Raw genomic sequence first — 66,865 nt, forward strand, 5'->3', positions numbered from 1 at the left:
ACCAGAGCGGGCCCTTCAATGCTGACTCAGAAGCATAAGCTGATTGCGTGGCCTCTGTGGGCTCACTGGCAATAGGGCATTTTGTGTGTGGGCTTCAGCCATTTGACATAGAACATTATCCTTCTATATAATTTTTTAGAATACAGCAACATGGGCTCTCCTCTCCCATGTGAGAATTAGAATCAAAGAAGTTTTTTTTTTCATTTAAATTCAATTAGCCAACATACAGTACATCATTAGTTTCAGATGTAGAGTTCAGTAATTCATCAGTTGTGTATAACAGCCAGTGCTCATCACATCTCCTGCCCTCCTTAATGCCCATCCCCCAGTTACCCCATCCCCCTCACGTATCTCCTCTCCAGCAACCCTCAGTTTGTTTCCTGTAGATAAGAATCTCTCATGGTTTTTCTCCCTCTTGATGACTTCCCGTTTAGTTTTCCCTTCCTTCCCCTATGATCCTCTGTGCTGTATTTTATATTCCACATTTGAGTGAAACCATATGATAATTGTCCTTCTCTGATTGACTTATTTTGCTCAGCATAATACCCTCCAGTTCCACCCACGTTGATATAAATGGCAGGATTTCATTTTTTTGATGGCTGAGTAGTATTCCATTGTGTATGTATACCACATCTTCTTTATCCATTCATCTGTCGATGGACATCTCGGCTCCTTCCACAGTTTGGCTACTGTGGACATTGCTGCTATGAATCTTGGGCTGCAGGTGCCCTTGCACATCACTACATTTGTATTTTTGGAGTAAATACCCAGTAGTGCAATTGCTGGGTCATAGGGTAGTTCTATTTTTACCTTCTTGAGGAACCTCCATACTGTTTTCCAGAGTGGCCATACCAGCTTGCATTCCTCCCAACAGTATAAGAGGGTTCCCCTTTCTCCGCATCCACACCAACATTTGTTGTTTCCTGACTTGTCAATTTTAGCCATTCTGACTGGTGTGAGGTGGTATTTCATTGTGGTTTTGATTTGTATTTCCTTGATGCTAAGTGATGTGGAGCATTTTTTCCTGTGTCTGTTGGCCATTTGGATGTTTTCTTTGGAGAAATGTCTGTTCATGTCTTCTGCCCATTTCTTGATTGGATTCTTTGTTTTTTGGGTGTTGAGTTTGATAAATTCTTTATAGATCTTGGATACTAGCCCTTTATCTGATATGTCATTTGCAAATATCTTCTCCCATTCTGTAGGTTGCTTTTTTTAAACTTTGTTTGATAACCTGCAGGAAGATACCAAGAAGAAAAGCATGAAAAAGTGAGTTAGTTCTACTCATCTGCAAAGATTATTACAATATGATGAGCAAAAATCATGGATCACTTGTTTAAAAAATAAAATTTCTGTTCTCATGTGTTATATGAGATAAAAGCAAATCAACCCTAACTAAGCTAAATATTTTACTCAAAAATGAACTCACACATTTTTGTGGCCTTGTGTGGGAAGGTCTGATTCATAACAAGCTAACTTTTTCATAAAAGGTTCATAACTAAAGCAGCATGACTGAATCTTGGGAATATGTTCAAGTCTTAGCTGTGGTAGTAAAGCTCCATGGGGTTGGGGTAGAAGGGAGGGAACAGTTTATCTCTAAGATTATATATCTGTATCAAAGAGAAATAGAGAAATATTGTAGAAGTTCCTGTGATGTTGTTTTCCTTGAGGGTAAATGTGGTTAAGTCCAGTGCATGAAAACATTCTGTGCTTGCTACTTCTTGCTACTCTTTCAGGATTTGGAATAACAGAAGCCATCACCTAAAGGTGACTGGAAAAGTCTGCTTATGTGGGATGACAGAGGAAGGAGGGAACTGGAATCTTGACACCATAGTGAAGAACTAGCCTGCTATGCTTAGCTTTTGCTTTCCCTCAGGATAAAAATCAGCCCATATAAAGGAGTAAGAACACTAGACAGAAAATAAATCTTTCACAGCTTCTTAGCTACCGCTAAAAATTGTACTTGATTTGATTGTCAGAAGTTTGTTTCAATTCAAATAAGCCTGAAACATTTTCTGCAAATGGACAACTCAATTTTCTGTCATCTGGTGGGACCCACAGTGTTTTTGTTTGTTTTTATTTGATATGTGTATGTACATACATATTTATTATTGAAGTATATTTGACATATCTGTTAGTTTCAGGTGTACAATGCAGTGATTCAGTAGTTCTGTACATTACCTAGTGTTCACCATGGTAAGTGCAGTCACCATCTGTCACCATACAGTGTTATTATAGTGTTATTGACTATACTTCCCCATGCTGTACTTTTCATCTCCATGATTTACTTATTACTGGAACTTTGTATCTCTTTTACTCTCTTTAACCTATTTGACCAATCCCCCCACCACCGCCCTTCTGCTAACCACCAGTTTGTTCTCTGTGTTTAAGAGTCTGTAGATTTTTTTGTTTGCTTGTTTGTTCGTTTGTTTTGTTTTTTTTTAGATGCTACATATGTAAATTGGTGCAACCACTGTGGAAAATAAGGTGGAGATTGTCTCAAAAAAAATTAAAAATAGAAAAACCGTATGATCCAGTAATTGCACTACTGGGTATTTAGGGAATAAATAAGGAAAAAGATACTAATTTGAAAAGATACATGCACCCCAGTGTCTGTTGCAGCATTATTTACAATAGCCAAGGTATGAAATCAACCCAAGTGTCCACCAATAGATGAATGAGTAATATTATATATATATATGTATATATATATATATATAATATTATTCAGCCATAAAAAATGAGATCTTGCTATTAGCAACAACATGGGTGGACCTAGAGGGTATTATGCTGGATGAAATAAGTCAGAGAAAGGTAAATGCCATATGATCCCACAGCATTTCTTAAATTTCCATCTAGTGGAAATGATTTAACTCTAGTCAGTTAAAACAAAAGATTATTTTAGCACTGTTATGTGTACTATCACAGTTGAAACTGAACCATCTTGGGAGTGAACTTTCTGGCATTGATTTGATTCAAATTATGACACTAAAATGACTTATAAAATGAATCCCACAAACTTTTATTTTTTTTGGCCTCAAAGTGATTATTGATGAAAAAAGTGTGATTCTACTAATATGTATTAACTTTATCTCTATCTTAGTTTACAATATTATTTGTAGGTAGAGGGAAATGAAAACATAATCATTCTTATCCCAGACTATTGACCCTCTGTAGGACAACACAGAGCCTGTACAGTGTAGGAATTTATTTTCTCTAGTGTGTACTCGGAGGTGTCCAACCAGAAGTTTTGACTAGGTTGACAACAATTTTCTGTATGACTGTATGATTGTGTGTCATTATGTGTGTGTGAGCATATGAATATTCACACACATGCCTGTGATTTCAGGGATTCAATATATTGTTGTGTATGAGAGAGGTAAGGTGGTTCTTGAGATTTTTTCATTTGAGGATAGAGTATTATTCCCCTTTAATAAACTGGCTGAAGTCCAGGGTGCAATTGTAGAATATTGGAAAAAAATCAAAAGTGATTGCATCTGGGATCTGAAAATAAACTAAAATCTAAACTGAATTTACTTGTAACCAAATGTAAAACAAAACAAAACAAAAAGACCATTATGTCCTTGTGAACTTAAGATATTTCTTGTTCTGTTTCCAAGATACACACAGTTTGAAATGAGAGGTGGCTCTGTGCCATTTATCATATGATACACAACAAAATGGAAATGGGATGTTATTGGAGGAATCACTCACCATTTCCCATTGTCATGTTAATTTTGGAAAAATCTGAAGACAACCAGGGAGTTTTATTGTAATAGAAGAGTTGGTCTTTCTATAAACTGAGTGTCCAGGAAAGCATGTATATTTAATTTTTTGGTTCAACACATGCAGAAGCATTTAAGGAACCCATTGATTTTTGCTGCTTTTCAAGGAAGGGTGACCTAGTGTCTAAGTGGTAGTATCAGACATGTGACAAGTTAAAGCAGATAGTTAGGCTTTGGATTTCCTAACATATATGTGAAGACTGATCTAGTTTGATATTTCATTAAAGGATATAATCATTTCATCTCTCTTAAACCAACTTCCTCACATGCACACCAAAGAGAAGGATCAAGTTACCTTCGTAGTACCTTCTTTCCACTAAGCAAATATTCTATGTCAGATTCCTTCTTCAGAATTCGTCATTCAGTTCCTGAATGGTGAACACTTCTGAAGAAATCCAGATTTGATGTTTTAGTGTTACATTACTTATTTGTGCCTAAATCCAGTGTCTGCATTATGGAATCTTAACTTTCATTTTACCTGTTGACATTTAAAGTGGTGTATTTTTATCCTTTGTATCAGGAATTCACTTTTAAAAAAATATTTTATTTATTTTATTTCACAGAAAGACACAGAGAACACAAGCAAGGGGAGTGGGAGAGGGAGAAGCAGGCTTCCTGCCGAGCAGGGAGCCTGATGCGGGGCTCGATCCCAGGACCCCGAGATCATGACCCAAGACGAAGGCAAACGCTTAACAACTGAGCCACCCAGGCGCCCCAGGAATTCACTTTTGATATGATTCCACAAATGCCAAATTCTGCTTCTTGAAGTAGAAACAGCCTCAGAAGCTCTAAATGTTTTGAGTATACTTAGTCTAAACTATATAGTGGTTAAGTGTTGTTAATTTGAATTCTCTCTAAATACGTATTTTATTTTAAATTAGGTACTTCATAGGGCACTTGAATAGACATTTTGCAAGACAAGTGAATGCACATGAGTGGTGATGTCTCCACATCTGTGTTCTGATATTTCAAAATAATGTTGCTGATAAAAGTACAGATAAGGTCTATCAGAGCGCATGATGGTGTGTTCTTTCCATGGTTTAGTTCATACTAATAGAAAGCCAGAAAGCGTTTGCCATTTCCTAGGCTAACATTGCTGGCCATAGTATGGAAGAGCCAGTGTGGGATAAGTGACAAGAGGCTAAAAAATGCAGACCTTCCTTTAAGGCAAGTTACTGAGCTTATTAGAGTTTTAGTTTCCTCACCTGTAAAATGGGGATCAGACTGTACTTATCTGGAGAGCTGTAGTCAGGGTTAAATAAAATATTGAAACTAAAATACTTGCACAAAGCTCGAAACCTAGGATATTATATAAATGGTGCTTATGATGAAAAATGTTAAGGAGGAAGAGGAGAGGAGGAGTTAGTAGCTGGTGTGGTGTGGCCTCAAGTGGGTAGGATCTGGGTTGCTAAGGCTCTCAAAACAGTTCAGTTGATACTGGCTTTAGGACACTTTTGTCCATTTGGTATTTGACCGTTGTTTATTTTTTTAATTTTTTTAAAGATTTTATTTATTTATTTGAGAGAGAGAATGAGAGATAGAGAGCACGAGAGGGAAGAGGGTCAGAGGGAGAAGCAGACTCCCCGCTGAGCAGGGAGCCCGATGCGGGACTCGATCCCGGGACTCCAGGACCATGACCTGAGCCGAAGGCAGTCGCTTAACCAACTGAGCCACCCAGGCGCCTTTCACTGTTGTTAATTTAAAAAAAATGTATTTGTGCCTTCAACCAGTATTTAAGTGTCTTTTATGTGATAGGCACTGAGGCTGGCCCTCATAAGTCTGGTTTCTATCTTCATGGAGCCATTTGAGAGACAGCCATTAAACACACACGCACACACGCACACACATGAGTGTACCTGGACATATTGACAAAGGCTAGAATGGAGAAATGCTTCATGTGAAGGGAGTCTGTAGTGGAGGATTTAACTTAGTTCAGGGAGGCTCATCTGAGGAAGCGGTCTTCACGTTGAGTGCTGAGGACAAGGCGGAATCACACAGCAGTCAGGAGGGGAAAGCAGAGATACCAGCTGTGTAAGGACTAGTGGGAGGGGGCCCCGGGAGGGGACACATGGGAGGACTGCGGAATAGAATAGAATGATTGAATTCAGTTTATTGTTGCTGTTTCTTTATTAAAGATTTTATTTATTTATTTGAGAGAGAGAGACCGAGCACAAGTGAGGGGGAGGGGCAATGGGAGAGGGAGAGGCCGACTCCCCACTGAGTGCAGAGCTCGATGCAGGGCTCCATCCCAGGACCCTGAGATCATGACCTGAGCCAAAGGCAGACGCTTAAGTAACTGAGCCACCCGGGCACCCCCTATTCAGTTACTATTTTAAAGTTGTCTGTTTTGAAAGGAGTATATAGCAACTACTGTGGATATCCTCAATCTATCCATTGAATAGAAGGTAAAAACCATTGAATTTTCAACCTGTTACCCAAACAACATCATTTTATATTCCTTTTACTTTAAGATTTTCCAGCTGCTGGAATACCAGCTATACAGAATATGCATATATTCAGCTTCTGTTTAATACCCAGAAAAAGCAGCAAATCCAGGAAAAACTGTGTCCTCAAAAAGGCCTGCGTTAAATCAGTAAACAGTTTCAATTTATATATGTGTATTTTCCTAGTTCTACATATTCATATCTTGTTATATATTTGTTTCAAAGGTAGAGCTCTCGAGAAAGTTCTATTGACCTTTGAATGCATTTTATCTTAATATCTATAATCACTGGAAAAGAAATTATTTGAAAGTTTTGATAATATATCAGTCATTAGTGATTCATAGTACTGCTAATAAAGAATGAACATGCCTATCACCAAGTATTTTAAATCTACCAAAGCTCAATGTCTTTCAACAATATTGTGTTAAGTGCAGGTTGCCAAAAAAGAGTGAATGTACAGGTTGTGAATTCCTAGATTATGCATCTGTTGTTATAATGAGCCAGGGCTTGTGGAAGCTATTCTTGTATTAGATTATTTTTAAGAAGGGAGAGATTGAATTCTGTGTGATGCAGTAACTCTGTTAAATAAAGTACTTCAAACTCGTCTCTACTCAGATCTTGGTCTAAGTCTGGAGTCTGCGCATTGTTTCAGTGAGTCTGGTTTGAGAAAGAACACATTTGGCCACAAGAAATATTTCAACTATTGCTGCTTTTATAGTAGCCAAGCATTCATCTTTCTGATTAGATGGGACATCACTGAGCCACCATCCGTATATACCTCAGAAAACAAGAAGACTTGTGCAAGTAAATATTTCCACTTTGTTAAGTGGTACTGAGAAGTTTTGGAATAAGTATGAATTTACATCTATGCATCAGGCACTAATTGTTAACAGGATTTGAAAATAAATCCTCTGTAATCTGTTCTTGGGACAGATGAATTGCTGTGCGAAGTCTGGTGTAGCATGATTATGATGGTGATCATGATTGAACATGTATTGTTACTACGTGTTTATTGCATGTTAAGCAATGTTTGTAGTGCTTCATGATCCTCTCAACTGCCCCATTATGTGTCCCATTTCAGAGGTAAGTCCACTGAGGCACAGAGCATTAAAGCAACTTGTACAAGATTGCATAGTACATTTGGAGCACCTGGCTCCAGAGCCAAACCATTTGATACCATTTCCCCAAGTTTACCACTTAAAAAATAGTGTTGATTACTTCACTCCCTTAGTTAAACCTTTCATTGGCAACTCACTTGTTCCAGGACACAATTTATGATGATCAGAAAGAAACAGAACACATTTTCTAATTCCATCATGTCCCTTCAAACATATCAGAATGATGGAGGGCCTATACATGCAGATTCCTGGGCCCACCCTGAACAACAGAACTGTATCTCAGAGAGACAGGCCCAGCATCTAGCAGCATTTCAATACCCTCTCCTGGTTTTACCCTTTATAAACACAGAGCCACTACCATCCACATGCAAGGTGTAGGGACTTTGAAATTCAGCGATCATGCAGTCAAGACCTCAGGCATTTGTATTTGAGATTTTCCAAAACTCAAAAAGCCTTCTTCCTTGTCGACGTGTCTTCTTTAAAACCCAGTTCAGATGTGGGGCCCCTGGAAAAGCATTCTCTGACTTCTCCAGGCAGCTTGCACAACTGCTTTTATTTTTATTTTTTGCCTTATCTCTGTTCTATGTGCATGCATTATCAAACCTTTACTACAGTGTGATTACTTAACGGACTTTTCTATCTCCCTTCCCAGAGAGACAACCTTGAGGGAAAATGTATCAAAGATATGTTTCTTCTTTTTTTTTTTTTTTTAAAGATTTTATTTATTTATTTGAGAGAGAGGGAGAGCATGAGTGGTGGGGAGGAGCAGGGGGAGAGGCAGAGGGAGAAGCAAACTCCTTGCTGAATAGGGAGCCTGATGTGGGACTCCATCCCAGGACACTGAGATCATGATCTGAGCCGAAGGCAGACCATTAACCCACTGAGCCACCCAGGCACCCCAGAGATACATTTCTATTATAGTTCTTCCTACATCATCTTTCTCAGTTCTGAGTTTTACATCAGCCACACATATTCTTCTCTGGTCGAAACTGATCTCCACCGGTCCTGATGTGTCCCCCACAGATTAGACTGGATACTGCTTCTTGGTCTGTATACCTAATGGCAGAGTTTTTAGTTCTTGGCTTCAATTTTAATGTTCAGTTTTAAATTAAGTAATAATAGCAAATTTGTAAATTCCTTACAGTTCTAAGTTCCTCGTGTGTCTTAAATTAGTGCTTCTCAAACCATCACCTGCCACGTGTGAAAATTCTATTACAAATGCAGATTCTGGTACAGGGCCTGAGATGCTGCTTTTCTGATGGGTTCTAGGTAGTGCCTCTGCTGTTAGTCTCCTGATCCTCTGAATAATTAAGTAGGAATCATGGATCCAGTAATAATGAGGTGGATATTAAAATTTACCCCATTTCTCCAGATAAAGGAAAGTAAAGAGAGGTTAAAAACATAGACCAAAATAAAAAGTGTGTAAATGGCATCACAAGGATTGGACCCAGGTCTAGAGTATGGGAGCTAACCACCCCTTACCCAAACTCTACACTATGAAGGTTTGCCTGTCACATATATACAACTTTGGTTCTTCCTCCTCCTCGATGCTATGGCAATTATCCATATGAACTTAGAAGGTAAGGAAGTGCTGACACTTTCCACTTTGCAAAATGGTCTAGTACAGTTGCCTGGGAATGCAGTTTCCTCTCTGTAGAAGGAATGGTGAGGGGCAGGGGGAAGGAGAGGTTTAGATGAATGGTTTCCATATGGTCTCAGCTCAGATGGTTCTTTCATTGCACTTCACATGAAGAAAATTAACATCCCAATAGACTTTGTTGCTGTCATTTTCATGAGGGTTGCTGATGACATGATCTACTTACTCTTGGGTGAGAATATTGATCATTTGGGTCCATTGAGTTCAGGAATTTCTGTGTAAGAATATCTGAACTCCTCCTCTGCGTGGTCATGATAAAGACAATCAAAAGTGTTGGTTAAAAAAATTAATCTAGACACATAATTAAGTGAACTGTAATTAAGATCACTAAAGTAAGTGACTAAGCATGTATATGTATATACACACACACACAGGAATGATATCTGAAAGTAAATACACCAAATAAAATAGGTACTTACATAGAAAGTTGGTGTTACGGATACATGGTTCTATCATTTATTCTGATCCTGCCTGAGCAGAGGAGATTAGAGAAAGTTTCCTAACCGGGGAACTTCATAAAAAATAGAATTTTTTTCCCCCCCAAGACTATTGAACAAAATTGCTGGGCATGGAGCCCAAGAATCTCTAGATTTAAAATGCTACCTAGGTGATTCTGATGATCACTGGAGTTGGCCCATCAGTCTTAGACCACTCTGGCTTTTGGCACAAAGAGAGTGACTCTTTCAGTATCGCTCAGTCTATCAATCAAAGAAAGGTCTCTAAGGTGGTTTCTTGAACCAGATCATGTGTCCCTGTTAGCTGCAGCTGCTCAGGGCTTTGCCATTTAACCATTTCCTGCCCTTGAGCTTGGGGCACACTGGTGCAGGACTGTGATGAAGTGGCTCGGCACTTGTGAAGCTTATTTGCAGAAATAGCGTCTGCTGGAAATCAGACGCTGCGACAGTGGGAAAACAAATCGCTAAAACATGGTGGATCCGATCTCTGAGATGCCGCTTACAAGTGTTAAATAAGTTTTTGAAGACAAGCCAAGTTGCAAATGAGAAAATGGTTGCTGGTTTCAGAAATATTTTGGAAGTGTCTGGTAATTCAAATTTAGCAGGGAAGGTAGTTTTACTTATTAAACAAAAGCGATTTATAAATAATCCTGGAAAATTAAGCAGCTGGACCAGGCCAGGACTTGCATATTTTATGATTTTTAAATGATTCCAAAGCTGACTTAAAATAAATCTGAGCAATTTAAAATAATTTTATTTACCACTGAAACCTCACTCGGTTGCTTACAAGAACTTCACGTTTGCTTATTTTCTGTATAAAGTGGATTATCATTCCATTGAAATACTCCATTTTCTATATAAAAAGGACCACATGTCTGACATTCAGGCATCAGAAGTCTCTTATTCAACTTACTAACTTTATTTTTAACTTTAAAGATTTTATTTATTTATTTGACAGAGAAAGAGAGCGAGAGAGCGAACATAAATGGGGAGTGGGAGAGGGAGAAGCAGACTCTGTGCTGAGCAGGCCTCAATCCCAGGACCCTGGGATCATGACCTGAGCCGAAGGCAGACACTTAACGACTGAGCCACCCCGGCGCCCCACTAACTTACTTTAAATTGAGATATATAGGTCTTTGGAAAACCAAATATCAGATTATTGTGAAAGCGACAAAAACCAACTTCCTAGAAAGTGATGGTCATGCCTTCCAGCAGGGCAGGTATGTGGACAGCTATTTGGTTTAAGATCATGAACCGCCTGAATTTCAGAACTTGTTCAAAGGAAAGGTGTAGCAAATCAGTCTTGAGCCACGAGACAGCAACATTAGAGGAATACATTTGGTGTAGAGAATCTGAGGTAGAAGTTTAAAAAGAACTATCACAAAAATAGCATGAGAACCGAGAGGATGATTTGTGGGGGCTGTTGGAAACTGCAAAAGGAAGCCCTAATGGATTCCGTAGTCCCTGGTCACCCAAGAAGGGGAAACAGGTAATTTTTAAAAAGTAATTGTTTTAATTTTTTTATTGCTAGAAAAATAATTTTATGCTAACAAAGACAGCTTTTTGGCTAGTGCCTCAAGGAATTCAAACCGTGAACTTTAGGAATGCGTGAAAGGGGTCTGTATAAAATTGAGGGCAAGTTTAGAAGTCCTTTGAGAGCAGTTGTCATGCCTATTCATCAGTATCTTCTCCCCAGGCCTCTATATTTTTCAGTGTTGGTTGCACGATAAATACATCTTAAATGAATAAACCATGTGAATAAAAGTATGCTTTTTTGTGCATAATCTCTGCTGAGTCCTGAGTTGTTTTGAAGTAATCCAACATATTTTTTTTTGTTTAACATTAAATTCATTTTAGCATTTTGATTACAGTTTTGAAGTTGAGGCTGCCTTTCTAAAATAGAAAACATGGTGCATAGGGAGGAAGAATAAACTGTCTCTTAGGGTCTAAGTCACTTTCTGTTTAAACTTCGTCTTTTTACTGTGGGTCTTGTAAGATCACATGGCTAATGTCTTTTATTGCTCTTCCATTTTACTTTCTAATTGCTGCAGTGAAATTGTTTGTGAATTCTGATGGGAAATGGTTAGACTAGTAGATACCTTTGTTTAAACACGCACCATATAAAGAACTTGAATAATGTTTAGGAGTCCAGGGACACTGTGCTGGAGGAATCAATAGATCTGTGGATGCAAGTAGTACAGCTTAGCAAGAATTTAGTTGTTCAAATGAATTGTCTCGCAGCTGTTTTGATGATACAAACCAGCAGACTGAGTATTTTTTCAACAAGGGAAAAATAGAAGCTATCTCCTTAACCTTTAGTGAATGTTAGATATTTAGTCTTGGTGCTGTGTATTTAGAAATAGGTATTTCTTGTTTGCATGAAGAGCTTTTTAATTTGTATGTTATGTATATTTTTGTATTTTAATTGGAGTTGGGAAAAGGTAACTTGATGAAAGCCTTGGGTTGCCAACCTGTTGATAACATATAAAGCCCTTTATTAGTCGTTAGTACTGCTTAAAAAAAAAGGACAAATATTTCAACCCAGGGTATGGCTAAAAGTGGCTGTGTAAGACATATTTTATTCTGTCTTCTGTTTTCCATTTGTTGGCCAAAAAAGTAATCAGTACAGCCACTTAGGACATAGTGTCTTCCAATTCCTAGAGTAAAACATTAAATAAAATTTATTAGAATCATGAAATATATATTAAATATATATAAAGTCAAATAGCAAAGGAAATGATTATATTAAGTATGTTAGTCCATCTTTATGTAAGACTGTATATTTTACACTAATAATTGTTATAAATTTTTTCAGAGCTCATTTCTTGTGCTATCAGGAAACTAAAAAAACAAAAAAAGAGATACCTAATTTTTAAATAATTTGAAGAGACTTCAACAATGAACCTGTTTTTGTTTTGTTTTGTTTTGTTTTTTAGCATTACTGTATTACATGAAACATAAGGACTTTGAAGAGCTGAGCATTATCTACCTAGAATTTTTTGCCTTTCTTTTAAGTTAACATTCCAGAGTAGATAGGAGGGTTTTGGTCAGTCTCCCTTGTCATGAAATTACAAAGAAACTTTTTTTTTTTTTAAAGATTTTTTATTTATTTATTTGACAGAGAGAGAGAACACAAGCAGGTGGAGTAGCAGGTAGAGGGAGAGGGAGAAGCAGGCTCCTCACGGAGCAGGGAGCCCGATGTGGCGCTTGATCCCAGGACCCTTGGATCATGACGTGAGCTGAAGGCAGTTGCTTAACCAACTGAGCCACCCAGGCGCCCCTTGAAGAAACTTCTTATTAAAAAAAAAAAGGAAAAAGAGAAGAGGAGCAGATATTACTTTAGAGAATGAGGGAGCTCTTAATATTATCAACCGAGAATGTAGGTTACAATTTATGGTAATGTGACTGCTACCATTGCATGTTTTAATCTCTGGTTGTTAATTTTTTATTATTGAAAGTTATTTTGCCACACCTGCAATATCGGCTATGGCTTGTACCTATAAATGACATGTTCCATAAACTTAATAGTGAAACCTGATTATTTCTATTAATCAAGTTTTGGTCAAAGATGGCATTTATTTTACGAAGCTGTATTTGACCACATGAGGAATGGTTTGAAAAATAAATGGGTTGGGTTCCCTGGGTGGCTCAGTTGGTTAAGTGTCTGCCTTCAGCTCAGGTCAAGATCAGGATTCTGGGATTGAGTCCCTTGTCTGGTTCCCTGCTCAGGGGAGAGTCTGCTTCTCCCCCTGTCCCTCCCTCTCCTCTTGCTCGTGTTCATGCTCTCTCTCAAATAAATAAGATTAAAAAAATAATAAATGGGTTGATTGTGCTGCAATGTAGACATATAATCCAGACTTCTGGACAAATCAGCAAGCATAGGTTCCAGAAGCCTTATTCTCATTGGATTAGAAAACCTCAGGTGTCCTGTTTGAGTGATGTTCTTTGAATTGTAACTCTGTGGGTTGACAACAGGCAGATGGGATCTAGGCTCAGCCATAATCATAGATGAAAAAAATATATATATATGACCTAGGAATCAGAATGAAGCGGAGGGATTATTATCTGTGTTTACTTTGCTTGCTACTCATACCCTCATAGGGAAATTAATAATATTTGTACCACTATGTTTTTGCCCTTGTTCTGCCATTTGCTACTTGAAATCTCCATATTGCCCAGTGGGTATTAACTTCTTTTAAAGAAGGAATTGAAAACCCAAGCCAAAAGGAATAACCCACGTGGCAGATTGCCAAGGGCTGAATGTTGCATTAAGCTGGTGCAAGTGAGGAAATTTTAATAAGTAAAAGATGGCAATAAGACTGCCAGTATTCCTTTGCCAGAAAAGCCAGAGGGTAGGTGAAGGGTATAGGAAGGAGGTTTAAGAGCATTCGATCGAAATTAAATTGGGAGACACATGAGACAATTGTAAGTGGTCTCCTGGGGATATGAGGAAATTAAAGCAATTAAAGAATCTGGTAATGCAGAGTACAAACCAAATAGGATCTCTCTTTTTCTTTTTTATAACTTCACATTAAATGGTGGTTTATGTCCTCCAAGGTTACATTCCTTTCCTGTTTGGGACAGTTTCTCAGTGGCTGTGCTCTGGTTGATGCCCTGCGTCCATATGCTGTCCATCACTCCCTTTATAACTCACTACTTCATCTGTTCTGTACACAAATTCCAGATTAATTTTGTCTCTCTGAACATGATACCTTCTATGCATTCTATTGTTTATTCAGTAGCCAGTGCCTCCCCACCCCTTTTTTTAAACCAATAAAACCATGATTGAGTAACAGTACCAAAATACCCAGTGAAGAATCTAAATCATGATAGGTCTGGTCTGATATTGGCAGACTGTTCTCCTTTGTTGGCGATCGCTCTAGGGTGGGCATGTGGCCACGTGTTGGTCAAAGAGATGTAATCAACTTACGCTGGGAACTTTGGGAATAGATTTTCCTCCTGGAGAAAGAGAAAGCTGCATAAAGAGGAGTTCATTGTTGCGATGTGTGGGAATATGAAGCCCTAAGACAAATGACATCACATCAAAGATCAAAGCGTCGAGGATGTTAACAGCTTAAGGCTTGGAAGTGCCTACATCTGGACTCTTAGTAAACAATAAATACCCTTCAGCATAAGCAACTATTAATTGGGTATTCTGTAATTAGTTGCAAATGCATTTTAAATAATACATCCCGTTCTCCCCAAATGGTGAGGGATTCCCATTAACAGTTGAAGTGTCAGCTCTCTACCCTGGCATTTAGGGCTTTTTAGCAGCATTTTGCTTGAGTTGTCTTGTTTGCCTCTCCCCTGACTCCTCCCCCCCCCCCGCATATATAAGTCCCCTAGTCAAACTTATGTCTTGATTATTTTTGATCATTCATTCAGTCTTTTTGCCACCATCCCTCTGGTTTGTCATTCCTTCAATCTGTAATGTCTTCTTTGTTCTAGGTGCCTTTACTTAAACTCGAAAGGTCCCACCTGAAATTACACAACTCCCCTTGATGTCTTCTTTACCTGCTCACATGCAGACAATAACTCACATATAATATATACATACATATTATATATTTTATATATACATATATTGTGTATACATTTTGGGTTTTTGGGGGGGCTCTGTTTAGCACAAGTATTTTCTCTTCTCATAAGAATAATCTGATGTTTTTTTGAAACCATTCTCTTCCTACCCTTAGCTCATGTAACTTGTAACATCTGGTTAATCCCAACAACACACTCCATGTTCTTCCATCCCTGACCCAGCCATAATGGTTCCTTCATAGATATCAGTAGAACCTAATCAAAACCATTCAGACTCAGGCCCAGAGTATTAGTTAGAACTTTTGGGAAAAAGATTCTCTTTTTTTCTGCTGGAATTTAATCAAGGAAGATAAAAACCGGGAGTTGTGGGGAGCCCCAAGTGAACATTTATCCATAAGCAAAGCCTCAACAGAAAGGAAGGAGAGCTAAGAATCTAGGTTCCTAGAACAATGCTTGAGACTGAAGTCAGTGACACCACAGAATCTTTTTAAGTTCGTTCCTTCGTTCCTTCTTTTTTTCCAAGTTAGGTACACTTAAATCATTGAATTAAAAGGGATTCAACCTCCCTCTAACAATGCATTCATTTGTTAGTCACTGTTCACATACTGAATTAAACAATTTGATGCAGAGATCTAGATAGAGCTCTACTTTTGCTAGTGCATTAACTTCCTAGGTATTGGGACAGTCAACCCAATCCTTCACTCAGCACATTTCTCTGCCTTTTATTTAGTAGACACCACACAAAGAACTACTGAACTGATGTAAACTCTGAAATTCTGTATATTGTGGGATGGCAGCCAATTTGAGATTTTCTAAGAATTTCCTTGCAATCACAGCATCATATTCAAAAAGTGAAATTTTTTCTTGTCACATGTCTGTGTCATTACTGTTGAGGGAATTTAGTGTACAACTTCTTCCCTTTTTTACCCATAATTCATTCTAAATCGTATTCTTCTGACTTACTGAAAAGCTAATAGCTTCCTCCTTTAATGACGGGTCTGCAATTTGAAACTGCTCCAATGCTCAGTTTTTAATTTTTTTTCACTTCTTATTCTCTTTCTCTCTCTTTGTAGCCCGACCTCCCTCCCTTTCCAGCCATTGCTTAGTGATCTCATTCAGTCTTACAGCTTTGAATACCATTTATATGCCACCAGCTGCCAAATTTCTGTCTCATAGTTGTGTATACTAACATCAGACTTGTGCAAAATGTTCACACTCTTACCCCCATAAACCAAGGTTTCTCACATTCTTCCTCAGCTCATTTGATGATAAATCTCTACTTCCATTGTGTAGATTATAACCGTAGATATCCTTGATTCCTTTTTCCTTTGACATTCTACTGAAAATCCATTTACTTATCTTGTAGGCTCTACCTTAAAAATATATTCTTAAGATAATCACTTCCTAGCACTTGTGTGTGATCATTGTCCAAATCCCCATTACCTCTCACCTGGATTGTTACAATAGTCTCTTCACTGATCACCACGGTCAACCTCCTCCCATCATGTTCTCCTTTCAACATAATAGTAATTTTCAAAAAGTAGAAACAGATCAAATTATCTCAAAACTCACCGTGACTATGCCCACTAAATGTGCAGAGAATTTTTGTAGAACTATATAAATTCTCATTTTATTGTATCTTAATTTGATAAAAATGTACCCCCAAAGTAATTGATAGTAAGATAACAAAAGTTAAAGTCTTCCAGTGGTCTAAAAAGTGGCCTTCCCTTTATATATCTGGTTTCATTTCTACTCTTTAGGCCTCTTGTTGACAACACTCCAATTACTCTGGTCTATTTGTCATTTATAGAACACACCAGACAAATCCCTGACTAAGGCCGTTTTTACATTTGTTTTTTCCTCTGCCTGGAATTTTTTTTCTCCTTTATTCACATGGCTTCTTCCCTCACCAACTTCAGATCTTTGTCCACACGTCACTGTCCAAGAGAAGACTCTTCTGATATTTAAGATGATAATCCCCTTCCTCTTCACTCCGAGCCCTCTCTCACCCCCTTGCTTCTTTTTTATTTTTAAAGATTTATTTATTTCTTTAGAGAAGGGGGGGAGGGCAGAGGGAGAGAGAGTCTTAAGCAGACTCTGCACTGAGCACAGAGCCCGATGTGGGGCTCGATCTCACGACCGTGAGATAAGGACCTGAGCCAAAACCAAGAGTCTACCTCTTAACCTCCTGAGCCACCCAGGCACCCCTGCTTCTTTACCTTCATAGAACTTCCTACCAGATAACGTCTCTCACTTTCTCCTTTACCTGGTACCCTTCCTCCATACCCCATCTCTTTCTCTTTCTCTTTCTGTGTTCCTAGCCCCTGGAAAAATGCATGACACGAAGTGGGCATGTAATACATATTTGTTTAAAGAAGGAACAGCCGAAATCTAAGATTTGTGACTTGATTTTTAAATGACTTCTAATATTCATCTTTTACATGTTGATCATTGAACAGTGGTTTTAAATGTTTAGAACTGGGTTTTTTTTGGCATTCCTCATGGTCTTCATTGTCAAATATACTTGATTTTTTTATTTCAGTTTAAACAAAAAATGAGTTTAATTTTCACTATGAAACGGTGATGCCAGACTTGGAGAAACTTTTTTTTTTTTTTGAGATCTTTTCAATCATTGAGCTTTATTTCGAGTTAATCAGATACACTATAGTATTCCATTCTCATTCTCCTATTGGCTTTGTAAGGTCTTTCTCTCTCTGTCTCTGTATGTATGTGTGTATGTGTAATATTTAATGGTTCCTCTTGGTTTTCAATATGCATCATTGTTTATTACATGGCTATATGTGAAGTGTAAGACCCTTGCAATAGTATACTATCTTGATTTCTTACAGAATTTGTGCTATCATTGTCAAATACACATCCACCTATAAGCCTTTTGATAAACTGTTAAAACTGTTGTTTTATACATTTACATGTATTTTAAAGAAATAGAATAAAAATGTAGTCTTTTGTATTTATCCACATATTTCTGTTTCTTATGTTCTTTGTTTCTTCCTATATATTGAAGTTGCCATGTTGGTCACTTTCTTTCAGTTTGAGTAACATGAATTTGCTTCATGTTTTTTTTTTAATCTTAAAATGTTTTTATATCATATTCACATTTGAAGAATATTTTCATTTGATATAAAATTCTGAGTTGACAATTTTTTTTTAACTTTTAAGATTATGTTCTTTTTGGTCTGTACTGTTTGGTTAGAGGTCAATTATCATTTATTTCATTGTTCTCCTATGTTATGTGTTTGTTTTTCTTCCTGCTTTCATTATTTTATCTTGAGTTATGATTTTCAGCTGTTAGGTTATGATATATCCAGATGTGTTTCATTTCTGTACATCCTTTTTGGGATTTGCTGACCTTCCTAGATCAGATGGGTTTGAGCCATCATTTTTTTCAAGTACTCTTTCTGTTCCCTTGACATTCTCTATCTGGGACACCATTTATATTTATATTATACCACTTAATTTGAACTCATAGATCTTTGAGTCTCTTTTTTTCTTTTTATTCTTATTTCCAAACTGTATTAACCCATTCATTGGCCCTTTTTTCCCCCATATATTTTACTGTGCAGGTCCATCTGTTCATTTATTATGCACATTTAAGTCTCTGAATATATGTAAATACATATACACCTTGAGTACTAATTCCAACATCTAGGCTTTCTGTGGTCAGTTTCTGTTGTCTTTGTCTGGGAAGTATTGACTTTCATTCTTGCAGGCATCACCTTATTGGTAACCATGTTTACCTCGAGGCTTTTAAAACGCTTTGTTAGAATGAGTTTTCATTTTCTGTTATTCTAGGACTAGTAAGTGACTTCCTGGGAGTCAGCCGAGTACCAAGTCTTCTTCTCTTCCAGACCTTGCAGAGTCTCACTCACAATACACACAGCTTAGTATTTGACCAACAAATTAAGGAGACCTCCATGTGGATTTTGGGGTGGCTTTTTTCTTCAGCTCCCTTTTTTTTCTGGTATCCTAACCTGACCTGCAGTGAGTTTAGTAGTTTATATTTCCAATCTGTGTTTCCTCAGAAAGACTACTGTCCTTTATTTGTCTTTTGCTTTCCTGTATTCTAGAAGGTGCCTCCAGACAGAAAGCCCAGGCTATTATGGGTCTTACTTCATATATTCCCATACTATTAATAACTGCAATCCTGCATCCCTTTGTCCACTGTTTGCAAACAGTGGCCTCATAGAGCTTTCTATTTTATTTTTGAAGGGCAGGCTAGTACTTGCCACATCATCATGGCTAAGACATGTCAAATTATATTTTCATAATTCCATGTAGGCTACAAAGCTTTGGGAAAACCCTGAATAGTTGTCTTTTTCTTAAAATCTAGGCTCCTTCCCTTGATTATCTTTATGTGTTTTACATAGAGAAACAAAACAATAATTTGTTAATGAGAGAGCCACCCAACAGCATCTCATATACAATTTGAATGTGACATAAGGTTTCTCCATGTTAAACATGAATAACCCACGTTTGCACTCAGGTTTCACTCTCTAACTGCTGTTAAACTCAAGGTTTCAGTGTGTAATTTGGGGGAATAGATTATGTTAAGACCATAACTAGACAAATTTTTCTGGGCTTGTTCAATGAATCTTTAGGTCATAATAAACAGAGAGGTTAATAAAGTAGACCAGACAAAAAATGTATATGAACATACACGCAAATACGTGTACATGTGTACCCAGATATAACTATTTCTGATTGTTTAGGCACTAAAAAAGATTTGTTTCTGCTTACCAAATTTAACTATGCCCATGTCCTTGCCCTCCCAGTAAAATCTCTCTCCTTTTTGCATATCTTCTCTACTTTACCTCAGGTACATGACCATTTATCTGAAACTTTGATCTCCAAATTTTATAGTAGTATGTATACCCTATACTTTTTTGTATATTAATTTTTTAAATTTTTTTATTTTATTATGTTAATCACTATACATTGCATCATTAGTTTTTGATGTAGTGTTCCACGATTCATTGTTTCTGTATAACACCCAGTGCTCCATGCAGTATGTGCCCTCTTTAATACCCATCACCAGGCTAACCCATCCCCCCAACCCCCTCCCCTCTAGAACCCTCAGTTTGTTTCTCAGAGTCCATAGTCTCTCATGGTTCTTCTCCCCCTCCAATTTCCCCCCCTTCATTTTTCCCTTCCTACTATCTTCTTTTTTTTAACATATGATGTATTATTTGTTTCAGAGGTACAGGTCTGTGATTCAACAGTCTTACACAATTCACAATTGTGTAAGAATTGTATATATTAATTTTTAACTAATAGTACAGTTGATTTTTAGGACAGAGAATATTACTTAAAAATGTTTGCTCTTCTCCTGTATCTGTACCTTTTCTATATCATCTAGTAATCTTGGCTTGGTTTTCAACAACTTTTAATAGTGACTTTCACCTAGAAATTACATTTATGACCTAAATCCCATTAAGAAGTTATGCTGGTAAATTTTAGCATGCACGTTGTTAGCCGTTTTTTATTTTTCCAGTTTTGGAAACTCTGTGTTTTGGCCATGATGCTTAAGAGCTATTGCTGTCAGGAAATATTTTACAAATTCTCTACTAAATTCCTCCTGGGACATTTTAAATCCCTGCACATCTAATCCACACTCTCATTATTATGAACATTATTCAGCTTGTTTAAGTACTGAACAAAATGGTCTTAAATGAACTCTGTCTTCATCCTTTTTAAAAGAGGTATGGGCAAGCGTTAGAAGAACCCTGAAGAGAAACACAGTGACTAATTCAATAAAATCTATCACATCCAGAAATCCTTGCAACCAGGAATTCAAAGCACATTTTCATTATTAAACTTCATTCCTTTAAAAATAGCAGATGATGAAAGCTCAGTCTCTAGAGACTGAAGGCTTCAGTTTGAATCCTGGCTCTGTCACTTACCTCCTGTCAGTACTTATCATCTTTGTACCTCAATTTCTGCATGTTGAAGATGAGGGTAACAATGTACCTATCTCCTTGCATTATTCTGAGGGTGAAATAGGAGAATACATGTAAAATAAAACTTAGAAAAATCCCTGTAACTTCAAAACATGTAATAACTTAAAATTATTAACAAGCCTGGGACATATGCAAATTTAGTAATTACTGTTTGCTGACATAGCCTAAATATATTAATAACTATTTTTATGTCTTTAGGTACTCTTAGGCACATTTCTACCTCTCCACAATAGCGCCTTATATACAAAACACTAAGCCGAGCATTGCATATGTTATATAACCCTTTTATAACACTATATTTTATTATTTTTTTGCATAAAAATAACCAGAATTCAAGGAATTTAAATATGTGTTCATTTGCCTCTTCTGGTAATGACACAGAAGTTACCTTTTACCAGGAGTTCTCAACTGGGGCAATATTGTCCCGAGGGGCTATTTGGCAATGTCTGGAGACATTTTTGGTTGTCAGAACTGGGGAAGTGATACTGGCATCCAGTGGATAGAGGTCATGCAGGCTGTTGCCGTCCTACAGCACATAACACAGTCCTCCTCATTAAGTGATCTGACCCAAAATGTCTGTAGTGCTGAGACTGAGAAACCCTTTGAGACTAAATCTCCTACTGAAAAAAATCTGCACACATGTAAAAAAAAAAAATAAGTTTGGAAAGTGAGAAAGCCATCCAGGCAACACGACTTTTCTCGATTAGAGCATCAACCCCCTCAGTCCGCCATGGAGAGTCCCGGCTCCAGTGCACGGTGCCAAGTGCAAGAGCAGCGGGCCGCCCGCCGGGACCTGCTGGAGATGAAGCTGTGCTACCCAGAACAGCTGGGGCTGCTGGCTGCGTACTTCGTGGTAATTCTGAGAGCCAAGGGCACCCTGCGACCAGCAGAACGCCAGGTCCCGTGGGGGCCCTGGGAGTTCATTTAGAGTACTAGACAAGAGCTGCTTCCCTCCCTTGAAGGACGGTACCGAGGGACAGGGGCTGGAAGGCTTCTGCCCCCACCTGGAGCTCTGCAGGTATCTTCCTCCTTTCCATAGGCTGTCTTTTAGTTTTGTTGACTTTGTTTTAGTTTTGCCTTTCAGTTTCTTCACTCTGCAGAAGCTTTTTATTTTAACTGAGTTTCAGTAGTTTAATTTTGCTTTTATTTTCCTTGCCTCGGGAGACCTGTCTAGCAAATCTCAGATGCTGACAACACCAAACGCTGGTGAGGATGAGAAGCAACAGGAACTCTCATTCATTGCTCATGTGAGTGGAACATGGTACAGCCACTTTGGAAGACAGTTTGGCAGTTTCTTAGAAAACTAAACCTACTCTTAAGATATAGCAATGACAGGGGTGGCTTGGGTGGCTCAGTCGGTTGAGCATCTGCCTTCGGCTCAGGTCATGATCCCAGAGTCCTGGGATCAAGCCCCGCATTGGGCTCCTTGCTCTGCTGGGAGCCTGCTCCTCCCTCTCCCTCTGCCTGCCACTCCCCCTGCTTGTGCATGCTTCCTCTCTCTCTCTGTGAAATAAATGAATATTTAAAAAAGAAAGATATAGCAATGACAATCCTTGGTATTTACCCAAAGGATTTGGAAACTTATATCCCCACAAAAACCTGCCCATGGTTATTAATAGCACTTGTATTCATGATTGGCAAAACCTGGGAGCAACGAAGATGTCTTTCAGGAGGTGAATTGAGAAATTAACCAGAGTACCTCTAAACAATGGAATACCTTTCAGAGATAAAAGGAAATGAGTTATCTAGCTATGAAGGACAGGGAGATGTCTTAAATGCATATTACAAAGTGAAAGAAGCCAAGCTGTAAAGGCTACATGCTGTATCATTCCAACTCTATGACATGACATTCTGGAAAAGGCAAAACTATGGAGACAGTAATAGGTGATCACCACAATATGATGAGGGGTGAGGGCTGGGCAAGATGAAGAGCTAGGGCACAGAGGGATTTTAGAGCAGCTAAAATACTATGTATGATACCACAATAATGGGTATATGTCATTATACATTTGTCCCAAGCCCATAGAATACACACCACCAAGAGTGAACTATAATGTCAACTATGGACTCTGAGTGGTTATGATGTGTCAGTGTGGGTTCATTGCTTCTAACAAATGTCTCACTTTGGGGGATGTTGATAATGGGGGAGGCTATGCATGTGTGGGGGCAGGGGACTTTGACACATCTCTGTACTTTCCCCTCAATTTTCCTGTGAAAGTTAAATTGCTCTAAAAATATCTTAATAAAAATTTATTCATAAAGAATCACAAAGGAAAAAGGGTTTAACATTTTAAAAAGAGAAAGAGTAATTTTAACAATGTACCAATATGAAAGTAATATAATGACATTATCTAAATCTGACCCTCAAACTTAATATTTCTTTCAGACGGTATATTGATACTTTCACAAAAGTTGTACAGTCTTCTAAGAGAAATACTCATTTAGAAGAAGTGCCTTCATTTATCTGTCCAGTAGCTAGTAAGAAAGCTATCTAATCTTTATACAGTCACCTGTGGTGTCTTGGAATCTTGTCCGCTAACACCCGAGAGACCGGAGGCCAATTGCTTCATCCCTCTGGATTTCCATTTCCTTGTCTGTATAACGGAGATAATAAGATGCACTGTTAGAAGGTTATTAGAAGTTTTTGTTACAATCTTTGTTATATTTAATGTAAAAATCATTAAAGTCATGATTTTAAGGTTGTTAAAATTTCATGTCTTCCTCTATTTTGTCTGATGAGCCCATAGTTTTTGCTGTTTTCTTGGTGTTTATGTGATACAGGTTCTTTTAACAATGCTAACCTGTGTCTTTCAGTCATCTTTTGGCATATTTTTAGGTTGTTCTCTTACCTGCCCCCACTCTACATGCCTTTGATCTTTTGTCCAGTTAATACCTCTACCCAGTTTTTGACTGGTATATAAGTATTGCTGTATAACGTGTCACTCTGGAACGTAAAGTGAGTTAAAGCTACACTGTTATTTCCCATGTTACTGTGCATCAGGTCCTAGAACAGGGCTCTGCTGGGGATTTGGGAATCTGGGGTCATTGGCTTGTCTGGTGTCTCCGTGCTCTGCCATGTGGCTTCTTTCTCTTTCTACCATGGTTTGGCCTTGATTTGCTTAGAGCATGGTTGGACTCTGAGACAGAGAGTTCAACCTGACCTGGTGAGAGAGTGATTATCAGTCCCTTTTTTGTATCATGCTTGGTACTGTACCATTGGCCAATGCAAGTCCTATGGTAGGGCTCAGAGTCAGTGTCTGGAGTGGCTTATAAAGGCATGAATATAAGGATATGTGGTTCATTGTGGTCCACTAATGAAATAATCTAAACAATGGCTAGGATGGGAATTACATAATATGAAAGTTGACAGTTTTTATAAATGCCTGTTATGATGTAATCTAGCACTTTTCAAATTACTGACATCAGTTCCAAACACCTCCAAAGATTCCATGGCAAGCAAATTAACATAGGTATAATTCCTTGTACTAATTAAAATATGATGTGTTTATGCTACTGTTGAGGAAACTCATTTCTAATGGGAGAAAATGCGTTACAATGGGAGATTATCCTTCTTCCTTGAAGAGTGAGATGCTCTAGAAAGACTCCGAGACAGAGAATCTAGTATTTATCCTGTTAGATTTATATAGCTTATGGAAAAGTATTTGTTTTTTGGGCTTCAGTTTTCTTTTTATGAATTAGACATTTGGACTGATGGTCCCAGTGAACACTTTAGCTCCATATTTTCATGTGTTCCTTGGTCTCAGTGGAAATATGTAGGGTGTTTGAAAAGTTTTCCAGTCGTGCTTAGGCAGTAGTTCTGGGAAAGGGTACTTGGTGATTTTCTTTTGCTTTTCTGTGAAAAGCTTATTGTGCTGTCAACAGCATTGGAATGAAATAAACTTCTAATCAGAATTGGTTTCACTGAAAGGCAAAACATGTAATTTACCTGTTTAATTTTGGGTGTCTATACTCAGGAAAAAAAAAACTGTTTAAATCCAGTCATTCACTCAATCATTCTATCATCCCTGTACTGATCCATCAATGTATCCATCTATTTATTTACTAGATAATTACCATATAAGAAGATATTCTGTAATGAATGTGTATACAGGGTTACTGTAGGTTCTGAACATTAATGATGGCAGCAGTTTTGTTTGGCTGTGATAATGTTTTTAGACATAGATACAATTTGGAATTTAGGCTCTTCTGATCTCCGTCTTATACCAGATTCCTTTATATGTTTGTGATGCGTGCCTGGCCCCTCAAGGCATTTAAGTTCATGGGATCCCTAGCTGAAAGTATTATTACCTGTCAAAAAGTAGTATATTATTAGGAATTTATTTGTTCAGCCTTTATCAGGAAGTAAAGCTGGGCCTCCACCCAAAGGTTTGAGGAGGGGATCCCCTGTCAGGACTTTAAAGAATGAAGATGAAGAGCCTATTGAATCCTGGGAAGCTGGTGGTGAGGTCAGGGAAGGTCAAAGATAAAACCAAGTTTGGATATCTAAATGATCCTTGACTTTTCATTTTGGTAAACCATTGGCAGCTTAGTTAACAGACATGGAAGAATTGTCATTTATTTGGGAGAGGGGGAATTAAAATTTAGGAGAGCTTATTAGTGTTTAAAACAAAGGTAATCATTCTGAGAATAGGGCCATGGACCCTGCCACATAATCTTATACTATTGTAATATTCGTGAGGACTATGTTATTTCCCAAATCGATCCTCACTTTTCTCTTTCTCATTTTTAATCTTATCCTTAACAGTGCTTTTTATTTCAGTTGGAAGATGGAAGGGATTATATGGAACGAGCAAGTCGTGTAAGGATAGCTCTGGAAGTCAAGGTGGACTCACTAGGCAATTATTATTAATAAGAATGCCTTCATTATCTTATAAAGAATTGAATAAAATATCAAAACTTAAACTCACCTAGTATCCTAAAACAGGTGCTAAGAATGTATACCTTGACAATATCCCAATAGCTGCATTCAGTTCCATTAAAAACTTTCAAAGACAAGTAGTGGAAAACATTGAATATTTTCCCTAAGATGAGCAATTCAAAGATAGGTAGCTTCGTGGCCAATAGGGAAATTAGGGCTTAGCAGGGCCTCATTCTCCTTTGGCTAATGTCACAATTCTTTGGTCCTATTGGCTTTTCAAGAGACTGAAAATACTGGAGATCTAAAAATTATTGGCTCCAAAATACAAAAAGACAATTGTACGTTTAAAGTTAAAATTCATATTGAAGGCACGCAATGCATAGCAATTGCATCTAGTTGGTTGCAATAGACTCCAGTTTTAGATGGTCATATACAGAAACAGTATTTAGTGAGGATGTGAATACATTTTGATGTTTGATATTATATGGGGGACAGGGCATCACAAATAATTGCCTAGAGCCTAAGTATTAGAAGTTTCTCTCATTCTTTTGCTTTCCATCTTTCTCTGGCTCTGTCCCCTTCCTCTATTTATCACTCAAACAACATCTTCCTTTGTGTCCCCCTTTTCCCACCCTGTTCTCATTTGGGCAACTGGTTGAAGGCAAAGCCATCCCTGGCCTTGTAAGATAGGTAAGGAGGGATTTTTCACTCATGAAGAAGAAAATCATTACAAAGTCCTTTGAGCTTTAGAACATAAATATCATGGCCAGTTTTTAAGGTTGTGCATCCATTAAAGACCTGTGTTATCTGGTTCCTTTTGTTTAACCATTCTCTTACTGAATCAGGTACTTTATTAGAGGACACATGAGTAAGCCATGCTGTTGCTTTCTTAATGATGTGTACTCATCATTTGGATTTTGGGAAATATTTTCAGGATAGTTGAAACTTCTAATACGGAAACACACATTTGCAAAACCGCTGAGAGCTCTTTTGAAATGCCAAAGAAAGTGTGTTCTCACATTCTGCTGTGAAGTTAATTCAGAGATTAGTTTACCTTTTTGTTTCTATACATACAAAGGTGAAGTCAAATACTTAAATTTTTAAAAATCAATGATTGGATAAGGGTAATCAGTAAAAACAGTATTTTATCAGAAGAGCTTTTATTTTAAGATTCCTTGAGAAGCAATCTAGATTTAGCCATGCAAACTGAGTTCAAACTCTTCTAGAAGTGACAATTTCTTCTGTCTTAAATGATTGCATTATCATGAGAAACAGTTCTGCTAAACTTGGCATTATTTATTGTTGTTCAAATGTAGCTAAAGGCAGTATTATACACATTTTGAGTTATGAGTCTCTGTTCCTCTCTATCAAAATATAAGATTTCTGGCTACACCTATACTTTCTGAATCATCTGCAGTATGTGACATTCAAGGTCATTCACAAACCCTATTTCCTAATGATAGGAAATGATAGAGTACCTTCATTTGAAATGATCCTGAGCTAGATCATCTCTGATAGTTTACATGCTTTAATTAGATCATATGGTCAGTGAACGTGCTACAGAATAATCTTCAGCTTAATGTTTTATGTTCCTATCACTTCATTAAATGAAATATTTATTACATTTAAGTGATTTTAATAATTAACATTTATGTTAATGTTCACTGCACACAGTTTGCTTAGAGTCACTAACTAGGTGATAGTATGGTCTTAAAAACTCTTTAATAAACCATAGCCAAATGAGTATATTCACTTAGAGCATGAGCATCCTCACTTTTCTCTTCCTCATTTTTAATCCTATCTTTAACAGTGCAAAGTCCTATCTGGGTTTGGAGGAAAAAATGGACTTCTCTGTGGAGTTTTTAATTCCTCAAGATTCAAAAGAAAAGGATATCATCATATAGTAAGTCAAATAGACCTAAACTGAGATATCGTTAATTATATGGAGATAGGATGCTGTCTTTTTATGTTAAAAATTGGTTTTGTTTTGATTTGTTCCATGACTGATAATAACAGGAAGAGTCAAGGGCAAAATGGCAACAGGGCATCAAGGGATGACTGGGATGATACATACCCCAGAGACGGCAGGGTGCAGAGATCAGATCTGGTCTTGGAGTGCTTGTTCATTGATGAAGACTATGACCTGCCCAGTAAAACCTCTGAACCTCAGATTTACAAATCCATGAAATGGGAATTATCATACTTCCTTCACAGGATTACTGAAAGGATTGAATGAGACAATGACTGTCAAAATGTTATAAGTCATGTGAAATGCTATTCATTGTAAGAAGCAGTGCCGTTGAGTAGGACCCACATGACATAGTATATACAAAATACCTAGCAATATTTTGTGCTGAATGAAACATTATGAGCACTTAAATATTTGGCAGAAGTAATAAGATAGAATAATAATTGGTATTATATTAATTTTAAAATGCAAAATGGGCAGTCAGAGACCAACAGTATATGATTGGATTCCTTTCCTTCTTTCAGTTAGCCCTCATCCAGATTAAAAACGTTATCCTGAGAAAATATACACACCCAGAATTGAAAATAAGCTTTTTCTGTTAATAAGGCTTACTTGGATATAAACCTGCTCCTTAGATAGATGTTAACTCTGGTGTATCATTTAGTAGGAGTTGAAATAGCCTGTCTCCCATTCTCCCTTTCTGTCTCTCTGTCATCACCACCCCTTCCCACCCCTCCTGTAAGTTTGGATAACCGTACTTCCTTGTTGTGTGAGCATTTTCTTAATTGACGTAATGTATAGACTTGTGAATTATTTCCTGGTTTTTCTTCTTTCTGCAAAAACTACAAAAATTATATTTTCAGGCAAGAATATATTAATTTACTTATTCAAGTATATATTTGTGTGCCTCCTATGCGTCAGGTACGTGTTAGAAAGGCACTTTCTAACAAAGCCATGTTGGGTACTTTTCAGATGCAGGGAGAGATGAAATGGCTTATTAACTGCTCTAAAAATTCATGGACTCTCTGAAGGAAAATAGTAGCAAAGTGTTGTGTATTTATTATATATGCAAACGTAAGATATATGGCAATAACAGTACAAAGAATGGAAAGGTAGAACTGGAAATATATTTTTTTAGGGTTTTTACACTCTATGCAAAGTAATATATTAATTAAAGATACACATTATAAACCCATAGGTTAGCCTCCAAACACAATTTTTAAAGTGGTATAAATAAAAGCCAATAGAGGAAATAAATTAAATCTTAAAAAATGCTCAATTAATTCAAAAGAAGGCAGAAAAAAACACATTGGAAAAAATTGCTAGGAAAATGGTAAATTTTGATCAACCATATTAATATTCATGTTAAATACAGAATCTAAATACACTCATGTAAAGATGCAGACTATGAAATTAGACTTTAAAAAAGCATGGACCAAGTTTATGTTGCCTGTAGGAAAACTAACAAATATAAAGACATAAATAGTTGACAGGTATAAAGATGAAAAAAGATAAGCTATGTAAACATAAAATAATGCCAGGGTAGGTATATTTATATCAGACATGTAACCTTCAGAAAGAGGAACATGATCAGAGATAATGAGGGACATTACATTATGATTAAGGGGTCCATTCTCCAAGAAGATAAAGCAATTTTAAACCTGTATGTACCAAACATCAGTGGCAGAACGTATGAAACAGACCAAAAAAGGAAGGAGTTAACATTTCACAACCATCAAAATGCCTAAAAATAAGGCTGATAATTAAGTGTTAGCAAGAATGTGTAGCAATTGGAATTCTTGTACATTGATGGTGGGAATATAAAATAGTATGATCACGGGCACCTGGGTGGCTCAGATGGTTAAGCGTCTGCCTTCGGCTCAGTTCATGATCCCAGGGTCCTGGGATCGAGTCGCACATCGGGCTCTCTCCTAGACTCTGCCTCTGCCTCTCTCTCTCTCTCTCTCTCTCTCTCTCTCTCTCTCTCAATAAATAAATAAATAAATAAATAAATAAATAGTATGATCACTGAGGAAAAAAGTTTGGAAGTTACTTAAAAAGTTAAATATACATGACTAATATGGTGCAGCATTTCACCTTTAGATATGAAAGTAAGAAAATAGCATATGTCTGGACCAAGATTGATACACAAATGTTCATAGCAATTTTATTTGGATTGCCAAAACTTGGAAACACCTTAGATGTTCATCAACAACTAGATAAAAAAAAAAAAAACACGTTGTGGAATACAACAGAACAGTAAAGGGAACAAACTCTTGATACTAGAAATAACATGGAGGAATCTAAAAATAATTGGGTTGATTGGAAAAATACCCCCCCAAAGTAAATACTGTCTGCTTTTGTTAGTATGGAATTCTCACACTGCAAACAATCAAAATTCTAGAAAATGCAAATTAATTTATACTGGTGATATGCACATCAGTGTTTCCCTGGCACAAAGGGGAGATTATCATCAATTATCATGATGATAATTGAACATGAATGAAGAAACTTTGGGGGAGGGATATTGTCTATATGTTAAAACTTACATGATTGTACATTGTAAATATTACAATTTATTTGTTATATCTTCAAAAAGTAAAAAATTTATTTAAACTTTTCTCAATGTTTCATCTAGAACTAAGGCATAAATACGTGGAGGGCTGGAAGAGGAACAAATGTAGATGATTGACAGCTCCTTACTTCACTTTTATTACTACATTCAGTTTGCTGTGCTGTTTCTCTAGGATGAGTCCTTATTTAGAAGTCTCTGCGTGTAAAGGCGTTTTTTCATTGCCTAAACCACCAGTCCACCATCATGTTAGAATGTATGTGAATCCTACTGGTGTGCCTTTGTACCTGGGAAAATGAAAAATATTATTATATGTGTAAGGGGTAATGTTTAATCAATACAAAATGAAGGGTAATACAACTTTTTTTTTTTTTTTTTGGTGCGTCTTGCTTCTAAATTCCCCTCTGGAATTAACTGTGGCTTCAGGTTCAAAGTTTCACTTCCGATCTCTTTATATCCACACTTAGAAAAAAATAAGGAGCTTAAATAAATTCTAAGGACATTTTGACTTCTAAAAATGTATTATTCAATAGCATTAAATCTTTCTGCTCCCCTCTACCCTGTGTCTACCACTATGCTAGCTGTTACAAATATGCAATAAAGTCACTCCCACCAAGGAGTTCATGGGTCCCTGAAGGAAGAAGTAAGCAAATCATTATAATACAGTGTGTTTTCTGCAGCTCTAGACATCAGCATAGGGTGCTTTAGGAACCTAGAGGAAAGAATGCCTAACTCTGGGAAGCAGAGAGGCTATCTTTTGGTTATTTTCCCATTATCCACTGCAACGTTCCCACTTTCTAGCATTGCTGATTAGACCAGGTGTCCCTATGATTCCAGAGGGGTTGATTCCACTGTGCCTCCAAACGTAAAACGAGCTTGTTCACTCAAAAATCTTAGGACTTACACTGAGAATTTGGAAACACATACATAATGGACACAGGATAAGAATCGTAATACCTTCATTCTACTTTGTCTTCTGAACACTGATATACCAGTAATACCGGCATACTGTGTACAATACCTCCACAGTTCACTTCTTCCAATATTTTACTTCCTTTAAGCTTTAAAACATCTGAGCCCAATTCTCGTTTTTGCTACCTGAGTTGCATGCTCATGTTAGACCAGACTAGGGTGTGTATGTGGTTCCCTAAATTGCTATGACTGCATCATAACCCTCCTCATATTGTCTGCCTGGGTGGAGCCAGCTCTTTTTGAACTGAAGGTAAGAATGAGGTGATCCTTAATTAAAGGTTATAGTGCCTTTCATAAAAATTGGCTGATAATTGATAGATGTTAATTACAGTGTATAATAAAATGAGTTACTGAATCTATTTTGTTTAACACCCGAAGACTCTTCCTATTACCTGAAATTGTGCCAATATATAGAGTAAATTTAAGAGCCTCTTTTAAACAAGTAACTTGGAAACTTTCACTCAAGGTTTTGAAGGTGGGGGTTAGAGGGTTAAATAAAATATGTTGTGAGAGAAGAAAAGAAAAATTAAAGGTGTTGAATTTGTGTATAACTACAAAGTTAACTGTTTGATTCCTTATTCCCTAAAGGAATATTTCTTTTCTGGAACTAGTCTCATAAGGAGTAAATTATTACTTTTCAATAGTTCAGATAAATTCTCTATTTCTGTTTCCGTGATAACTTCTCTTCCATTTTCTGGCCTATAAATATCAACTTGATGTTCTGTGTGTGTGTGTGTGTGTGTGTGTGTGTGTGTATGTGTGTGTGTGTGTGTGTTTTAAATCAGATGATTTTTAGGTAGACTCTGATTTCCTTTTTTTTCGAACTTTTTTCTAGTATAAAATCACATCTTTAATTGTTTTATCTGTTCATTATTTTCATTTGTAACCTACCAGTGATTTTTTTATTTCTGTAAAATTCATGGATGCTCATTTACCTTTTAAAAGAGAGGGAGAATCTCATATTTGGCTATTGTCAAATGGAGAAGATTAATATGCGCTTCCAGATCTCCATGGGAACACAATAAGTGTTCCCCATGATTTATTTTCTAGAAATGGAGAAAAAAAAAAAAACATCGTTTCCATGGAGATACAAAGGTGAACTAAACAGAGATGGCCCTGAGGGCATGGACATCTGTAAGCACCCACAATCCTGCCACCTTCCTGATCACAAATATGAGGTGCTCCTGAATTCAACCCAAAATGCCAGTGAGTGACTTAATTAGACATATTTTTGTATCTTCTGAAGAGTTAAAAAAAAACTGTTAGGGTTTGTCATGTGATAATGGAAAGGTGCATATAAAATAATCTGGGGGAAAAAAAACTTCTTTGGAAATAGAATAACGAAGCTCAAGGCTCACTGTGGCGGGGGGTGGGGAAGATGCAATAAAACACCCGTGAAATGACAATATGTCATTGCCTTTGGAGTTAGGAGAAAATCTCTTACTTAGTAGATTTTATCATAGAGAGTTTTTTAAAATTAGAAGACACCTAAGCCAGTGCACATGCATCGTTCTTATGTAAAATCCTTACATAAAACCTTTTCCTTTTACATTTGGCATTTCTGTAGATCCAGAAAATCAGTATTCAATTTGTTGGTGGTAGTTTTGTTTCCAATGAGGTAGAATTATTAATTCCTTCCTTTTGGAGTATGTACTTGGTTAGTTTATTTTTATTACTATTTTTTTTTAAGTAGGCTCCCCACCCAATATGGTGCCCAACGTGGGCCTTGAACTCATAACCCTGAGCTCAAGACCTGAGCTGAGATCAAGAGTCAGACAGTCAACCAACTGAGCCACCCTGGTGTCCCTCCTTGTTTAGTTTTAAGATGTGGTATCTATGCCCCAAAGTAAAAATGAGAACCATACTCTGTGTTTAGCACAATTCAATAAAAGAGAACAGGGTATGGAATACAGCAGACTTGGTTTGTGCTCCACATCATTAATGAATTCATTTATTCAAGAAAAATAAATTAAGTATATGCTCTGTGCCTGGTATTGTGTATAAAACTGAGAACACAGAAACAAAAGATAGGAAATAAAAAGAGACATAAAAGTTATCTTCCCTTGGTTATCTTAAGTGAGTATAAAACAACCTAATAAAGGTCTTGGAAGAAGTAAGAATAGGGAATGGTGGGATTGTTTAGGAGTGACTTCTATCTCAGCTAAGACAAGGCTCTTGCCTTGGAGCTTGAATAACGTAGGATGGAACCAGGTAGGGAAGGGAAAGGGAACAGTGTGGAGAAGCCCAAGGTGTGAGCCTGAGACATTAGGAAAATTGCAGAATAAGTGCTTCGCCATGACTGAAAGGTTGGGAACAGGTGTAGGGAATGCTGGAGAAATAGCTAGCATATTGATCAAGACCATTTTTGCAGCATTCTCTAGGCTGTTCTCAGCATTTAAAGCGACTTGGTGCAATCAGAGGTGGGTTCTAAGAAATAGCACCCTGGAGCTGTACTGGGGAGAGATTTGAAGCCCATGCAATTGTAAGCAGAGAAACCAATTAGGAACCTGCTAAAATACAAAAAAAAAAAAAAAAAAAAAAAAATGCAGGGAGGAGATTCATGTGAGTGGTTTCATTATCCACCATGGGAACAATATAGATATTTTATCCTCTGTAAGAAACATCCGAATTCTATGGATAATGGTTGCTTTTATATCAATATATTGGTCTAAGACATAGATTGCCAAGTGACTTAATGAGCATTCTTTTTCCAACCATCTACTGGTTCCTTCCGTTTAAAATAAGTGAGTTTGAATGTGTTTAGACTCACCAGGTAATTTGAAATCCAGTTTGTCACAATCTCTACCCCTTGATTATTAATTCCTGAGGTTACCATCATGCCCACTTAGAGTTGAACCATGTGAGTTTGTAAGCACTCATTTAAAGGTAGTCCTAACTATTGATTTTGGATGTCACATTATACTTTTAGTGTGCATCCCCTTGATTTGGTTCATCCTTTCTTTATATGTTCTGATTTTTATTTTTTATTTTTTTAAAGATTTTATTTGGGAGAGAGAGAAAGAGTGCGTGTGTACACACGACATGGAGGGGCAGAGGGAGAGAATCTTTAAGCAGACTCTCCACTGAGCGTGGAGCCCAACGAGGGGCTCTGTCTCACAAACCTGAGATCATGACCTGAGTGGAAATCAGGAGTCTGATGCTGAACTGACTGAGCCACCCAGGTGTCCCTGTTCTCCTGATTTTTAAAGTGATTTTTATGATTAGGCTTACTATTAACAATGACATATTTGAAATTATTTGACAAATTTGATCACATTTTAAGTCTAGACTTTTATTATTATAATTATAAAAAGAATTTCTGCCTAGCCTAATATATTCTGTTGGGATATATTTATCAATAAGTAATAAAGTATTTTCTTTGATAAGTTATTTGCCATGAAATATTACTATTTGGGACCTTTGAGATTATTTCTGTGTTTTTTGGTTACTGGGCCAGGTTCTACAAGTTCTACAGTCTTAGAAAAAATATACTTTAATAGATTTTTCCAGAAATACCAGAAATACTATAAATAATAATTTCATATTAGTTTTCAAGGCTTGAGAAAGCTTCCATGCAAGTCAAAATATATGTGATGCAACTGAATATATAATATTAACAATTTTTAAAATTTTGATAATGGTATCATAGTGAGTATAGTAATCATATCTATGTTTATATCATATATTTTGTTTTCCTTTTTTAGAATTTATTTAGCCAATGTAAGAGCTTAAATTAGTGTTTTTCTTTTCTCAAACTGTTTAAAGTGCTTTTAATCTTTTGCCAATATTTCAAGAATTGAGCTTGATAACTCAGTAACTATAAACTTAGGGATATATTACTTCTTCCTGTTAAATAGAACAAGACCTTGAGTAACCAGATGAGATTTAACAGACAGGTAAGTTGTTACTGTTGGAAGGCCAGTAATCCAGGGAGTAGTCTGTAGGCATTTCTTACCGGAGTGATGAACCTGGAGACCAAATAGAACTATTCCCACTATATAATAAAAATAGCAAACAAGTATTTATTATTTATAATGTTCCAAGTACTTCTTTTTTTTCTTTAAATTTTTTATTGTTATGTTAATCACCACACATTACATCATTAGTTTTTGATGTAGTGTTCCATGATTCATTGTTTGTGCAGAACACCCAGTGCTCCACGCAGAACGTGCCCTCTTTTAATACCCATCACCAGGCTAATCCATCCCCCCACCCCCTCCCCTCTAGAACCCTCAGTTTGTTTCTCAGAGTCCATCATCTCTCATGGTTCATCTCCCCCTCCAATTTCCCCCCCTTCATTCTTCTCCTCCTGCTAGCTTCTTTTTTTTGTCTTAACATATATTGCATTATTTGTTTCAGAGGTACAGATCTGTGATTCAACAGTCTTGCACAATTTACAGCGCTCACCATAGCACATACGCTCCCCAATGTCTATCACCCAGCCACCCCATCCCTCCCACCCCCCACCACTCCAGCAACCCTCAGTTTGTTTCCTGAGATTAAGAATTCCTCGTATCAGTGAGGTCATATGATACATGTCTTTCTCTGATTGACTAATTTCACTCAGCATAACACCCTTCAGTTCCATCCACGTCATTGCAAATGGCAAGATCTCATTCCTTTTGATGGCTGCATAATAAATGGGATGAACTGACTTAATTGTCACAGTACTCTTACAATGATTTTTACAAATAAGAAAATCAAGGCACAAAATGGCTAACTGACCTGGCTAATAAAACATATTAGTAAGTGATAGGGTTTGGGATTTGAACCTAAAAAATCTGAATTAGAGTGAACTCATCTGATGAGACCAGGGAAATGCTCTTCTATATGGACTATGTCATGGTAGGTGCTCCATCCACTGATATTTGTGGATTTATTTGATTATCACATGTCATTAAAAAGCTTTTTATTATAGTGGCCCCAGGGTGGCTCAGTTGGTTGAGAGTCTGACTCTTGACTTTGGCTTAGGTCATGCTCTAAGGGTCCTGAGATTGAGCCTCACATTGGGCTTTGCATTCAGCATGGAGCTTACTTAAGATTTTTTTCTCTGTCTCTCTCTCTACCTCCCTCTCTGCCCCTCCCTCAAATCTTCCTTTCTCTGTAAAAAAAAAAAAAAAACCAAAACACACAAAACTTATTAATAGAATTTTTCAAATACCTGCAAAAGTAGAGGGTTTTTCTTCATACCCATTATGCTGCTTCAGTAATAACCCAGTCTCGTTTGATCTGTACTCCCATCCACATGGGAAAACTGAATTACTTTAAAGAAATCCAAAATATTATAGTATCTTATCTCAAAAAATAGAGAACTATGATACCATTATCAAAATTTTAAAAATTGTTAGCTTCATTGTATATTCAGTTACATCACATATATTTTGTCTTGCATCGAAGCTTTCCCAAGCCTTGGAAGCTAATATGAAACTGTCATTTATAGTATTTCTAGAAAAATCCAGTAAAAGCATACTTTTTCTAAGACATAACTTGTAGAGCCTGGCCCAGTACCTGGCAATAGCAGGTAATTCATAAAATGTTGACTTTAACTTCTTTAAAATGTGGAACAAAGATGTCTACTGTTGGTTTTCCTTCTGTCTTAATTGCCTCTTGAATATGTAATCTCGTGTTCTCTATGTTTTTTAATACTAAAAGCCACCTTACATCCATTATTGAAAGTCTAATAACAATTTTTCCTGTTACTTATTAAGAACTTATCTATACCATTATGAACACCATCGGTATTATTGAAATGCTGTATATTTGCCATCATTTACTCCTCTGAAAACTTCCACTCTATTTCAGCATCTTGAACATTGAGATTCCTAGTACTTTCAGTAGAATAGTTTGTAGAACACTTACTTCTTAGCAGAAATGGAATATTATTACAGTGAAAGTCTGCTAAGAAGCCTACTATACTTCAGAATGAAGTGACAGGTATGCTGAACTAACAGTCATCCACTCTTTAAATTCACTTAGAGGTAAGCTCTTGTCATTCCTCAGAGATAAGGTGCTATAAAAATTACCTCAGGGAGTGGCAACAACAAAGGAAAATTAAATTGGGAGGTGGGGGCTCGTAGAATTTCTAAACTTTGGTATGTATTATTTGCACCTCAAGTGTTGCACTAGAATGAGCCAAAGTGAAGTATATTACCTGCAAGGACCTAATAAAAGCTGTTGATAAGAATGAAACGAAAGAAGAGGGGACACAGGAATTAATTTCCTAGCACACGTCATACTCAGTTGACTTTTATGTCATTGAATCTTTAAGACAACCCTAGAAGGAAGCCATTATCCCCATTTTGAAGATGCGGAAACAGAGATTTAGTTCAAATTATGAATTCACTCTGATAACACATGATGCAGGTGTTTCAACTGTAAAATTTTTGTTTTTGCCATCATACCATTATTAATCCCAGAGACCCTGTGTTACTGTTTTATATTTCAAAAAAAGATATAGAAGGGTACTTTAGGATATGATAAAGTATTTTTTTTAAGATTTTATTTATTTGAGAGAGAGAGAGAATGAGAGATAGAGAGCACGAGAGGGAAGAGGGCCAGAGGGAGAAGCAGACCCCCCGCTGAGCGGGGAGCCCAATGTGGGACTCGATCCTGGGACTCCAGGATCATGACCTGAGCCAAAGGCAGTCGCTTAACCAACTGAGCCACCCAGGCGCCCATGATAAAGCATTTTATATCATTAGGAAAAATAATTACTTTTCACGTCACTGGATTGGTACAGTTGTCCATTTCCTTGGAAAAAAGATAAACTCTGTGCATATTTCACATTATCAAAAAATTACTAAAAGCAGACCCAAACAGAAACTGTATATATTATAGTAGGGGAAGCTTTGCTAGCTCTGATGTAAACCTCAAAAGCCATAAAGCCTGAGATGGACAGATTTGGATACATTAGCATGAAAAACAGTGAATGGTTAAAGACACTGTTAACAAAGTTAGAAGGGAAAATGGGGAGAAACATTTACAATGTATGTAAATAAAAAAAGGTTTAATACTTTGACTATATAGAAAAAGTACAAAATATACAAGAAATAAACTCCACTACCTAGAAGAGAATTAGACAGTAGATAAAGAATAATAATACACATTTGAATTGTAATGACTAAAAAAATCTGATAAAAATAGATAAACATTATAAAAGGGAAATTAAAATGACTGTTGTTTTCCATCTATCAAAAGTGCAAAAACGAGTTTAAACATTATTGACATCAGTTTTGGGGGATTAATGCATTTATACAATGGAATGAACACTATTCATGTGGAAATGGCGTACATGAAAAATGCTGCCTCGTAATGATTGTTCATGATGTATGCTTTATAACAAAGCGGGTTGCAAAATTCCATTGTTCTGGTACAAAGCTAAACAAAATTAGCATGTGCATATGTCTGTGTGTCTGGTGTTGTCTTTCTAGCTTTGAGATTAAACACAAAATGTGTTGATATGTGAGCAGATACATAAGATACATAAATAAATAAGGTATTGTTACCTCTATCATACCGGAGAAAGAAAGGAGATTTTTTCCTTATTGTTACATACATCTAAAACATTATGAAAGAATCATTGGATTATAAGTGACTTCTTTTTTAACTTGTTAATGTAATCCTGTCTTTTATAATCAGAAGCAATTAACATTAATGTAGTGATTTCAAATGTTTTTGTAATTTGTGAAATTACACCCTTATTATAGACTTCTGGAATGTTAGCTCTGTTATATATTGTATACTGCTCAGGGTTTACAAAAAATCCTTATGAAATTACCATAATAATTATTCCTTAGAGTGGGAGAAAAATACGCAAGCTAGAGCATCAATACAATGCCTCAAACATAATGTACGTCTCTAGAAAGTTGAGGATAGATGCTGTCAAACATGAGAAAATGCATCCAAAAAGGATGAAAGAATAGGAACACAGATTTCACCTTACCAACCATGCCTGAAGTCGGCTCTAATCCCTTTATGTAGGTATAATTTTACGTTGGTCACTAATAAGAACAGGAATAATTGCACATGTGTAGAAAAAGGTCTTGAAGGATAGTCCCAATCTGAGAATAGTAGTTCTCATGGAGAGGAAAGGTGACCGGCATGAGGGTAGTGCTCAAGGAACTTAATTACCTTATTTGTAACTGCATTTAATGAGGAGAATGTATTCATATATTAATTTGTGTCATTCACATTTTAGAATAAAAATAATACATTTGACAGGCTTTGGAGGGTAATAGATAGCTCCTTTCAGCCAAGGGCAGTTCCTGGGGAGGACTAATAGCTGAGGCCTAAGAGTGAGCAGTACTCACCAAAGCAGGAAATTAACCTTCAGGTCCTGTATCAAGCATCTCTAGGGCAGAACATAGTGTCTGGTACAGTCTATCACTTCTTCATGCAAGGTCTCAGTGCAGCTGATGCCGTCCAGCATTCTGGCGGGCCTCTTTTCCTGGGGAAAAATGTCTGAGAGGGAGGTCAGTGGTAGACACTATAATCCACACGACTCAAGAAGATCTCAGGGCTGCAACTGGTACGTACCATCTCCCTCTACTCTCTATTCTGGATTGCCTTCACTCTCAGCATTTTGCTGTCCTAAGTAGTTTCCTTGGTGGTGTGATCCAGACCCTCTACACTGAGAGCTCTTCTCAGGCTCTTGAACTATTCCATTTAACTTACAAAAAAAAAAAAAAAAATGAGCAGGGGAATACCAAGAGATGCTTACATAGCTCTCATTGGTGCCAAAGAATTACTCCTCACCCTCCTTAGCTAACAGAAGCTCTATCTTCTGGCAAGAGCCAGTGACCCCTGCCAGTAGGATGACTCTTGCTCTTGCTCCCTCAACCCTTGGCACAAAGAACTCAAAGTAGGAGGGAGACAGCTGTAATTTAAATTTGAGTGGGACTTGTGCTATATCTTAGTGCCCCTTTAAGAACCAGGACAGTGAATACAAGACACTGAGAGTTACAGGTATATGTATGTACATTATTGTGTGTATTTATATAAACATACATATTTGTATATGAATATGGATTTTATATCTATATAGCTTTACAAATAGATTATATATATATAAAAATGATATATACATAAATATCTCTAGCTTTCTATATTTTGTAGCTCTCTTTGCTGAGAGACTGTGAACTATGACCGCCAGTAGTAATGTACATGCCAAACACTTGGATTTAATTCCTAGAAACAGTCTTCCACTAAGAGGAACCAAGTCTCCTTAGATTATAGAGCTGGGGCCAGTGAGCATATAACAGGAGTATTAAGATTAGTATGTAACTTGGGGCGCCTGGGTGGTTCAGTCGTTAGGCATCTGCGTTTGGCTCAGATCATGATCCCAGATCCTGGGATCGAGCCCCACATCGGGCTCCCTGCTCCACGGGAAGCCTGCTTCTCCCTCTCACACTTCCCCTGCTGTGTTCCCTCTCTTGCTGTGTCTCTCTCTGTCAAATAAATAAATCTTTAAAAAAATTTTATAAAAAATAAAGATTAATATGTAACATATTGTTGTGCCCGAAAATAAGTAAATGCTTAAAGGCTGTTGGGGATATGGCAACAAAACAAAACAAAACAAAACCCCCACACAGATGCAAGTTTGAAGGAGCTTCTACTCACCAAATCTATGATAATTTGGGTGTCAGAATAGATCATGAGAATATTAGATTGCAAGCCAATGAATAAAATAGAAATCCACCACTCCACACTTACATAAGTAGATAAATAAGGAAGAAGGAAAAGAACTCCCTCAGAGTAGTTTACTGACTGATAGATACAGAAAAAATGATGAAATAGGCAATAATTTTTTGGCAGCCATCACCGGGGTAGTCGGCACAGGTGGGAATCATTAATTATGTAAATGCTGTCTGGTAGGGGTTTGATGAGGAACAGAGGATCAATGTAATCAGAATAGCTCCCAGTAATATAGTCACCAAAACAAAGGAAGTTTTACTACAGTGCATGATGCTGAGAACAACACTACCATCCAACTCTGGGACCCCATGTGAGTCTACCAACTTTCCTATATCTCTTTATCTTTATGGCCCAGCCCTCTGTCCAAGAGTGGGTTTCCATTGAAGAAAACTGGCAGAAACCAGGTGACAATTTGAATATCATCACTGGTGGGATGTTACCCGAGTGTGCATCCTCATGTGATGGACACAATGCATGGCCTCAGTCTTGTGAGGGAATGTCAGACACCAAGGGTTATCCTATAGCATGAAAGCCTGTACTCTTGAAGGCCATCAGGGGTTGGAGAAATGGGGAAAAACTGATGAGATTGCAGAACCTGATGAGGCGTGTTGGCTAAATGCAGTACATGTTCTTGGGTGGGTTGCTGGGCAAGAATGGTTACAGAGATTTTATGAGGTTATGGCAAACTTTGGGATCTATGAGTTGAGTCAGTGCTGTTACCACTGTTACTTAACTGAATGGGAGGGGTGTGTGGTAATAATGTATAGAGGTCTCTTTGTTTTTGGAGAAAACACTGCAGTATTTAGAGGCGACAGTGCAAGCTGTAAAAAAAAAAAAAAAAAAAAAAGACCATATCAACAGAGAGAGAGAATGAAAGGATAATCATCAAATGTAGTAAATCGTTACCATTTGGGGATTTAGGTGAAGAGGATACAGGGGTTGCCTTTACTATTCTTGCAGTTTGTCAGATACATTTGCCATTATTTCAAAATTTAAACATGAATTTTCAAAATAAGATTTTCTTTTTGCCTAAGATTTATTGTTGTATCAGAAGAATCCTTACCCCTGCATAGCTTATTTCAAATATTGCACATTGTGCTTAAAGACCGTAGTCTATGCATAATCTTTGGTGAAGAGTTAAACCTAATGAACAAAAAATCTGTTAGTGCTAAGAATTACCTATCTCAGGTAATGGTACTTTGGTTAAATCAATATGGTAGGTGACGTTAATGGCCATTTTCTAACACTGAAAACAGAGAGGCCCAAAGGCCAAAGGAAGCTGGCACAAAAGCAAAAACAAAGCCAAAATTCTAATATTCTCCTAGTTTTCTTTGGAAGCCACATGTTTTCAATCTAGATTAAAGTTTGTTTTTTTTTTTAAAGATTTATTTATTTATTTATTTGACAGAGAGGGGGCGGGGAACACAAGCAGGGGGAGTGGGAGAGGGAGAAGCAGGCTTCCCGCGGAGCAGGGAGCCTGACGTGGGGCTCGATCCCAGGACCCTGGGACCATGACCTGAGCTGAAGGCAGACGCTCAACAACTGAGCCACCCCCGTGCCCCTAGATTAAAATTATTATTTTATGGACTTATAATTGACGTACAATGTTGTATTAGTTTCAGGTATACAGCATAGTATATTTAGTATTTTTATGCATTATGAAATTATCCCCTCGATAGGTCTAGTTGTCATCTGTCCCCCTACGAAGTTATTACAGTATTATTGACTATATTCCCTGTGCTTTACTTATTTACTCTGCCTGACTTATTTATTTTATAACTGGAAGTTTGCACCTTTTAATCTCCTTCACCTATTGTACCCATCCCCCAAATTCCCTTTTTTCTGGGGACCACCAGTTTCTTCTCTGTGTCTAGGAGTCTGTTTCTGTTTTATTTGTTTTGTTTTTGAGATTCTACATATGAGTGAAATGGTACAGTTATTGTCCGTCTCTGTCTGACTTACTTCACTTAGCACATATTAAAGTTACTCGACTTTCTTTTACTGCTTTCCTCTATGTTTACTTTCAGCAAAAGCCATTTTCATTTCTTCCCCCATTTTCTTTATAGATTTGTCTGGGAAAGAGCTCTGTAACTTAGTATGTATTCGTAGTTGTGAAATAGTTCTTCTCGCCTTAATCCTTTTGTTTACTCCCATAAATGAGTCATTGATGTTTCCCAACAGTTCCTGGGAAACAGAGGCCTGCTTCTTGTTAATGTCACAAGTTGTCTTTTCCTGGAAATCAACAAGCGAGCAAACCAGAGTAAGTCTGATGGAATTTAATCAGTATCTCTTTCAGACCAATAGTAATGAATGTTTTCTTTTTAAAGATTTATTTATTTTAGGGGGAGAGAGCGAGCAGGCAGGAGGAAGGGCAGAGGGAGAGAGAGACTCCTCAAGCAGACACCAGACTGAGCACAGAGCCCCACACAGGGCTCAGTTCCAAGACCCTGGCCTCATGATCTGGGCAGAAATCCAGAGCTGGCTGCTTAAGCAGCTGAACCACCCAGGTGCCCCGTAATCAGTGTTTTTTGTTGTTGTTGTTGTTTTGTTTTTAAGAATATCATGTATTCTTGTGTTTTTTTTGTTGTTGTTGTTTTTTAATGTGCTTGTATAAATCTCACTGAAAAAAATTCAGACCCTCCTGCTATCTCCACTTTAATACAGTATTTTAAAAATACAGTCTCAGTTAAAGGGAAATGATGAGTTTTTCATTTAGTATTTCCCCAATCGTATTTCACTTACTGTTCTGTTCAGGTACTTTGTTCTAGTTGTTATTTCAAAACCCAAATAATCACACTTACGGTGAACTTAACTTCTGTGGGAATGTATGTCTTTTGCAATTTGCTTGATACTTAGACTACATTTTTTTTTTTTACCGGATCCTACTAGATGATTCAGCTTCTTCATCAGAGGCACTCTGAATCCTAATACCTGGCTTCCTTACCCCTTCCTTTTTCTTATCTTGAATTTTTTTTATCTTTCTTACCTCTTTGGTTGCAGCTCTTCTACTTGGTATTAACTACGTGAAATTGACTATTTGGATCTCAGTCATTTTCGTCTGCCCCGAAATCTCTGGGGCAGGGCAAGGGGAGAAGAGGGGATAAGGAAGCTTGGAAGAAAAACGCCCTCTTCTCTTTCCCGGTGTGATCCTATAGACTCACACTCTTCCCGTTCCTTCTGTTTTATCCTGTCTGTATTTGTAGCATGTCATTTAAAAAAGGTCATGATGTGCTCTGAGGGGGAAAAAAAAAAGATACTGATTTTTCTGGGAAGAAAAAAAATACAATAGGAAAAGTAGTTTGCTTTCTTACCTGATAAATGTGTGTGGTAATCAGTATAGGATAGAACAGAGAATTGAGATTTGGCTTCAGGCAGGTGACGTTCTGGAGGTAAGCCAATATTCTCTTTGCATGAGGCTGTCTTTGTTCCTGCACCTTGAGAGGACTCTTGCTCAGGACATTGACCTCAACTTTGTAATTTCAATGACTACATTGTTTCATTTTTGATAAAACACCTTCCTTATCAATGACCTAGAATGCATACATAATTTCTTGGTATTTTTTTTCCTCTTAAAATTGTGCTTATCCGCAGACACTATTGATAGTGCTCACTCACTGTGAGTAAGATACACAATTGTGACACTGAGGATGTGTCAAGTAGGGGGGTGGTTTCCAGTCCGAAGGAAAGAGCAACTCAGAGAGGAGTTATGGGGTATAGGGCCCTCACTGCAGTGGGTGCCAGACTCATTTTCTCTAAGTGCCCTACAGGTCAGGCTTTATTATCCTTTTCATGGATTTAGGAATGAGGCCTTGAGAGGTTAAGTAACATACTAAGGCTGCGGTTCTCAGCTCGGAATGCCCTCACTTCTCAAGGCTGACTCTTATTTATTCAGCATTCAGGTTCCCGTTTAAGGTCACAATTTCTTTGCTCCATTTAAGTAATTCCACTTGCTTCCTAAGCTCAAGGCACTCATGGTGACATTATTTCCTTCATAGAATTTATCACCTCTGCCTTTTTTTGAATTCCAAGGCAGAATATAACTTGCTTGCCCTGTTGACTGTTGTTTTCCCAGCTTCTAGCACTGTGCATTGTATGACTGCTTGGACGAACGAATACACTCAGGTTGCCCTACTGTACAAGGCAACCAGTAGCCCTCTCCGCGGTTGTGAGAGCAACTACTTCAACGGATGTCTGCTAGTGGCTCTGAAGATTATTTTTCTGCATAAACCCTGGGGACCCAGATTCTGACACCACCTTGAATACTTTGGACAGTGGCTCCAACCCATTGATGAATCTCAGATGTGTCGCCTCTTGCCATGCTAATGGACCCTTAGCAAAAGCCTGTCTGCCTATTCATTTTACTGCTTATGAACAATGTTCAGTTTCTTGTGACCTTAATCTTGTATAATTTTTCCATTGCTACTGTTGCCAGTATGCCCACGCACATCATCAAAGGAATACTTTTTTTTTTTTTTTTTTTAGATTTTATTTATTATTTGACAGAGAGAGAGAGAGCGAGAGCAGGAACACAAGCAGGGCGAGTGGGAGAGGGAGAAGCAGGCTTCCCGCTGAGCAGGGAGCCCGATGTGGGATTCGATCCCAGGACCCTGGGATCATGACCTGAGCCGAAGGCAGACGCTTAACGACTGAGCCACCCAGGCGCCCCCAAAGGAATACTTTTATGGATGATTATGCTCAAAAGGTACAATCTGTGGCCACAAGAGGAGAGTTTCTCTTGGAGACATAAACTGATTCAATACAGGAGGAACTGACATTTTTATTTCATTACGGTGATACTGAAAACTGAAATAAACAACTCTAATGCCCTCCGCCCTTTTCAATCACTTGGCATAATTTGCACTTAAATGAAGGTAGTTGGAGAAGACATGAAGTTCCCCTTTATATTTTCCCTCATTCTCTTTTTTTTAAATCATGATTTATAAATACCTAGGATCCCTTTTCACTCACAGAACTTTGAACTCATGTTTGCATATTGATTCCCTCTTGTTATCATGTCTCCATGTGCTTGTCGTGGTGTTTTCTCCTTTATTTTTGGGTATGACAGTGACTAAACAAAGCAAAACTTGGTCTCTAATTTTTTTTATTTTATGCCATGTAACTTTCATATTTCTTTCTCTTATTAATTTCTTTGGCATTATTGCTTCACATATGGCTCTTCTTTATTATGAAGTCTGTAAATATATAAACCTCTCTCATTCTGAGGAAACTATCTTTTTATTATGTCTGGCTCAACTTCCCAAATGCTGTTTTATTATCTGCTGGTTCAATGAAATCAAAGCTAAGTCTTTGGGGCTCTGACAAAGACATCATGTGCATCGAGTTGAATTGCACCTGAAAACTGGCTGGATGAATTTCCTGGTGAAGTAGAAGATGAACTCATTAGTAAATAAGATACCATTAGAAATAACATGACCTCAGGACAAAATCTGAAACAAAAAAGAATGCTGAAGTAGTGTAAGAAAGTGATTGCCTTTTCTATTTAAAAAAAAAAAATTCCCCTTGGCTTTTGTATTCTTCCTATAGTTATGTTTTGACTTCATCAGTAGTTAGCAAGCTGTTTATTTCATCTTTATATTAGACCAAATTATGTTTCATCTCTCTCTCCCAGAAATTTCTTCCCAGAATTTCAAGAGCTCTAGATGAAATATCATTAGTCTTGCTTACGGTCCTAGTTGAGTAATTGCTGTTTTTCATTTTCTTTGGATCATGACATGCAAAATCGTGACATACAAATAATTTATGCCAAAGGAAATTTCATATCATAATGTATCAGGAGCTTTTATGAAGTCTAAATAAAAGCTACTTTTCTCCCTTGTGTATTTTAGTGATATTTGATAAAATGATTCTCCATTTCTCCTATTTATGAGTTGTTAGCAAATCCATCCCATTTGTTACTCATCCTGTCTTTTTTGTTAAATTGCTTTCAGATGTCATAGGTTGGCTCTGCCACAAAAGGTTACATTTTTGCCTTCTGGACAGCAGTAGTGACTTACAGCTCTGTGTTTTTTATCATGATTGGTAAATTAAAAGGTTATTGACTGATGAAAATATACTTAGTATATTGTAAAACTATACATAAAAATTAGCTCTCAATTCTTAAAATGTTTAATGAAAGTATGATTTGCTATATTTTTATTATATGAATTATATTAGAGGCTTACAAAATTTTTCCTGTAGTCTCTATTTTTATAACTCTCAGAATTAGTGTTTTTTTTCCATGAATTTGTGGAGTCTTACAATTTTTTTTCCCCTAAATGACATTTGAAAATTATACTCCCAGGGTGCCTGGGTGGCTCAATTGGTTGAGCATCTGCCTTTAGCTCAGGTCATGATCCTGGGGTCCTGGGATCGAGTCCCGCATCGGGCTCCCGGCTCAGCAGGGAGCCTGCTTCTCCCTCTCCCTCTGCTCCCTCTGTTTATGCTGTCTCTTTCTCTCAACTAAATAAAATATTTTTTTTAAGAAAAGAAAATTATGTCTTCTTCCTTAAAACAAAAAAGCAATAAAAAAATTAAGCAATGACCTGATTTTTGAAAGAATACACTAGATCTAAATGAAGGGAAATTATCAGGAAGAGAAATAGTAATTGAAAATCAGGGCTATGTACTATGTCACACATAGTTATATCAGGAATAAATTGTATTCCTGATACAAAACAGAGTTTTGTGTGGTTTTTTTTCTTAAAAAGCGTAGCATGTTCAATAGTTGAATGGTTAAATAGTGGTTTATTCACACAATGGGAACAAAAAGAAATATGCTGCTGACATATTTAGCATCATAGATGTTTCTTAAAAGCATTATGCTAAGTGAAGAAACTAGATAAAGAAATACTGTATACTTTATGATTCCATTTACATGCCATTCTAGAAAAGGCAGAGTTGCAGAGATAGAAATAAGGTCAGTGGTTGCCATGGGTTGGGGGTCAAGAGAAAGATTTTGTTTGGAGAAGGGCACAGGGACGTTTTTGGAGTGATGGAAATACTTTATTTTTCGATATATATGCGTTTGTCAAAACTCTTATACACTGACTATTAACTTTACCACACGTAAGTTATATCTCAGTGAGGCTGTCATAAAACAAGTTTGCTCATGGGTGAATTTAGTAAACTTTTGTGGATGTTTGTAGAAGGTATACTTTCTTAATTAGCTGTCTCATCAAATAAAAGAAACTTTCTTTATAATTAGAAGAAAAGCTCAGCATCTTGAACAAAACCAGCTTTTTAAAAAATTTGCAGGGTTAACTTTAAGAGAACTAAAATAACACCTGGGAGGTGCCTAGGGAAGCATGTTGGTTTAAGTAAGCTAAATCATTTTCCATAGCAGAAAGTGAGTAGGCTGGGATGCCTGGGTGGCTCAGTAGGTTAAGCGTCTGCCTTAAGTTCAGGTCATGATCTCAGGGTCCTGGGATAGAGCCCCGCGTCAGGCTCCCTGCTTCGCGGAGAGTCTGCTTCTCCCTCTGCCTCCCACCCCCGCCCTGCACTCATGCTCTCTCTCTCTTTCTCAAATAAACAAATAAAATTTAAAAAAATAGGCAGTTTCTAAAGTCAGTAAATCAAGAAATAGAATTCTGAGCATCTTACTTAAATGTTTAGAGGTAATCGTTAGAACAGCCAAAGCCTGAAGTGGTTTAAAGTGGTAACTTCGCGGTCCAGACTTTGAGATGGAAGACTGACCAAAGGTTGTTGCTTTTCATTCATAAATACCTGTGTATTCCTCAACTGTTTAATTGTGTGCATGTATTACTTTGGCACACAATATATTTTATTTGAAAATAAAGACCTTCCTCCTTGGCCATGTTTCATCAGCTGTGCTGGGTACCTTCTGTCTGTCTGTTCACATCGATTTCCCATGGTCCCTTATGACTCCTTCCTTACTAGGCTGATCTGCACTGCCTCTGTCAACAGACCCTCAAGCCAGTGGAGATGCTGAAGGCAGGGAAGAGTGAGGTTTGACCATTTCTTTTGCTGGCCCGTCAGGTGCATCGGAAAAGCTGTGACACCTACTAAATGGCACCTTTCCTCTCCAGGTGGCTTGCTCTATTCAAAATCTCTTTCTTTCTCCCTTAGGATATCTTCCTGTCCCCATTCCTTTAGGCCTGGGGATTTTACCAGTAGCCCCAGGGCACTGCAGCATCTCTTGCAGTTTCTATACCTTCGCCATTATTCTCCTTAATGAATCTTCCTCAAATTATACTAATTTGGGTATGCCATTTATTTCTTCCTGGGGTCCTGACTGATACACCCGCCAAATTATCATTCTCAGAAAAAGCGAAACAGAGCCTGTAAAGGCAAGGGGATAACCCTGGGTAATAACAAGTGAAATACAATGGGACTCTTGAATTAGCAAGTGTAACTGATGTTGGTGACACTGGTTTTATAATAAGCGTAGGCAGTGGTTCGTTTTTGTTTTTGTTGTTTTTTTTAAAGATTTTATTTATTTATTTATTTAACAGAGAGAGAGAGAGAGAGAGAGAGAGAGAGAGAGAGAGAGAGACAGCGAGAGAGGGAACACAAGCAGCGGGAGCAGGAGAGGGAGAAGCAGACTCCCCGCTGAGCAGGGAGCCCGATGCGGGGCTCGATCCCAGGACCCTGGGAACACGACCCGAGCCGAAGGCAGACACCTAATGACTGAGCCACCCAGGCGCCCCGGCAGTGGTTTGTTTTGTTCTGGGGTCTGTGTGTGTCTCTTTGCCCATGTTTTCAGAGCCACAGCACATGAGCCGTGAGATACGTTTCTCCTTGGTCTTCTGTTCCCACATGTGTCAAAGACCACATTCTTTGCATTTGCCACAAGTACTATCTCTTTTCCCCTTAAGGTTTCTTCTACCTTTTCCTTCGTGCTAATAGTCTGCCTTACTGGAGTTTGCTTCTCCTCATTGTTCTCCAGTGGCAGATTGATAAAGTCAGATATTACCCAGCTGTGGTATATTAGGAAAATAGGACCAGATGGTTTCCAGAACATGCAGTCATAAAACTAAGTGGCACCATAATCATACCAGCTTCTTAATACACACACACACACGCACACAAATCTGGTATTCTGTGAGGTCTTTGCTTCATTTTATATTTGTGTATTTTCCACTTATGTAGTTCCCAGGTTCGGAGGGCTGAATTAATCAAATTCAGTGCACGTTATCATCATTGGTCTGTCCAAGGCCTTTCTCTTGTTTTATGTACTTACTTATTCCATTTTAACCCTGTTCCCCCTCTCTCATTTTCCTGCTCCCTGTAGGCAGTCATTCCAGTGCAATGGATTTATTTTCATTTGATAGATGTAGAAGGTGAGGCTCAGAGAGATCACACAGCAAGTCGTTAGCAGAACTGGAATTCATACTTAACTCTCCTGGACTCCAAAAACCATATGGTGTACCCTCCCAGAGCTGCTTTGATCAGTTTTACTGTCATAAAGATGGAGGCAAATTTATGCACATTTACTCATTGCATTTCTAAACATTGAAGAAGAGGTACTTAAAAAAATTTATTGAGGCAAAATTGACATAACATTAGCATCAGGTGTGCAACATAATGATTTGATATTTCTACATAATGCGAAATGACTACCACAATAAATTCAGTAAAGATCAGTAACCAGACATAGTCACAATTTTTTCTGTTATGGTGAGAACTTTCGAGATCCACTCTCTTAGCTACTTTGAAATATGTGATATAGTATTATTAACTATAGTGGCCGTGCTGTACATTGCATTACATCACCATGACTTACACATTTAGCAAGAGATACTTTTAATGCAAAGTAAAAAATGCAAGTGTTACTGTGCCATGTCATCCTGTGAGTTGGCAAAGATAAGCAAGAATTAGATGAGTTGAATCATGTTGGGGTGAAGTAGCATGAATTAATTTTTTATTTGGGCAAAAAAATGAACTGACAGGTGACTTCTAGAACTGAAACTACATAATTTCCATGACTGTGATTAAGACTACTCGTATTGCATAAACCTCTTATTAATGGTTGATTATAACACTTTCCAAAAATATGCCTATATAAAGTTTACATGACTAAGCATACTATTATTTTCCTAATATTTCTCCTCTCCCACCTCATCGTATCCTGCTTGTTTAAAAGGTCACAGTATGATGGAAGGGGTTAAAACACAGAATTGTTATAAGACTTTTTAAGACACATACAAAATGAGATTTCTGAATGTCATTTTTAGGAGATCCAAGTAGGCTGTGCTTGTTCTTATTGGCCTGTTTCTTTAAAACTCAGCTGAGAAGACTGTCCAGATGTCAGTGTTGGAAACCCAAGGTATTCCCAGAGTTGTGTGAGTGTTCATGGCTGATGTGGAAGACAACCACGGTGTCCACCTGATGGAAGCTTTAGCCTTATGTTAATGAAACTTAAGCGTCAGGGCCTCTCACTTGCAAGGGCCCCTTCCAAGGTCCTATGCATTAATTGTATTTATAATTTCATGCATTTTTCAAGAGTGTCCTCCACTTGTATCCAAAATATATACTTTGTAGGATTACAGTACATACAGATCTGAAAACCTGGATCTTTCTGCAAGGACTGATATATGGGTATGGGTACAGACTTGTGTGTATAGACTCATATGTGTGTAGACTCATTCTGTCATGTCAGGTTTTGATAAAAGTTTAGTTTCAAAGAGAAGATAGTACAAATACATTACCAAGATTAAGAATGCATATAAAAAACTACTTTCATTCTTTCTTTAATGAAAATTTCAGTTTGTTTTTAAAAAGAAAAAAAAAAACTTCCCCTCTGTGGTCTGAGCATTGATGAGACACCAAACATGAGAATTTACATGTTAAAATAAGTGACCTACACTAAGGCTGTGATTAAACATTTAATTTCTGTGGACAGCAAGTACCACTATTATGGTCTTTCCAATTCTACTTGGCATCCATAATGTAACAATGACATTCCATTAAATGGGGGGTTTCCTTCTTCCTTTAAACCACACGTATGCAATTATACATGTATTGTAGCATTCTTGAGTTTAGAATTTTTATTAAATTTTATTAAATATTTTATATTTAGTATAAAAAAGTCTATTTAGTAATAATATTCAATAACTTGTAACAGTGTTTTCCTTTAAATAAACTCATTTTATAAATTTGAAAGAAAAAAATTAAATTTGAAAAAAAGCACCCGATTTTTAAGTTTTATATATAATATGTATTATATACCTATGACAACATATATGACATGTTTTCTGTGACATGAGACTGTGAAACCAGAGTCTCGAAATCTAATCAGTCAAGGACTTAAGGAATTACAGAGGTGTCACAAAGGAAGGCAGAGTGAAGTCTTGTAGGTAGTGCTGCCAGTAACACTTAGGCCTGAGAATTGCTGTGGATGAAATTGTAAAAAATAATAATTGTAACACTCAATTATGCCAGTAAAAAATTTATGTAAGTTTGCTTTTTACATGTTTTGCCCCCTTAACATCTAAGTGCTTGAAATAAATGGGTATCTTTCCTCAGCATCCCTCTTTATCAGAGGAGCTAACGTAGACCTTCAGCTTAGGACCTAAGACTAGAACTGATGATTTTCTGAAGTGAATAATACTGAAGGAAAAGAATTCATGGGACTCTGGGGACAAACAGTTCCCTCAAACCACGTGTATTTAACATCTGCGGTTTCCTCCCTCAATTTTATGTGCTGTCATTTCACTCACAGTGATTTCCCTCAGGTCTTTTTTTTTTTTTTTTTTACTTTTAATTAAATTTTATTTAATTTTAAATATTTTTTAATTTTTTAAAGTTAAGTGTTTTAATTTTAATTATGCTTTCCATACTTAACAAATTAGATTCTCATGATACAATCTGAAACTTAGTTAATGGTGGTATTTCTAGGTTTTAGATGCAGTACTCTTACTTTAAGCAAAGCAGGGTTTTTTTGTTTTTTTGTTTTGAATGTCCCTCAGGTCTTGAGTAAGCCATTTACTTCCACACTTGCATCTTTCTTCCAGGAAGGCAGGTAGGAGACACGTTCAGTGCTTAGGCCTAGACTCATGCCTTGGAATGCCCTGGGCAATACAGTAGCCCCTGAGTACTTACTTGTAGGTATTAGGAGGCCTGTTTGTTGGGAGCATTTTAGGGTACTGAGGCCATGTGGTTTTGATAAGAAAAGAATCTGGCTAATAAAGACTGATTTTTCTTATTAATCCAAAGATTATTTCCATATCTTTGCAGTTTGTTCATTGTTTGTACCATTTCAGATCTTTCTGAACTCATTGTGCCCATGCTTGAGTCTAACCATCAGATCCATCTCCCATCTAATTGCCTTCCAGACACTCTAGCCCAGATTTGGGTATTGAATATAGACAGATCCAAGGACTTGCTGTTACTGTTTTATATTTAGGTTTAAGTTTGTTTTAGATGTTAAACTAAGATAGTTCATTTGCTCATTATTAACTCATTCATTCATTCGTTGTCTAAATATTTGTGTAGTGTCTGTTGTGTTCCAGGCATTGCTGTGAATGCTGGAGATAGATTTAGTAGTTTATACTGACCACTGGAATCAATTCATAGACAGCCAATAAACACATCCTACATGAATGAGTGTTGGAATTTGTAAGGAAGTAAGTGAGAAAGGGCATACACATAGAAATGAAATACACTGTAGTAAGGGAATAAAAATGTAGTTATGTATCTAGAGCAAGGAGAAATTCCACATCCTATGTTATTACAAATTCTCTAAGAAGGAACTTAAACCTCTTCATGGTACGAATGTAAGATATTTTATGAGAAAACTGAGGGAAAACATAATGCTTTATTTTATGAGCTCTGGAAACCATCTCATTTTACTAGAAGGAAATAGTGCTTTCATTTCATGAAAATATTTGAAAAATTGGAAACCTTGCCTCCACAAACCGTGTATTTGGGGTAGAGAGGATTAAGTGCTGCCCTTCACTGTCATCTAATAAATGTGTTCCTGTGATGTTATGAATCTTCACATTTCTCTGAAGGTGTGTACTTTGTTTATAGGAATTCTTTGTTGAATTCTTTTCTAAAAAAGAAATTCTTCTGTCATGTGAATTTCCCAAATCTTACCTGTATTTCCCAAATGATAGCAGTTATCTCTAACACTATTAGTAGCCACAGTACTCAAGGCAGTCATGCGGAGGACTAAGCGTCCCACCAGGTTTGCATTTCCTCATAACCATGGCCCCAATAAGTATCTGTATATGACGTCTCTGGAGTCAGACTGCCTTTGTCTGAATCCTATGTCCAGCAGTTCTGAAATGTGATCTTGAGGAAGGTTTTCAGTTTTCCTCTTTGTGCCTCAATTTCCAAATCTGTATAACACAAAAAATGATGGCACCTAACTGTTAGTGGACCATTTAATAGATGTTCTATTATATAGGTCTCATGCAAACCAACAATAGGGGATCTGAAAATAAGACAGCTGATTGAAAAGTTTGAAGAACTTGAGAAAAAAACAAGTAGGTTCTGTTGTCTTGTCCAGTAGTACACATTAAAGGAGGAATTGTAATGTGTTGAGCATTAATAAATCTATAGGTGAATGACTTTGAAAATTGCACTTGAAAATTTAGCTTTTGGTTTAGCGTAATGCTAGCTACTATTACCAAAAACCCTTATCCAAGGTAAGTTAATTTTTTTTTTCCCAACCAAGAAATCCATGGTAGATGTTACTTATCAGGAACAGCTGTCTTCTCTGTTGTCTCTCACACAGGGACTCATATTGATGGAAACTCTGATGAGGTATCCAAGACATGGTGGTTGTCTAATCCCAGGGAACTGGAAGAGGTAGAGACTTCTGAGACATTTTCCTTGGTGCAGCCTGGAAATTGCACTTCCATCCCATCCCATGGGCACATAATAATGCAAGGAAGGCTGAAAAGTTTTGTCTGATATTGTGCCCTGAAAAAGAGGATATATGTGTTTGTGAGTAGAAAGAAATTTTTGCCACAGTTTACCCTCCTGCTCCTGAAATATTAATTGGTAGCCTTTGCTCTATATTTAAAGCAGACCCATCCATTTCCAAGTAAAACAACCTACAACCCCTTTCCATATCTGTACCCTTTTCAAAGTCTAGGATATCTGGAAGATGTTCAGTCCTCTCAGTCAGGACCAGTTCTATGTTACTATATTTTAATTCCTATGGACTAGAGGATAGCATACTCTAGTAAAGCAAGTACACGGTAATCCTAAGAAACATCTATTTTGAGAGTGTGTGAATGGGAAACTCATGGCCAGCTCTAGCATAGGAAAATGATGGAATCCTTCTGGTAAGGCAATTTTGGGACATGTCTACAGTGGCAGGAGAGGAAGTTTCATGATTAGATCTTGGTTCTGTGTTCTGGAAGAAATTTCTTGTCCACTGATCTCCGTGGACTTAGCTGCCACCCTCTTGAAAGATCTTCCTTCTATATTTAATGTCTGCAGACACTTTTAAAATGGGTCCTGGAGAAAATCGTTCTCTTAGGGAGCTGTGCAGCTTTCAAAGTCCAATTCTTATGCAAACAGGGGCCCAAGCTTTGTCTTACATTCATCTTTTTTTGAGGGGGGGCTAAATCCTACTTGTTAGCTATGCCTCAAAAAACTTTCTAGGGTTCTAATTTAGTGGTTTACAGTGTATTCCAAGTGCTAGTAACCACAGACATTGTCTTTTGATTTTTGTTTTGTTTTGTTTTCTGGATTTACTTTTCAAGCTTGTTGTATTTCTTTGCTTCTTTACTTCAGTGCTTATTTCTTTCAACGTGATAGTAGCTGCCATTTGAGAAAGGTTTTGGTAGGAAGGCAACATCCTTAATCTTAATTTTTGCTGTGGGGCTGACTTCCTTGTCTAATGGAGAACATGACTTTGAGTCTAAAGCCTTTTTCAGTTTTAACTCTTTTACTAGGGGGTTGAAGAAATTTGCTTCTCCAACATTGCCAGACCCTAATACCTGCCTGCAAACCAGCTAGTACTTTCCTGAGCTCATTTCTTTCTCAGGGTACTTTGACCAATGCATCAAGCACCAGCGAGTGCAAACCAATTCCCTGGCATTTTCCTTACCATTTCCTGAGCTAGAGATTTGGTTGATGCCTGGGTCTGTCTTCAGAATTTTCATAAGCAACAGTTTCAACACTTATTTAGCCACAAAATAAAAGTTCTTCACCATTTTGGCATCCTGTAGGTGTTTCTTACCCACTTATTGCTGCCATTTTCAAAGTAGTGGACTTCAGGAACACAACACTCCCCTCATTCCAGTCTGTCATAAGTTAAGCAAGAGAATGGAAGTATCCTCGAGAGAGTTTCAGACCAAGGTTGGAAGCAGCACATTTCACTCTGGTTCACATTTCTTTGTGAAATACTCATGCGCATGTCCAGGATTAACTGCGTGGAGTCTGGGAAATGTAATCTAGCTATGGTCCCAGAAAGAAACGGAAATAGATATTGGTGAGGGCATAGTGGACTCTGTCACAGATTCTCATGGATTTAGTATGTACATTTATTTATTTCCTGTCATGTTATTATTCCAAATCTGTAAATTTTACTGGAAATTTTTCAGGTAGTTGCCTGTTTTGAGTTGTAAGCTCTTCTTGCCATTTATGTATATAAATTTTATATGAAAAACCAAATGGATATTTTTGTTTTAAATGCATCATGAGATAAAAGTCTGAAGAGAATATGTAGAATGAGATTTTATTCCACTGCATTATAGGAAAAATTAAAATGTACCACTTTCTAGTGATTGTCATATTAGTCTTTTAAAAGTATACTTTGATCATAGTATGATACTTGAACATGGACATTTATATCAATCTGAATTTTGTGTGTGCTTTTAGAACCAAAATGTTCTAAGAAATACTCAGTTTATGTTAATTGACTTGAAAGTTACTAAATAGAAGGGGAAACTTGTAAAAACATGACACCACAGTCAAGGTATACAGAAAAAAGAATGAGAGATGTAAGATCATGGTAGATTCTAATTCCAAGAAATCAGGGCCCTTGTCTTTCTTTACCTCTGGACCTGCAGCATTGGCAGAGGACTGGGCAAGTAGTAGGTGCTCAGCGTAGAACTGATGAACTGATGAATAAAAGCATGATGCGTGAGTCAGAATACTAGTTGCTGAAAAAGGGCCATGGGATCTCAAACTTTCCCAGCAAAATCACTAATTATTAGAGTCCTTAAAAATTTATTACCAATATACGGACATTTTTCCAAATAATGAGGTCATTGCTGCAATTATGTAGTAATGGCTAAGCATGAATTAATTTAAAGTACTCAGGATACATATCAATAAGATTTAGTCACATTGTTACTTGATTTTTATATTTGATTTTGCTGATTACTGAACCAGTATAGGAAGTATTTGAAAAGTATTTGAAGATGTGGGTAATATAACCATGGTAATGATTTTTTGTGTGTGTGTGGTAATGATTTTTAAAGCAAAATGAGGAATAGGACCAAAGATGAAATTACATTAACACAGTCTATGTTGAAGATTATCATGAGGTGAAAGTCCCTATATAGGTATGATATTAGAAATATGAATTCTAGCAAGTAAAGTTATATTTCTCACTAGGAAAAGTCTATTAAGTTAAATATCTCTAAGGAAGAGTTTTATGGTTCTTCTGATCAATGAGTACAAAAGGAGTGAATATATATCAGTGCTTTCAAAAATAGCTTGATAGCTGATATCATGGATTCTCATTTATTTTTTTCAAATTGTTCTGGCTATGAAAAGTATTATAGAAAGTCAAATTTAAAAATGGGGAAATCATATAAGTTTGTTGGGAGAGAACTAATAAAGTTAGTGATTTACAGGTGAGTTCAAAAATGGTTTGTTTCTGTGTTTTCCATCATTTTGAATGTAGGTACTACTGAAAATATTACTGAAGAACATAAAGGGATTGCAGTAGGCTGAATCTTAATATTTATGGAGTAAAATTATCAAATATTTCTATTATCACTGACACCGGGCAGTTTTAAATTAGCAAAGTATTTCTAACAAGAAAATATTTCTAGCAAGCATCATCAGCCACATGCCAGGCGCTATGCTTAGTGGTAGTGCTAAATCAGTGAGCAAGGCTGACAAGGAGCTCATTCTTTGTCCTAAAATTATAATGGAATTTTCCTCTAGTTTATGTGATTGAACTGCTTTCCATGTGGAAAGACAGCAGTCAGAAACTCTGAACCCTCCTCACTGTGACTTACCTTTAGATACAACTTTGTGCCTCTGGACATGTGTTCCTTAGGTAGCTGGATACATGTTCCCTCATTTCCAAATCGTGTAAGGAAGAGTAGAATTATATTCCTGACTTGATAAATGATCTTGGGGAAAGTGTGAGTCACTGGTACAGCAGCAATTAAAAACCTGAAGGAAAAAAGCAAGACCGTGGAGGTAGTAGAAGATGAGATCTCATGTGAGAGGCTTATTAGTAAGTCAAGATTTAATAGGCACATCATTTTTTACAAAGAGCAAAATGATTTCATTGCCAATGAAAGAATCACAAATAGTTTACAGAATTGCCTAAGTATAACGTGATAACCTTAAAAAGAGGAAAAGGAATCAATGACAGCTAAGTTGTATTGTACCATGATGTAGAAAAGTAGAGAGAATTTTCATTGGAAACCATCAGTGTCAGACCTGGGAAAAAAATTGAGACAGCATGTCTCATAGACATAACTATGGAGATAAAGTAGATGATCGAATAACTCTTCTCTTCCTCCAATTTCATTGTTTTTCCATTAGAGTGGAAGACAAGTTATAGAAATCCAAGCCCCCACTGTGCACTGTTTGAAGAACGAGGCATACTGCTGTTGATAAATACTGTATCTTTGTCAGAAAGAGTAAAAATCTTGACATCACCCCATGGGTTTCATTTTAAAATGAATATAAATGGCTTTAAGTACTTTTTGTTGTTCTGTTTTGTTGGCAGTGTGAGCCATAGGTCTTCCTATATTGCACTGTAAGTAAACAGTATGTCACTAGCATTAGACTCAATGTGATGGATGGTGTACCTTTCTCAACCCTCAATTGTCTCATTATCCAAGTTCTATTGGGTCATTAAACAAACATTAGATACTTGCTCTCCCTGGAATAAAATTGCTCACTTGGGACTCAGCTCCAGAATCACTCAGTAACTAAAACCCCTTGCAGAATTTTGTGCATATGTATGCATATATGTGTGAGTACATATATAATGCTAGAGAGATAACTAACAGTTATCTCTCTAGCATTAATTTCATACTATATATATATAGTTATCTCTGATTTTATAGCATGAGCTGTATGGCCAAGCATATAAAATACCGTTGTTGTTTTTTTTTTTTTAACTTCCAAAGCCTTCTGATTTTGTGTACAATGTTTGAATGCTAGCTCATGTCCATTAGTTTATTCAAGATTTGTGTTTCTGTTTATGATTCTCTGCTTACTGTTAATTGTTAACTTGAGTAATAGTCTCTCTCTTATTCATAGAATGTTTCAGAGACAGTTGAGTAGTTTTGAATTAGAAGGATCCTGCATTTCACAGAAGTCTGCAAGTTTCATCCAAAAAACAAATGATGAGCTCGGAGAGCAGAAGTGCACAAACAAGTCACAATTTGTGCATTTGCCCCCTTTTCTTTTTCTTCCGTGGCTGTGAGACTTGTTTTCATCTCCAGCCCTTCATGTATTTTTGTGTCCTTGGATGAAGATTAATCGGAGAAGCGAGAACTGAACAGCTCATACTCTATTTAGATAATTTTTGGTCACTTTCACTTTATTTTCAAAGAAATAAAGGATGCCTTATATATTTTAACACATTCTGGTTCTTGCTGAGATAGAGAACCATGAAATTTAGGATAAGACAATGCTGTAAAGTAGTATCCATTGGAAGCAGAAGAAATTCCAATAATTTTATGTAGACTACAGTGCAATTTTATACTACTAAAAGCTTTAAATAGTCACCTTTATGTATCACAGAGCAGGGACTAGACTTCTCAAACTCACACAAACATTTCCATCTTACCCCATCTTTTATCACGGGCATTATATACTGGGTGAGGAGACTCCTCTCAGCACTGACAATCAATAATCAATCTATCAACAGTATTTAGTGAACACTCTTTCTCTTAGGTACTGGGACAGGCATTTTGAGAACTAAAAAAACAGACACAATGGCTACTTAAGCTTAAAATCTAGTTAGAAAATGAAGCATAATACATATTAATGACAAATCAATATTGACAGCATATGGATGAATGATATTTTGGTACAACAGTATGCGTCACATACTTTCAAAGTGATTCTTTGTCAATTTTTGTGCTTTCTTTTCTCATTTCCATTGAACTGCTATGATTTGAAATATGATAGGAGAGATAGGAGATATCACTCCTCTTTTCAAATAAACACAGTTGGGCAAAGATCTACATTTTTTTCAGTGTTAGTGAGGAGTAATTGGCATACATCACTGTATAAGTTTAAGGTGCATAGCATTATACCTTGATATACTGACATGATGAAAATGATTACCACAGTCAGCTCAGCCAAAATCCATCTTCTCATATAGATACAATAAAAAGAAAGAAGACGAAAAGGGAAAACTTTTTCTCCTTGTGATGAGAACTCTTAGGATTTACTCTCTTAAGCAGCTTTTTTTTTCTTAACAACTTTTATATCCTCCAGGTGTGTTAGCCGTATCATCATGGTGTACGTTACATCCCTAATAGTTACTTGTCTTGTTACTGGAGGTCTGTGTCTTCTGACCACCTTCTTCCAGTCCCCCTCCCCCCTCCCTCTGCTTGAGTAACCATAATTATGCTCCTGTTTCTGAGAGTTTGATTTTTTGTTTTTGTTTTTTAGATTCCACATGTGAGATCAAACAATATTTTTCTGTTTCACTTCACTAATCATAATGCCTTCATGATCCAGCCTTGTTGTGACAAATAGTAGGATTTCCTCATTTTTCTTGGCTGAATAACATTCCCTTACACATGTGTGTGCACGTGCACATACACACGTAACTTCTTTATTCATATATGTATTTCTTTATTCATATATACATTTGCAAATATATATATATATATCTCACAACTTCTTTATTCATTTATCCTTTGATGGTTGTTTCCATGAACAATCTACGTTTGATATTCTTATTTACACCTATCTTCACCTGGAGGGTACCAAAGTTATCAAATTTACAGAACTGGGTCCTAAATAGGCCTCATGCTGAGGTAACTTAATTGCTCTGTGTCCCCAAACTGAAAATTTAAAGTTTTAGAGATTGTTCAACCCTAAAAAACAGTTATTCTTCAGTTCGCAGTATTTTTATAAGATACCTCTAATGGGGCGCCTGGGTAGCTCAGTTGGTTGGGCGTCCGACTTGATTTTGGCTCATGTTGTGATCTCAGGTTCATGGGATTGAGTCCTTCTGTTGGGCTCCATGTTGCAGAGGCTGCTTGAGATTCTCTCTCTCTCTTTCCATCTTCCCCTCCCCCGACTTGCATGCAAGGAAGAAAGAAAGAAAAAGAAATTAAAAGAAAAAAATCTCTCTATTCCGTAGTTACTGCACTACCACATTTTTGGAATCAAAGTTATGCAAAAGCATGTCTTCTCTAGGGCTGCAGTTTGAAAGTCAGAATCTATCAGATTTCATTGGAAATGCATGTGTATTCAATGAACCAGTGTCTTCCTTCAGCCCCTGTGTATAGTCAATTCAGGCCCAAAAAAAGAGTTATTAGAAAGAAAAATTAAAAAATAAAGTTTTCAAGAATTATATCTTATGAGTTAACCCTTGTATTTAAATAATGCTGATGAACTCCTTACACATCTCTTCTAATGATGTGAGAGTGACAAAGTTGTTAAAGATGATAGAGAGGTTTCTATTTTTTTATGGAATTAATAGACACATCCTATAAAAAAGTGGAATTAAGCAGATTATGGAAATAAAATAAAAATGAAGCTCTCATTGCTCTCTGAAGTACATTTTAATGAAGAGATTAATGTTGTTTGATTTGAACATTATGAAATTTAAATTATGAAATGGCCTTTGACATGGCACCATGCCTGATATTTTTGACATCAAGTTCTTTTTGACATTTTCATTTAAGGAGAAAAAATGCCTAGCAAAGGTACCTGGACTCCTAGTAGTTGGAATTAGAACCAAAGTTGCCCTTGTCAGAGGGCATTGGGCAAGACATACCAGAACTGTGCACACCTCCTCTAGTTGATTCCAGTTGGGTCATTTTATTTCATTTCCGTCCATGGTGTTGTTTTTGGCAAGCAGTGATGTCCTCAGGTGATACACAATCTGTCTCTACTTTGGAAGACTGGAGAATGACCACGTCCCTAAGGGTCTCTTTTATGATTTCAGATCTACACACCCAACATATCCGAGCATTGGTGGGCTGCCCACATGGAACAATGAAATGTTTATAGAGTTGGGCACTTCTGCCCTGGAGCTGTCTTGGTAACCATAAAGTACCTGTGTAGTCCAACTTATAATTAACATAAGGACAAAGCCACATGAGGCTTTTCACAGAAAGATGCTTAGTTTCTAGTTTGGCTATGCAAAACGTGGCTCTAAGAAAACTCAACAAAAATGTGTCATTTCTCCCTCTTCCATTGTGTGAAAAGAGCTAGCCTGCCTTCGTTTTTCTAATTCTGCTTTGCCTCCTAGTAGAACCACCACTGGACCAGGGGTCACATACCTGGGCATCATCTCTGGCCCTCCCTTGCTCTACCTTTTTAAAAAATCCTGAAATTCTTGGGCTTTTGTTTTCTTTCTGGGCCAGATAGCTGGGCCAGATGATTTGTAAGATTTGTCTAATGCAACAAATAAATGTATTTCACCCCCCATTTAAAATCTAACTCCTAAAAATTATATTGCTATTTGACCATAGTGACTTGGACAATAACTGCCTGTGTAACTTTGAAGAAATAAGTTCTTCCACAGTATGGGTCTTTGGGGGGATAAGTCTTTTGGGCTTGCTTGGCTTTGCTTTGTTTTATTATCTTGGCCTTTGATTTAAGACCAAATGGAGAGTCGTCTTAGAATAGAATGCATCCTCTGTGTGAGGGCTTGATATTTTGCCTTGGCAGGTGACTGGTTCCTGAATGGAAAGGGTTTCTTAGATTGGCAATTTGTATGATTATAGGAGAACTTTGGAGAATTTGTTCTGTATTCTCTGATCATATCACAGTGGCACTGAATATGCAGACCACCATCATAGGACTATTCAGATTTAGCTATCCTGATGATTACCAGTGTGAAGGGTTATCAGTGGTGTGGACATTTACCTTAGCCCTGGATTTCTGGATTATGTGGGCAGTCTAAGAGATGAATGATCTTTAAAACTAGGGTATGATAAAAACCTCACATTTGAGGGGATTTTCTAATTTGTGTCCAATTTACCTGAGTTTTCCAGCTTGGAGGACCTCGATTCCCAAGAACCTCTAGTTTTAGGTAAATTAATACTTGGAATGAACTCCCTCAGTACTGAGAACCAGTATCCATGGCCTGACAGTAGAACCATAAAATAATCTATGCTTTAGGAGGGAGACACATCAGTGGGTTTATGGTGTAATAAGACTTGCTCTTTTCCCAGTTAAGGGCATTCGCAGCTCATTGGTCACAGCTCGGTAGTGGAAGCTGACTTCCATTTTTCCTCCTTCCAGGACAGCATGAAAGAGCCCTAGACCATTCCCTAAATTATGGGTCATAAGCACATACTGAAGCCACAGAATCACGGATTAGCATTGCTTTTGGAATATAAGCATAGTCATGGGGAAAGCAAAAGCCAATATTTGATGTCTCAGCACTTGAAGACTTGCAACTGGAAACCTTTGATCTTTCAAGAACAAAAATCAGAAAGTGTCACTATTCTCTTTCAGTCTATTTAATGGTTTCTCATCTCACACAACATAAAGTGGACTTAGCTAACCAAGACCAATAAGGACTCAGCTTATCTCATCTTGCCTAAGTTTGTGACTTTGTTTTCCCTCATTCTACTCCTCTGTCATTAAGCTTCAGGCACTCAGTCCTTTTTTGGGTTCCAGGAACACACTAAGTTCTTTCCTGCCTTATGGCTGGGTACTAATAGCTGTTTCTGCTTGGGACATTTCTCCTCAAGATTTTAGTATGGCAGGCCTCTGTGGGTCACTCAGATCTAAGTTTAAATATCCCTCAGTGAAGATCCTCCAGTTTAAAGTTGGTATCCAGGCATTATCACATCATTTGACTTATTTTCTGTATAGCAGAGAGTACTCTTATTTCCTTGGCTTTGTTTCCTTTTTAGTCACATAAGAATGAGAGCTTAAAGCGACTTCTGAATAAATAATGTTAAATGAAGAAATTTTTAAAAAATATTTTATTTATTTATTTGTCAGAGAGAGAGAGAAAGAGAGAGAGAGAGAGCACAAGCAGGGGAAGCAGCAGGCAGAGGGAGAAGCAGACGCACCACTGAGCAAGGAGCCTGATACGGGACTCGATCCCAGGACCCTGGGATCATGACCTGAGCTAAAGGCAGATGCTTAACCGACTGAGCCACCCAGGTGTCCCAAATGAAGAAATTAATGAACAAAGTAGATGTACACTTCTAAGTTGCTTATTTTTAAATCAAAATCTTCTTAGTGAACGCCTGAGCTCTGAGACATCCTGTGATACCTTTGTGTGGTTTTAGGACAAGGAAGACACTCTCTGCAGTGGATGAATTAGAAATGCTTTGTAGTTACTGATGATGAGAAGGGGATTTTTATAAGCATGAACAGAACCTGGATGTGTTTGAAATAATCTTAGCAGGAAATTGTATTGATTGTGGTCAGAACTAGTCAGGTTTGTGATGTGTGTATGAATAGAGCTGTTGGTATTTGCTGATAGATTAAATGTGGATGTGAAGGAATGAGAGGAATCAGAGATGAATTGCAAGTGTTTGGTTTAAGCAAATTCATGATGATCTTAACATCTGTGGGGCATCCTTAGGAATTAGTAGAGTGATCAAATTTCCTATGTCTGATACATTTGAGGTTATAAATAAATATATAAATCTGGGACTCATCAGCTTATTCAAGGATTAGGATATCTCCTAGGCAGAGTAGAGATAGAAATATTTTACATCACTCCAGTAGTTGGAGGTATAGGATAGGAGGTGTGGGCAGCAAAAGACGTGAAATCAAGTTTTTAATTTGAATTATTTTGGATTCAGTTGTATTCTAGCCTGAACATGAAGGACTTTTTCCTTAGTGTCTTTGGGCTATAAAAAAGAAAATAGGGGCACCTGGGTGGCTCAGTTGTTGAGCGTCTGCCTTCAGCTCAGGTCATGATCCCAGGGTTCTGGGTTTGAGCCCCGCATCAGGCTCCCTGCTCTGCAGGAAGCCTGCTTCTCCCTCTCCCACTCCCCCTGCTTGTGTTCCCTCTCTCGCTGTGTCTCTCTCTGTCAAATAAAATCTTTTAAAAAAGAGAGAAAATAAACGAAAGAAGACTTGCTAACCCTTTATCAACACAACTTCCCGTTCCTTCTAAAATATACCAAAGAGTATATGGTTCATGTAGTGAGGTAGCTGTGGCTGCTTTCAACCATTCCTACAATATTTTAGCTTGTACCTAAGGCTATTTGCCCCCCCCATTGAAACTTTAATTTGTAATTTCTGATAAATAACCAGCTGAGTTTCCATAGACTGTAACAAGATAACAGGCATTTTTTTTTTCTCTTCTCTTGAAATAATGGCCAACATCCAAAGCTGCAGACAAATGCCCTACATACCAGGCATTTATGTCCATGAAGGGATTCCTGGAATGCACCAGTATACAACTGACTCTTACAGTCAATATAAGAAGAGTCCTGGTGGGAAAATTGGGTATTCTTGGTCCTTTAGGGAATACAGCATTATTGGAGAAAGGTATTTATTCCCTCATCTACCTGAATTCAAGGGAGTGGACTTCAAGAGAATTGCTTCCAAGGGATGGGGGTACCCAAGATAAGGAGACTGACCATTTTTTCCCAGATGGAATTTTTTTCTCAGGGAACTTCATGATTTGGAACTTTCCCTTGTGCCTCTCTGAGCAGAAGAAAACTGGAAAGAAATGAGGGCATTAATGACCCCACCTTTTCCATGGCAGAGACACAGGAATTCGCTGTGCAACACTTGGTCACTATAACACTTCTGCTCAACGGGGCATTGGTGAACTTTCACTTAGGGTTAACATGTGGGTTATTTGAAGAATACTTTGGATTCCTTTCTTCTGGTTAAGCCCAGTTCCTTTGTAAAGTGTTGGTTTGTACATCTTACAACTCCCTTTTGTATCCATAAAAGATAATCTATGCCACAGTCCTTTATTACTGGTTTAGTGCTCTCCTTTGGTAGCAACAGAGCTGATTATACTCAGGACATCATGAGATCAGAAATACATAGATGGGGACGTGTGTGTCCTTCTCAATAAAAGAGGGGCACATCTTTGGAACTTGTACTTTGAGTCTGCTTAGGCAGGAGGAGAAGAAAGGGAAAGTTGGGGAGAAAGTACTCATGACATACTTTTCTGCCTACTCATAACTAACAACTCAAAGTAAATAAACCCAGACCTCCATAAGGTCAACTTTTTTTTTTTTAACAGCGATTTCCCCACATAACTAGCAGCAAATTGATATTTATTCACAGCAAATAGATGAAAGTATATTACTGAAAAATGTTCACTGACATAAAGTAAAACACTTAAAAAAAAAAGTGATTCTTGGAGAGAATCAAACGTCCAAAGTGAAAACTGAATTCTTTAGGAAAGTGTTTCACCCTAAGTTGCCAAATTTTCTTTTTCTTTCTTTCTTTCTCTTTCTTTCCTTTCCTTTCCTTTCCTTTCCTTTCCTTTCCTTTCCTTTCCT

General features: G+C 37.3%; 1 long non-coding RNA gene across 1 annotated transcript; it reads right to left on the reverse strand.

The window, feature by feature from the left end:
• Positions 1-23,446: 23,446 nt before the first annotated feature.
• Positions 23,447-39,985, reverse strand: LOC141370279 (uncharacterized). The gene is made up of 4 exons (XR_012374185.1): positions 39,900-39,985; positions 39,674-39,824; positions 27,926-28,070; positions 23,447-23,566 (listed from the first exon to the last, which is right to left on the reverse strand). It is a non-coding gene; the product is annotated as an uncharacterized lncRNA (long non-coding RNA).
• Between the last annotated feature and the right edge of the window lie 26,880 nt (positions 39,986-66,865).

Source organism: Callorhinus ursinus, unplaced genomic scaffold, assembly GCF_003265705.2.
Source record: "Callorhinus ursinus isolate GAN/ISIS: 27379988/994484 unplaced genomic scaffold, GSC_fseal_2.0 scaffold30, whole genome shotgun sequence".
Taxonomy (NCBI): Eukaryota; Metazoa; Chordata; class Mammalia; order Carnivora; family Otariidae; genus Callorhinus; species Callorhinus ursinus.